The 61180-nt window shown below is 48.0% G+C and overlaps 2 protein-coding genes across 2 annotated transcripts; both read right to left on the bottom strand.

Annotated features, from left to right (window-relative positions):
* Nucleotides 1-13709: 13709 nt before the first annotated feature.
* LOC124663344 (putative F-box/FBD/LRR-repeat protein At5g22670) lies at nt 13710-15698 on the bottom strand. The gene is made up of 3 exons (XM_047201061.1): nt 14778-15698; nt 14561-14695; nt 13710-14452 (listed from the first exon to the last, which is right to left on the bottom strand). The coding sequence occupies exons 1-3, from the start codon at nt 15696-15698 to the stop codon at nt 14069-14071; spliced, it is 1440 nt and encodes a 479-aa protein (XP_047057017.1). The 3' UTR covers nt 13710-14068.
* Nucleotides 15699-27662: 11964 nt separating this feature from the next.
* Nucleotides 27663-29168, bottom strand: LOC124663343 (putative F-box/LRR-repeat protein At3g49150). Its single transcript, XM_047201060.1, has 4 exons — nt 28350-29168; nt 28149-28283; nt 27883-28044; nt 27663-27812 (listed from the first exon to the last, which is right to left on the bottom strand). Exons 1-4 carry the CDS (start codon nt 29166-29168, stop codon nt 27663-27665), a joined length of 1266 nt encoding a protein of 421 aa, XP_047057016.1.
* Nucleotides 29169-61180: the final 32012 nt, after the last annotated feature.

Raw genomic sequence — 61180 nt, 5'->3', positions numbered from 1 at the left:
ACATAAAAGACATATTGTAAACATTATAAGACTCTACACCGTCTTCCTTGTTGTTCAAAACTCAATACTAGAAATTATCTAGACTTTAGAGAGACCAAATATGCAAACCAAATTTTAGCAAGCTCTATGTATTTCTTCATTAATGGGTGCAAAGTATATGATGCAAGAGCTTAAACATGAGCACAACAATTGCCAAGTATCAAATTATTCAAGACATTTTAGAATTACTACATGTAGCATTTCCCGATTCAAACCATATAACAATTTAACGAAGAAGATTCAACCTTCGCCATGAATACTATGAGTAAAGCCTAAGGACATATTTGTCCATATGCAACAGCGGAGCGTGTCTCTCTCCCACACAATGAATGCTAGGATCCATTTATTCAAACAAAACAAACAAAAACAACGACGCTCCAAGCAAAGTACATAAGATGTGATGGAATAAAAATATAGTTTCGGGGGAGGAACTCGATAATGTTGTCGATGAAGAAGGGGATGCCTTGGGCATCCCCAAGCTTAAACAGCTTGAGTCTTCTTAAAATATGCGGGGGTGAACCACGGGGCATCCCCAAGCTTAGAGCTTTCACTCTCCTTGATCATATTGCATCATTTCCCTCTCTTGATCCTTGAAAACTTCCTCCACACCAAACTCGAAACAACTCATTAGAGGGTTAGTGCACAATAAAAATTTATATGTTCAGAGGTGACATAATCATTCTTAACACTTCTGGACATTGCATAAAGCTCTTTGGACATTAATGGATCAAAGAAATTCATCCAACATAGCAAAAGAGGCAATGCGAAATAAAAGGCAGAATCTGTCAAAAGCAGAACAGTTCGTAAAGACGAATTTTAAAATGGCACCAGACTTGCTCAAATGAAAATGCCAAAATTGAATGAAAGTTGCGTACATATCGAGGATCACACACGTAAATTGGCATATTTTTCTGAGCTACCTACGGAGAGGCAGGTCGAAATTCGTGACAGCAAAGAAATACTGTTTACTGCGCGATAATCCAAATCTAGTATGAACCTTACTATCAAAGACTTTACTTGGCACAACAATGCATAAAACTAAGATAAGGAGAGGTTGCTACAGTAGTAAACAACTTCCAAGACTCAAATATAAAATAAAAGTTACTGTAGTAAAAACATGGGTTGTCTCCCATAAGCGCTTTTCTTTAACGCCTTTCGGCTAGGCGCGAAAGTGTGTATCAAGTATTATCAAGAGACGAAGTATCAACATCATAACTTGTTCTAATAATAGAATCAAAAGGTAACTTCATTCTCTTTCTAGGGAAGTGTTCCATACCTTTCTTGAGAGGAAATTGATATTTAATATTACCTTCCTTCATATCAATGATAGCTCCAACAGTTCGAAGAAAAGGTCTTCCCAATATAATGGGACAAGATGCATTGCATTCAATATCCAAGACAACAAAATCAACGGGGACAAGGTTGTTGTTAACGGTAATGCGAACATTATCAACTCTCCCCAAAGGTTTCTTTATAGCATTATCAACAAGATTAACATCCAAATAACAATTCTTTAATGGTGGCAAGTCAAGCATATTATAAATCTTCTTAGGCATAACGGAAATACTTGCACCAAGATCACATAAAGCATTACAATCAAAGTCATTGACCTTCATCTTAATGATGGGCTCCCAACCATCTTCTAGCTTCCTAGGAATAGAAGCTTCACGTTCTAGTTTCTCTTCTCTAGCTTTTATGAGAGCATTTGTAATATGTTTTGTGAAAGCCAAGTTTATAGCACTAGCATTAGGACTCTTAGCAAGTTTTTGCAAGAACTTTATAACTTCAGAGATGTGGCAATCATCAAAATCCAAACCATTATAATCTAAAGCAATGGGATCATCATCCCCAATGTTGGAAAAAATTTCAGCGAGTTTTATCACGAGGCGGTTTCAGCGGTTTTAGCGGTTTTTGCAGTTTTGCAGGCTTTGCATTAGGAGTAGAAACATTGCCAACACCAATTATTTTACCATTGATAGTAGGAGGTGCAGCAACATGTGGAGCATTATCATTGCTAGTGGTGGTAATAGTCCAAACTTTGGCTACATTATTCTCTTTAGCTAGTTTTTCATTTTCTTCTCTTTCCCACCTAGCATGCAATTCGGCCATCAATCTTATATTCTCATTAATTCTAACTTGGATGGCATTTGCTGTAGTAACAATTTTATTTTCAATATCCTTATTAGGCATAACTTTCGATTTCAAAAGATCAACATCGAGAGGCAAGTCTATCAACCTTAGAAGCGAGAATATCAATTTTATTGAGCTTTTCCTCAACAGATTTGTTAAAAGCGGTTTGTGTACTAATAAATTCTTTAAGCATAGCTTCAAGTCCAGGGGGTGTGTTCCTATTATTGTTGTAAGAACTCCCATAAGAATTACCATAAGCTGTTACCATTATTGTATGGATATGGCCTATAGTTATTACTAGAATTGTTCTGATAAGCATTGTTGTTGAAATTATTATTTTTAATGTAGTTTACATCAACATGTTCTTCTTGGGCAACCAATGAAGCTAACGGAACATTATTAGGATCAACATTAGTCCTATCATTCACAAGCATAGACATAATAGCATCAATCTTATCACTCAAGGAAGAGGTTTCTTCGACGGAATTTACCTTCTTACCTTGTGGAGCTCTTTCACGTGTGCCATTCAGAGTAATTAATCATCATATTATCAAGAAGCTTTGTTGCTTCACCAAGAGTGATGGACATAAAGGTACCTCCAGCAGCTGAATCCAATAGGTTCCGCGAAGAGAAGTTCGATCTGCATAAAAGGTTTGGATGATCATCCAAGTAGTCGATCCATGGGTTGGGCAATTTTTAACCAAAGATTTCATTCTTTCCCAAGCTTGTGCAACATGCTCATTATCCAATTGTTTAAAATTCATTATGCTACTTCTCAAAGATATAATTTTAGCAGGGGGAAAATATCTACCAATAAAAGCATCCTTGCATTTAGTCCATGAATCAATACTATTCTTAGGCGAGAGATAGCAACCAATCTTTAGCTCTTCCTCTTAATGAGAAAGGGAACAATTTTAATTTTATAATGTCACCATCTACATCTTTATACTTTTGCATTTCACACAATTCAACAAAATTATTGAGATGGGCAGCAGCATCATCGGAACTAACACCGAGAAAATTGCTCTCTCATAACAAGATTTAGTAAAGCAGGTTTAATTTCAAAGAATTCTGCTTGTAGTAGCGAGGTGGAGCAATAGGTGTGCATAAGAAATCATTATTATTTGTGGTTGTGAAGTCACACAACTTAGTATTTTCAGGAGTGGCCATTTTAGCGGTAGTAAATAAAGCAAACTAGATAAAGTAAATGCAAGTAACTAATTTTTTTGTGTTTTTGATATAGAGTGCAAGACAGTAAATAAAGTAAAGCTAGCAACTAATTTTTTTGTGTTTTGATATAATGCAGCAAACAAAGTAGTAAATAAAATAAAGCAAGACAAAAACAAAGTAAAGAGATTGGATTGTGGAGACTCCCCTTGCAGCCTGTCTTGAACTCCCCGGCAACGGCGCCAGAAAAAGTGCTTGATACGCGTACAGCACGCGTCCATTGGGAACCCCAAGAGGAAGGTGTGATGCGTACAGCGGCAAGTTTTCCCTCAGAAAGAAACCAAGGTTTATCGAACCAGGAGGAGCCAAGAAGCACGTTGAAGGTTGATGGCGGCGGGATGTAGTGCGGCGCAACACCGGGGATTCGGCGCCAACGTGGAACCTGCACAACACAACCAAAGTACTTTGCCCCAACGAAACAGTGAGGTTGTCAATCTCACCGAGCTTGCTTGTAACAAAGGATTAGATGTATAGTGTGGATGATGATTGTTTGCAGAAAACGAGTAGAACAAGTATTGCGGTAGATTGTATTCAATGTAAAAGAATGGACCGGGGTCCACGGTTCACTAGAGGTGTCTCTCCCATAAGATAAATAGCATGTTGGGTGAACAAATTACGGTCGGGCAATTGACAAATAGAGAGGGCATGACCATGCACATACATGATATGATGAGTATAGTGAGATTTAATTGGGCATTACGACAAAGTACATAGACCGCTATCCGAGCATGCATCTATGCCTAACAAGTCCACTTTCGGGTTATCATCCGAACCCCTTCCGGTATTAAGTTGTAAACAACGGACAATTGCATTAAGTATGGTGCGTAATGTAATCAATAACTACATCCTTAGACATAGCATCAATGTTTTATCCCTAGTGGCAACAGCACATCCACAACCTTAGAACTTTCATCGTCTTGTCCCAGATTTAATGGAGGCATGAACCCACTATCGAGCATAAATACTCCCTCTTGGAGTTAAGAGCAAAAACTTGGCAGAGCCTCTACTAATAACGGATAGCATGCAAGATCATAAACAACACATAGGTAATAGATTGATAATCAACATAACATAGTATTCTCTATCCATCGGATCCAGACAAACACAACATATAGTATTACGGATAGATGATCTTGATCATGTTAGGCAGCTCACAAGATCCGAGCAATGAAGCACATGAGGAGAAGACAACCATCTAGCTACTGCTATGGACCCATAGTCCGGGGGTGAACTACTCACTCATCACTCTGGAGGCGACCATGGCGGTGAAGAGTCCTCCGGGAGATGATTCCCCTCTCCGGCAGGGTGCCGGAGGCGATCTCCTGAATCCCCCGAGATGGGATTGGCGGCGGCGTCTCTGGAAAGTTTTCCGTATCGTGGCTCTCGGTACTGGGGGTTTCGCGACGAAGGCTATTTGTAGGCGGAAGGGCAGGTAAAGGGGCGTCACGAGGGGCCCACACCACGAGGCCGGCGCGGCCGGGGCCCGGGCCACGCCGCCCTGGTGTGCGGCCACCTCGTGGCCCCACTTCGTCTATCCCTCGGTCTTCTGGAAGCTTCGTGCAAAAATAGGACCCTGGGCGTTGATTTCGTCCAATTCCGAGAATATTTCCTTACTAGGATTTCTGAAACCAAAAACAGCGAGAAAACAACAAACTGGCTCTTCGGCATCTTGTTAATAGGTTAGTGCCGGAAAATGCATAAATACGACATATAATGTGTATAAAACATGTAGATATCATCAATAATGTGGCATGGAACATAAGAAATTATCGATACGTCGGAGACGTATCAAGCGCCTTGTCCGTGTCTTGCCACTGAGGTGGGCACTCCTGATACAGCCCAAACTGTCTCATCACTCTGTGCGGCTGGTGGTGTTCAACAAGCCACATGCATATGAGTGGGCAGCGCATACGCGGAACAGCGCCTCCTCCGTGCACTTGTGGTTGAGGTCAGGCATCCCCGCGCCAATACGGTAGTAGGAACCATATGGCTCCCATTCCACCTGCAGCATACAAATATTTCAGAATTTACAACATGCCAGTAGAATCAATGAAAACTAGAATTTACAACATGCCAGTAGAATCAATGAAAACTAGGATTGCTCAGCGGTAAGAGTGTCCAACTCCACAGTGTACTGCCTGTACATGATCTTTGGATCGCTCGTCATCTCCGAGACATTGTCCCAAAGGTATGCCCAAGTCGGCTCCCGATCAGGGTTGTCCGGGTGATGAGGCCAATGCCTCTCGGTGAGTATCCTAGGCCGCCCAACTGATATGCGGTCCCAGCTCCATACGGAAAGTAGGAGCAAGCATCCACCAATACCGCCGCTCCCAGTCCTGCGACAAGCTTCATCCAACTGCGTACATAAGACATTTGGTTACTACTTTGTCTAGCACACTACTATAGGAAAATAGTACATAGAACAAGTCATCACCTGCCGGTAGAGGTAGGCAAGTGCCGCTGTTCCCCAACTCCACCGGTTGTCCAACACGATGAGCGCCTTCAGCCAACACCAATGGGCCAGCTTCCCCCACCGTCGCCGGCCCTCAAGTGGAAGGTGTGAGTCTCCGGCCTCCACCGGTCGACAAGGGCGGTGAGTGCGAGAGGGTTCATGTTCGGCCCCCACGGCTTACAAGGGATATGAACGGCATAAGACCGGTAGGCTGGATGAACTCCGTGTACCTCTCGTCATACGGTATATCCACTGTGCCATGGTAACGAATCTTCAAAGGGTGAAGATCCGTTCCCCTCTTCGTCATATGAACAGCCCGGTGCTCCCTGTCGTACTCTTCATCCAGAAGCCACACCATCCTACATGTTTACACAACCATATTATGAGTCATTCCACTAACAAAAATGAGCAAGACATACATGAGAATATATCTAACTTTCGAATCACCTATACATCACACATACATGAGAGTTCATATCCAAATACATCACACATATGAATTTCGTAAGACATACCATTCCTAGGCACATAATAGACATATGTAAGACAATAGAATGCATTTGCTAAGCTCCAATTTTGCCTTTCACCACATACATACATAAGGTTCCATACGTACACACATACATTCATATCTAGGGTTCCAACAAATATTTGGTTCAAATATGAGTTATTCCATCACAAATAATAGGCATATGTAACACATTTCAATGCATTTGCTAGGCAAATATTAGACATTTCAACACATACATACATAGGATTTCAACACATACATGTAAAATTTCATATCTAGGGTTCCAACAAATCTTTGGTTCAAACACATATACTACAATGTAGATTCCACCAACATTAATTTCCATATCAATGGTTCATATCCAAATCCACCAACATAAATTTCCATGTCTAGGGTTCATACCCAAATCTACCAAATCCACCAACACTAGTAGATGAATCGGAGGGAATCGAAGGGGAATACCTTGAAGAATGGAGGAGGAAGGAGTTGGCCGGATAGATCTGACGATTCCTTGGTCGATTTGGTGGGGGGGCCGAAGGGGAGGCGGGCGGTGGCGGCGGTTTCGTGGGAGCAGAGAAGAAAGAAGAGAGAAGAAGAGGTGTGGTCGGGCTGGGGCGGGCGCGGGCGCCACACTTAAGTGGATGTGTGGCGCCCGTGGCATCGGCGCCACACATGCTACTGTGGCGCCCGTGGCATCGGCGCCACACATAGAGCCTCGCCAAAACGGTTAAGTCCCAGACGAATTGTCTCACAGTATGTTTTGGGCAATTGTAAGGGCATGTGTGGCGCCGATGGGAGGGGCGCCACACATGCTGCCACGTCGGATGGGCGCACCAGCTCAGCGTCGAGGGCGCCACGTCGGCTGGGTGTGTGCCGCCGGCAGGAGGGGCGCCACACTGGCATGTGTGGCGCCGATGAGAAAGGCGCCACACAAAAGGGTTAGATGGGTGAAATAGTTTCGCCGGAGGGTCAGTCTGTGCTTTTCTTTCACTTTTAGGTTATTTTTGTGCAAATCGCCGAAACTACTTCCATGTCGGTCAGCAATTGAGGTGCTTGAGGAAGTATTAAGGTTGTCAGAGAATGAACAGTTACTGACGACGTCTTTTTGTGGAATTGGTGGCAAGAACGAAATAGAGGCAATCATGGTGAGAACTATCAGTCTGTTAGAGCATCTCCACCGGCAACTCCCAAATAGGCGCCAACATAGCATGCTCTATTTGGGGATGCTGCTCCCAACCGGCGCCCCCATACGCCAGTCCCAATAGATTTTGAATTTAAAATGATATTTAAAAACCCAAATTTATACGGAATTTATACAAAATAGCTGGAATTTAAACATAACTAAAAATTAAATTTAATCCTGATCTATTGGCCGTCGGTTGGGACGCTCGACAGCCCTGCCTCGTCGTCGTTCTTCGCCATTGTCGCCTGCGTCCGTGCCCGCTTCTCTTCCCTTGCTTCGCGCATCTGGCGGTGGAGCATGGCGGCTGGCGTCGCAGGGGCTTGCCGGCTGCGCTGTCCCCGCGCTTCCAGCCTTTCTCGAAAAGCTTCGATCTCGGCGCGCCTCGCCTGCTGGCGGGCGAACGCCTCGTAGTGGTGACGAGCGTTGAGCTCTACGAGCTTCTGTCGCTCCGCCTCCATGAGGCGGCGTCCCGCCTCCTCTTCGCTGGCGCGAGATCTCGAGGACGTGCTCGAGGTTCGCGTCGTTGACGAACTCTCGCTGCTCCTCCTTCAACCGCTTGTATCGTTGCGCGTTCAGCGACGCAAGGATCGCCGCCCTGCTCCGGGTCGGCGGGGGCCTGCGGCGGCTCGCCCGACTGCGCTGCCTACTCGGCCGCCTCTGCTTCCGCGTCTGCGACGTAGGCCTCGTGCCACGCCGTGAACCGTGGGTCCTCGTCCTCGTCAGAGTTGTACTCCGCGTTGGCCTCCGGCTCCGGCAGCGGCTGCGGTGGTGGTGGAGGCAGCGCGCGGCCGTTGAGGCCAAGCATCGAGTAGGTGGTTTTCAGACGGCGCGTCATTTTGATGTGGAGAGGAGAGAATGGAGCGGTGGTGGAGATGAGAATGGAGCGGCGGCGGTGCACGGCGTACGTACTATATAGCGGTGGCAACTACCCACATTTACGGCGACTGGACGCCGCGTGGCCAGTCGCTGCCCTCGTGGTCGCCTTGGTTTCCGCGTGGGAGACCATTAAACGCCGACGACCTACCTTCCCGCGTCGCGGCCGATGCGAACCGTCACATCCTCTCGCTGACAGGGCGCCCCCACCAGCGAAAACCGTCGTTCCGCAAGGCGCCGGCGCGCCCGATTCGCGCCCTTGGTGAAGGGGCCGGCACGGGGATACCGGCGATTCTATTGGGCTCGAAAAATGGCCGGCGCCGTTTGGGGCGCACCGGTGCGAGCCCAAAAACGACACCGGCCCCAAATCGCTATCGGGGCCGCCGGTGGAGATGCTCTTAACCCCTTCTAGTTTAATGTTCAACGGCAGATGCAAAAATAGATCAAATTTTGGGGGAGAAAAGAAACTCATGTTGCCAAACAGACTAGACGTTGGGAGGCACCACCGACTGAATTCATTAAAATGAACGTGGATGCATCTTTCGATGAAGATACTAGGAGTGATGGCTGGGGTACGATTGGCAGGGACAACTTGTTGGATATTTGTGTAGCTGCAGATGAACCTCCGAGGATGATGTCAGATGCCATGCATGCGGAAGTCACTGCCCTCTCCAATGCTATGCAAGTTGCCGAGCACATTGGGAAAGTGATTTTTAATTGTCTTAACCTGAAGAATGCCATATCGTCTTCAGATTATTCCTTCTCAACAATTGGCATCTTGCTTAGTGATATGGGATTTAGACCTCATATGAATTTTCTAGAGGCTAAAGTGGTGTACACCCCTAGAGTATGTAATAGACCGGCTCATGAGCTTGCGGCTTTGGGTTTAGGTGAAGTTCACGGAGACCTAGTAAGACTACAAACTTTCCTTCTAATGTAACCCGTCTGGTGACCGGCGACTATGCCGTGTCTTAATGGAGTACAAGTGTTCCATGTCAAAAGAAAAAAAAGAGGAAAATTAGCGCGCGAGCAACGGTGGACTATGTGCCGTTGCCGCTGCTGCCGGCGCCAACGCACGAAGGGGAGGACAGCAAGCTCCGGCCTCGGGTTCTGAAGAAACGGCGCCAGCAAGCCATCTCCGCTCCGCTCCGACCAGCTCGTCCCGGCCCGCTCCGAATTCGCCGCCCTTTTCCAGGGATGAGAGAAAGCTCACGGATCAAACGACCATGTGCAAAAAACAAAAAAAAGTGTGGCAACCGCGTCGCCCCGCGTGACGACCGCAAGAAGACCCTAGATCTCACCGCCGGTCTCCCCACCTCACGACGCTTTAGGCCACGGATCTTCAGGCTTCGTTCGGTTGCGGTGGGTTAAATCCACTAGAGGATCTGCCCCCGCGAGTATATGGGTGAACACCGAACCATCACCCCAATCCTCACTACCTTTCTCCCCACAACCCCTACTAATCTCCCCAATTTGTTTCCATTCGGTTGATCCCGACCAAGTACCACAGAGAACGGCGGGCAGCAAGCATCACAGGTGATGGCAGTGGAGAGGGACTACTTGCGCGGAGACGGAGAAGCATTGCTGCTGTCAGATCGAAGAATACGCGCCGCCGTCAGCTGCAGGACGGGTCGCGCCGCCGTCGGCTCCAGGACATGTCACCTTCGCCGTCGGCTCAAGGACGCGGCGCCGCCGGCGGCAGCTCCAGGACGCGTCACCGTCGCCGCCAGATCCAGAACACGGCGCTGTCGCCAGCAGGACGCGTCGCTGTCGTCCCCGATCCAAGACGCGTCGCCGCCGCCGCCGCCAGCTCCAAGCGTTGATGCAGCCATGGCTGCAGCCTGCAGAACACGTCGCTTCTGCCGCCGTTAGCTGCAGGACGCCTCGCCGCCGCCCCCCTTCCAGGATGCGTCGCCACCACCGCTCAACTTGCGAGAGGACCTTTTCTGGTCGCTTCGGGGAACTGTTCCAGAGGCAGGAGGCGATTTTTATTTTCCCGGTGATTTGGAGGAGATTGGAGTGGATTGGGCCGGAAAATTTCTCGCCCAGGTGTTAACCGAACGCATCAATGGAGCTGGGCTGGAAATTATCCCGGCGGGACTGAACCATGTGGTTTGACCGGGAATGGGCCACGAACCCCGCCGGGATGGGAATAACCGAACAAGGCCTCAGGGGTTTGTGGTTCTGGTGTTCCAGCTGAAGGCAGAGACATGATGAATAATGCAGCATTGGCAAAACTTCAACCTGATAGCACCCCTAGATGGCTAGATAGCTACAGAATCGTTCCTTCCTCTAGAAAAGCATAGTTCCTAGTAAGCATCAGGAAAATGCTACATGTAATCAAAAAAATCAACCAGAATTAAACCTCTCATACTTCTGTATATAACTGAAAAGGAATACAAAAAAGTTACCAACGTAAGAACATTTTCGTGACTGAAACTGGAAAAAAACAGGCTGCAACCATACTGTCTTTTTACTCTGATTGTAGTCAAAAGGATATTAAGCCTGGCTTAGGCTGAAGAAAGTCCAGTGGCACAGGGTAAGAGCATGTCTAACAGGCCCCGTATTTTTTCGCCCCGTAAAACGCGAGTAGAGGGTCCTGTATCCGGTTTTCACCGGTCGAAAACTCGGACGAGCTAGCAGAACCCGTATCCCCACCCCGTAAAACAGAATAGATTCATGCCCCTCAAAACAGGGTTTTAGACAGCAATTTGCACAACAATTTCACATCAAACATAGCACATCCAAAATATGTGATGCATAATTCATAGTTTTAACATCACAACGCGATCATAGGCAATGTTCAAGCCACGGAAGTTCCCAAATGTGATCAACCATCAACGGATCCATCGCCACCGGCGCCACCGCTCGCCGGAGACTCACCTTGAGCACGAGCTTGACGCGCAGCCTTCTTCCTCGCAATGATGTCCGCCTTGGTCTCGTTCCACCACGCCAGCTGATCCTCGTCCATGCCGTCGGTGCGCATCATCATGATTTCCCTCTCCTCGGCCAAGAGCTCCTTCATGGCCTTGGCTTCTTTGGCTGCGATCATCTTCATGTCAAGCTCGGCCTTCAACTTGGCATCTTCCCTCCTTGCTTGCACCTTGGCAAGCTTCACCTCACTCTTCTTGTCGGTGATGAGGAGCTTGGTCTCCAACGTCTTCATCGTCAATGCCTCCTTGGACTTCATGAGTTGATCCAACTTCTCCCGGAAGCTAGCTGCTTCAAGTTCTACCTTGACCCTCTCCTTGGCCTTCTTGTTGCCCTCGGGCTTGCCGGTGTTTCTCCCACTCATGTCCTCTGCTTCATCATCCATGGTGAGAAGTGCCTCCTTCTTGCACTTTGGCTCGTTGTCCCGCAACTTCCACTTAGGAAGATGTTGAAGGATGGAAAAGCAATGTTGAAATTGAAATTCCTTGTTCTTCGAGCCGGCCATGTCCTTGTACCGTTGTTGAGCATACTTGGGCTGCACAACAATAGTATGAGGAGATGTTTCCACATCATCAACACATAATATGGATAGCTTGTGATGTTTCCACATCATCAACACAAGGAAAACTTACATAGTCCTCCGGCACGCATCCACTAGGAGGGTTGTCGGCCACTTGATCCATGGCAGCACTCCAACGAGAACAAGCCGGCTTGATGATGTTCCATCGGCCTTCAAGGGAGCGATAGGATCTATCCGCCATGCTCTTCGTGCGAGGCTTCAGCTGGTGGTACAGATCCTCAATGCGCTGCCAATAGCGCTTGCCGCCTTGGTCCACTCCGGTGCACGCATCCATCCCCACCTTGCTCCAAGCACGGACCAAGATGGCGTCTTCGATCTCGCTGTAGTTCGCCGTGCGTGGCTTCGGCGTCGACGAAGAACCGGCGGCAGCCGGATCAACCTCAACCACCTCCTCCTCGTCACCCTCATCCTCCTCCTCGTCATCAAAGTCTTCAACGTTGCACTCCCCATCGAATGCACCGATACCGGCGTCCAAATTCACCGCGGATTCGTTGAGCATGTCCAAGTAGGATGTTGTGGACTCAACATCGAACACCTTGTCTACGTCGATGGTGGGTGGCGGCAGCGCGGGCGGCGCAACGGCCGGAACGGACGGAGGAGGGGTCGTGACCTTGGAGGGCGGTGGAGGCGCGAGGCCGATGCGGCTGATTGCCTTTGTCCGCACCTTGGCCGGCGCGGCGCCCCTCGGCCCGGCCGCCTTGGTCTTCATCCGGCCCGCCTTCTTGGCAGCCGGCGGTGCTTCGCCCGGTGAATCGGCGGCCGCCGCAGGTGCTTCGAAAATTGCTTCGGGATCCTCTTCCTCTTCGACGGGATGGTGGAGGCGATCATGGCCGACACGACGCCGGCGGTCGGCGGACCTCCGATGGGGACATAAACCACCGCGCCCGAAGGAGGTGTACCACCGGCGGTAGGCGGCTCTTGCGGACGGTCCATGGCGGCGGGATCCGGCCGGGAAGGGCGCGGGGGAGGAGATCGGTCGGCGGCGGCGACGGTTGGCTTCAGCGAAATGCTTCGCGCACAGTGGAGTGGGCGATACTGGTTTCGCCCACTATCCCCGCTCCCACCCCGCACAAGTAGGGGGCGACGACCCGCCCCGTACTCGAAAACAGCAAAAAACGATGCGGGGGCCGTTTTTACGGGGCGTGCTAGACGGCCGGGTAGAGCCGAAACCCTCAAATCGGCGGTTATTATACAGGTTTGCCCCTTTTACGGGGTCTATTAGACCTGCTCTAAGAGGAGTTTCAACAACGCCATCCACAAAGCAAGCAGACAATGCAAACTTCAGACGCCAACCCCTTTCATCAAAAGAGGAGCAAAAGATAATGCAATCTTCAGGCATCAACAACCTCAAGTCTTTCTACAAACCAAGCTGTTGAAGGTTCAGGCACCGGCAAATCATGGATATCATGGATGTGCAAGTTGTCAAAGAAAATCAATAGAAAAAAGGATCACTCCTGAATTCGAATAAAGATGCAGCAAAAACCTGTATTTGCAACCAACAAATATGTTCAGAAAACAAGTTAAGAAGCAGCATGCACCAGACCTCCGCCAAAGCCAAACACTATGTTAAAGTCCTTAGCACAATACGATCCTCTTTAAAAAAATACTGGTAAAACTGTACAAGGATGCAATTACAGTAACCACAAACTTTAATAAGAGAACAACCAGTAGACAACCGAAGCATGTTCCAGCTGCTTAGGATCATAAGCAAAACTACAAACTGTTAGCTTAGCTTGACAACCACGTATCCTTCACCAAAAAGTTAGTGCATATCCTCTCAACAGAACATCAAATAAAAGCTTTTGTGCTTTTGTATATATATAATAGAACAGGCAATGCAATTCTCAATAGAAACATGTGTTTTGGTAGCAACATTACTTAGAGAACATTACAAGAGTTATCATGAATACACGGAGATAAGAACACCGGCACCCGGGTACTCCAGGCACATGCATTAGAACTTTTCAGCCAACTCATTTTGCATCTAAAAAACATCTTCTGCGATATTAACCCGGGTGACTTCATAAGTTACTCGAATTACATAGGAACTCCAGACCAGAAAGAAATCAGGCATAGGCAAAAGATAATGCTACCTTCAGATATCAACCACGTCTACAAAATGAGCACAAGACAGTGGAATCTTCAGGGACGAACCCAATTTTGACAATGTCTGAAGGGGTCGGCCACTGACAAATCATGGATATGCTTGTGTGCATCGAGATCACTACGAGCTGGTTGATTCCTAAATTGAATTTGAGCACCTCGAGAAGCTCTGTTTTCCACTTGTAGCAGCTGGTGCTGATAAGCCACCGATTCACTCTTGTACTTGAAGAGTTCAAATTCAATTCTGTTGACCACTTTTGCGTTCAAAACAAAGAACCTGGCAAAGTTAACCTGCTTCTCATTGCCTACAAATGACTTGAATACCACAAGTTTCAAATGGGCCTGAAGGCATTCGATTGGATGTAGTGGGTCATACAGAGGGTCATCCTCCTTATCCATCTCAATGTATTTGTGTGGGCGAAACTGCAAAATACAAAGAAGAGGCATTTGTTAAAGCTGTTGCTAACTAGACAAGAAAATATGCCAGTCAAACCAGACATACATTTAAAGCGAGCAAAGACGAGTACTCACAATGACATATAGCTTCTCCAAAGAGGGGAACCACCTGAGGATATTAAGAACTGCGTGCAATGCAAAGCCAGAAGACCTGAGAGCCAAAACCTTCACACTGCGGGTCCAGTTTGCGGAGCTGACTGGGCTTATTCCCTGAGGAAAACAGAAAAAAAAATGAGCACAAACAAAATTATGCGCCAAATGCAAGATTCCTCCTGGATGCTGGTGCTGTTACCTGGGAGACGATGAGGTTGGAGAGGACGGGAAAAAAAGGGCCCAATATCTCGAGCTTAGGTGCCCTGATTACCCGGATAGTCACACAACCATCTTGGGAATCGTAAGGTATTAGTAACCTTACAAGGTGAGGAGCATCCTCGATGACCAGTTGGGCTTGGGCGCTAGGCCAATGATGGAAGGCAATGCTCCTTAGAGTCGGCGATGTAACACGGAGGGAACCGGTAGTAGCAGAAACTCCGGACATGTATAAGCTCTCCAAGGCATGGCAGCTAGAGAGCAAGCCGTGGAAGACGTCCCCAGGGACTAAAACGTAGACCAAAGTGAGCTGCGCGAGGACAGGGAAATTCATGGACGGCATATCGTTGGGAAAACGGCAACCAACGATGCTGGTAACGATGAGGGTAGAGGCGGAGCGGAGCGCAGATAGCGGCAGACGTTGGCTCTGTTCAGGCAGCCCGGATGATGAATCGATGCTAGTGTGGCAGCACAGATGGAGCTCCTCGAGTTTGTCGAGCGCGCGGGAGCGGAACCAGCTCTCCATCTCGGCGTCGAAGTCGCCGGCGTGGAAGCCGGTGAACGAGAACCGCCGGGCGGGGCCAGGATGTTGCGAGATGATCGTGGAGACGGCGGAAACGGGGACGGTGTGGGCGTGTGCTGGACTTCCGGGGAGTTTGGCGCGGGCGTCGAGGTTGAGAGGCACGGCGCGCCACAGGGGGCGCCACCGGCGGGAGAGTACCTGCGTGCGGCCGGCGTCCTTGGTGGGGAGGAGGGAGATGATGGCGGAAAGCATGTCGTCGGGGAGCTTGCTGATGAGATCGCTGTCGGCCTCGTCGCAGTCTGCCCGCTTCGACGCGTTTCCATCGGAATCTAGCCTTTCGGGGCCAGGCGCCGCCACCGCCGCGACCTCCGTCTTCTCCATGGCCGGCGGCCCGCCGCTCCTGGCCACCAGTCAGCACTCGCTGGCTAGCACTGGCATCGGCGCGCTCGACGCGGCTGTGGGTGGAGTGGGGAGGGAGGCCGACCCTGCGATGCAGAGGCTAAAAAGAAACGTGCTCATAGAATAGTGTTGGATTGACCACAATCGGTGGCATGCTGGAGGCACTAGGTGGTGATGTACTTGTCCCCCCTTGCTTGATGTTGCGGAATTTCTGGCCGAGGTAGCCCACGGATTGTTGCGGAAGAGGACGTTGATGGGCGACATGGGGTGAAGGCTGTGGAAGTCTCCACTGTGACCATCTCAACAGCGTAGGGGTTGATGGAGCCACACATCCGCCACAGAACGGTAGAGGTCGCAGCCAACCGCCGTCGACGGCGGGAGGGATGATCGTGGTGACGGCGACATGAAGAAAGTTGCTTCACTTGGTGAAGTTGGACCCTTTGAGGTCAAGTGTGGCATATGAGGGATTAGATGCTCTGGGTCACTGTGGTATGCGCCTAGAGTGCGGCATGGGTGTGCTCGCCGATGTTGGTCATGGCAGAGGGAGATGCGGTGCGGTGGCGGGAAGGAGCAACCCTAGAGTGGTGGCGGTAGAATAGGGGTGCGGAAGTTCACCGATGTCGGTCATGGCTGAGGGAGAGGCCGTGCGGTGGCGAGGAGGAGAAACCCTAGAGCGGTGGCGGTAGAAGAGGGGTGCGAAAGCGTTGGATCGCTTTTCTGATATCATGATAGAATAGGTTTGGATGGAGCACTATGAGTGCCATCATATCTCATATATATAGGCGTAATACAAGATATACATGGAAACAATCAACTAATCCTAATCCTAACCATAAAAATCTTCGTATATGCAAAGATACATGTGCTATGAATGGTAAGGGATAACTAAATATACATGCATATTCAGTTTGCCTGCTATATTGCATGGAGGTAAATTAGTATCAACAGTCGCTAGATGCCACCGAGGAAAATTTACATAAAGTCACTGCCAAATGATAAACTATGGATATTTTAATACATGTGATGTGGTAGTACCATTCATCAAATGAACTATATTTACAAGTGATTCTTTTTACAAGTCATTCTCGCGGCGGTATTTTTAGGTTAAGCGGAATTGGTTATGGAAATTATTTACTTAACCTACTTTTCTTTCACAAAGCTATTTCTTCATATTATTGTAGCAATTCTAAGATAGTGGTTCTTGAGAGAGTCATAGAAGAGGAATAGGGTGACATGGTGAGAAAGAAAAATGCATCTCTTTATTAGAATGCCAGGATAAAATTGGCCATGATTTTTCTATTTTATTTATGGGCTAAAAACTAAAAATATGTTATATCGATATAAATATGGCTTTCGTAAGGACGAGGAGGGTGGACGTCAAGCGGAGCACGGACAGCGGTTTGCTGATCCGAGGAACGCCCATCCAGCTAGCAGGGCCGCAACGGGCAGAGCGAACTTTCGAGATGAATAAGCTCTCCAGGGCTAAGCTCTCCAGGGCACGGCAGCCCGAGAGCAAAGAGAGTGCTTGAAGCGGGGGACACTCATGCCCGACGCGATCTGGTCGCAGAAATCGCATTTGTTGATCTTGAGGACGAGGAGGGTGGACGCCGAGCGGAGCACGAACGGCGGCAGCGGCCTGATTGTCCGGGACGCGTAGCCGATGTCGAGCTCCTCGAGGTTGGCGAGGGCTCGGCCGCTCGGGAGTGGAACCAGCTGTCCAGCTCGGCGTCGAGCTCGCCGGCGCGGAGGCCGGGGAAGGAGAACCTGCGGGAGAGGCCGGGGTGGCGGGAGATTATCTGGGAGACGGTGGAAGGCGGGATGGAGGAGGCGGTGGTGCCGACGTCGAGGTTGAGGGGCGCGGAGCGCCACAGGGGGCGCCAACGGCGGGAGAGGGCCTGCGTGCGGCCGCCGTCCTTGGTGGGGAGGAGGGAGATGATGGTGCCGAGGATGGCGTCGGGGAGCCTGCTGATGAGATCGTCGGTGAAGTCGTCATCGTCGCCGCTCCGTGCCCACATCCCCTTGGCTCCGCTGGATTCTCCCTTGTCCGGCGCGGGGGCCGACGCTGCAGCCTCCTTCTCCATGGCGGGGGTTGATGATTTGGCCACAAGGCGCCGACCGCGGCCTCACGCCGGCGGCGTCGCCGTCCCGGGATGGAGAGCTAGGGTTGGCCGCCGCCCACAACGACGGAAATGTTTGGGGAAGTGGTCTGGCACTTGGGAGTGGTCGTCAGCCGTGACTCTTGGGCTTTGAATTTGGACAAATTTGGTAAGATGCCCTAGTCAGGGATTTTTGCTTCCCTCTTTTTTTTGTTAGAAAATAAATAAAAAACCGAGATAAAATTTTTCTAACAAATCCAGAAAAATCTGGTGTGCAGACAGTACGTTAAATCATAAATCAGCAAGTTTTTCGCTGAAAAAGCAAAACCGGTTAGCTAAAATAGCATGTGAAGAGATTTTTGGGTTTGATATTTTCCCGCGGCTCGCAAATCATTTGTGATTTTTATCGAACTTCAAATCTGCAGGCACTATTGATTCATTCACATGCGTTTTTTTAAATGGAAGGTTACAAATTATTTTCAAAATGTTCACTAGACCACTAGACCGATCTCATCCACTTGAAAATTCGTGTAAAAGTTGGTCATTCTACTTTCTAAAAGAGTCGTGAGTTTCGCAGCTCTAGGTGAGAATTCTATACTTTAACAAAGACGAGGGATGCTATTTTGAAGGGATAAATCCGCTTTTTGTTAACTACCTTGATCTTCGGTAGACTAAACACTTGATGAAATCCCGGGATCCAGGATCCAATCGAAGTACCTGGCCATCTTGTGAAGTATTCGAAGTACATATTACATAATATCATGAAAGATGTAAAACTTGCCAAGTATCGTGTACTTGTACTACTGTACATGCCACAGGTAAAACATTTTCTCCTATTTACCATAGCTCCACAATAGGTCACAAAGTTTCCTTCTGATTCTGTCATGTATATGGGAAATCCATCAAAACTCAAGAATGTATGGTGCCCTGTAGACAGTGATAGTTATGCAGCAAAAGCTTGATTTTGCAAGCAACAAAGATGTTCAGAAATACTACTTCCAAACAGTAAGTACAAGGAGCGTGGACCCTTGAACGATGTGTCTCACGAAGCGCCACGTCTGCTCTGGCGACTCGGGAGGCGATTGGGAACTCGCCTTTCCGGAGCGCCGCCGTCGTCGCCCTGGCCGCACCCAGGGGGGTCGCCGGGAGTCGGCTCGTCAAGGTAACAGGTTTGCTGTCCTTTCCCCCGTCTGTTCTGAGGTCGAGGACTCAGATTCGGACCTCTGCGCTTCGGTCGCCGATGTTCCTTCGCCGCCGCCTCCAGCCTCTGCGCTGAATCTGGGGAGATTCTGGCCAGATCCGGCGGGGAGGGTGCCGCCGCCGTCGCCTTCGGCTGCTTCCCCAAGGGAGGGGAGCCCTGAGCCTTGCTCCTCTGCTCCGAAGCCGCCGCCGCCGCCGTTGGGGTCTGCCCACTTCCCTCCGCTCCCTGGGGTCCAGGAGCGGGGTCGGAGTTCTCCTGCCGCCGAGGGATCCGGCAGCCAGGGGTCGGGCCCTTCGTCGTTCCGTGTCGGTGCCCTGGTTCTGGAGCTCCCACCGTGTCCATGGCGGCCGGAGTCGAGGGAGGCGCCGCCGCCGCCTCTAGGGTTTGCCCCCAGCGGGGGGAGCCCTGACCTGCGCCGCGCGGGGCCTGGTGGGCCGGCCCAGGGACGGGGGCCTGCTAGGGAGGCCCAGGAGCGCTCTTCGGTGGGGGTGGGGCCACTTGGGCCGGCCCAACCTCCCGCTCTTCTGCTGGACCGTTCTACCCTCTCGTTTGAGCCGTTGGATCTCCGCCACGTGGCTCCCTGTGAGGATGTGCGGCCCTCCGAGTCTAGGGTTTCTGCTGGGGACGTTTTTACCCTCCCGCCGTCGGGTCTTAAGTGGTTTTGGCTTCCCCCACAAACCCTAGATCTCACTCTTGCCTTCCCCGCTTCCGCTCGAGACATCCGCCGCAACCGTCACGCCGCCAAGCTCCTCTCCTGCCACCGCGACCCCATCTCCGGCGCCCTTGTTCCCCACCTCGAACCCATGGATCGAGATCGCTCCTACGGCAAGCGCACGTTCGATGACTACCAAGGCGGCTACTCCCGCAACCGCGAGCAAGACCTTCGGCAGAAGCTTGACCGCGAACAGGAGGAACATCGCCGCCAGCAACGCCAGCGCGACCGTGACCTCGATCGGGCGGGCTCCTCGTCGTGGCGTTCCGAGGGGGAGCGCTCACGGCAGGACTCCCGTGCCCCTCCGCCCCCTCCGCCTCCTCCTCGCGGCCGCGCATCTGGGAAGAATGCGGGTCGGAGGAATCTCCGTCAGCCCAGCGCTAGCCAAGGACCTCCCGCTGCTGCGCATCTTGGGGATGACACCGGCTCTGGGGAGGCCGCTGTTGCAAACCCTGATGCAGCACATATCACTTGCTACAACTGCGGAAAACAAGGGCATATTCAGGCGGACTGCACCGACGATCCTTTCTGCGTCAACTGTAAGAAAGTGGGACATCTCTCGGCCATGTGCGCTGCCTTCGCCAAGGTTCTGGCCCCGTACTGGGCAGGTTACGGTGGAGGACGCCAGGGGTACCTCTGCATCGATGTTCCTGAAGAAGAACTGCAGCGCCAGGCCTCCAATTCGGCCACCGTCATCCTGGACAAGGGGCACCTTTCAGAAGAAGAAGTCGAAGAGGAGTTCAAAGACCTGGTTGACGAGAACTGGAACTGGCAGGTGCGACAGCTTTCCGCCTCGGATTTTGCTGTCGTCTTCCCATCCAAAGAAAGTCTTCGTATTGCGATCCGTGGGGGCGGTCTTACCCTGCCGTCGAGCAAAATCAAGGCTTTAGTCACCGTTCCGCTGGGTGACCCGCTTGCGTCTGAAACTCTGGAGGAGGTCTGGGTCAAGTTGCTGGGGGTGCCACCTCCCCTCCGCATGGCGGAAAGACTGCTGCTGTCCACTCGGGAGGTGGCTCATCCTATTTCGGTGGACGAGGCCTCTCTGGATCACCTGGAGGCGCCGGTCCGGATGTCGTTTGGCTGCCGCAAGGGAGATGTGCTCCCAGAGTTCATTACACTCTTCGTCAACCTACAAGGATACCGCATCAAGATCCTCCGCGAGAACGCTGTTGCTGAAGACTCTCCACCTCGGGCTCCGCCGCGGTTCCCACCTGGCGACGACATCGGGGAAAGGGAAGACGACTGCGAAGAGACTGACGAAGACCGCTGGGACGGGAGGCGGGGCAAACACCTGAAGGACAAGCGTTCTTCCGCCTCAGCTCCAGGTGCAGGAGGGGGTGGACCACGAAAATCTGTTCCGATGGAGGCCGCGCCGCCCTCGTCGATCTCCCCTCCTGCAAGTGTCGCGGAGCCAATCCTCACCATCCCGGACTCTGCTCGCAGCCAGTATGGCTCTAATCTGACCCCCTCTGGAAACATCTTCCCCCTTGTGGCGCAAATCATCAAGGCTTCGCTCCCTTCCCACTCCAAGCTCAAGTCTCCTGAAGCCTCTGATAGTGACTCGCTTCGCAGCCTAGACTTGCTCGTCGACCCGTCGTCGGAGGAAAGGGTCTCTCCGACGCCTGGCAAGGCCCTGAGACTGTCTGATGCGGATAGGGAGGAGGTGGGTTGGAGCTCTCCTCCCTCTGCTTCCTCTGACCAGGAGTACCGGCGAAACAGCGAGCGCAGGAGCAAGAGCAACCATGATCGCCCGTCTAGAAAGCTGATGCTGGAAGCGGCGGAGCCGGAGCCCTCGAAGGAGCCCCCTGTGTCTACCCCGCCTCTGGTCCTTCATCAAGCACCTGCGATCTTGTCGGGTGGCTCGACTGCCTCGGGCCAACTCCTGATGCTGGACGCACCAATCCCAGCTCTGGGGGCTGCGGTTGCCCGTGCTCCACGCTCGAGAGCCCCGCCAGCGGAAGCCCTGCGCAAAAGCGCGAGAGCCAAAGGGGCCTCTGTTGGCCCGGTGCTGGAGCGCGCCATGCGGGCCACTGCGGAGAAGAACTCCATGTCCAAGGTCTCCATCGAAGTATCCGCCTCCCCGGCCGACAGTGAAGTAGCTGCTACCCCGTCCTCCGTCACTCCTGCACCAGGTAACTCTTTCCCCTCCTCTTCCTTTGTTGCTTTTCAAGCTTCTTCGGTAGAGCATCTCGTTAAGGTGGCCAGAGACAGCTTGTATCCTGTTCAAATCCTCGGACGGGTCCCCCGCCCAAGCGGTGGCTCTGCTCCAAGCTCGTGAACGCGCCCAAGCTGAACTGCTCTCAGCCAGAAGAAAGATAGAAGAGGAGACGGCTAAAGCCAAGGAAGAAGCGGCTCGGGCAAGTACTGACCATGGGGAGGAAAGTACTTGCCCAGAGGGAGGTCCCGAGGGGGAACCAATCTCGGGTCATGGCAAAGTTAAGAAGACTGCTCCCAAAAAGAAGAGAATCGCCCGCAGACCCACACCTGTTGGGCACCGACCGCTAACCCGCCAAGCACGGGCGCTTAGCCTGGTTCGCCAATGAGGGCCCTTTTCTGGAATATCAGAGGGTTCGGCCGTAGGGGGAGGCGAACCCTGCTCAAAGATTACCTCAGACTTCACCATATTGATCTGGTTCTGTTGCAAGAAACCATCAAACAAGACTTCACGGACGCCGAGCTTGCCAGCCTTGAAGTTGGCGAGAAATTCTTCTGGACCTGGCTCCCGGCGAATGGCCAATCGGGAGGCATGCTCTTGGGAGTCAGAGACAGTATGTTTGAGGTGGGGAGAATGGACAGGGGTCAATTCTTTCTCAGCCTATCTATCCTTCATCGGGCTACCAAGAAGAAGTTAGAGGTCATTGGTATCTATGGACCTGCGGACCATGCTCGCTCCAGGGGGTTCCTGGCCGAGATTACGGACAAAATCGCCAACTGTGCCCTTCCGATTCTCATGGGAGGGGATTTCAACCTTATCAGAGCGGCTGAAGACAAGAACAACGACAATCTTAACTGGACCCTCATAGACCTCTTTAATAACAGCATTGCCTCTTGGGCACTTAGGGAAATTCCGCGCACGGGGGCGCGCTTTACCTGGTCTAACCATCAGCTGAACCCTGTTCGTTCTGCACTTGATCGAGTTTTTGTGTCCGCATCCTTCGAAACCATTTTCCCTCTTTGCTCGCTCGCTGCAGAGACCAGCCTGGGGTCGGATCACACGCCGCTGGTTTTTGATACTGGGGAGGGTTTCCCCATACGTTCCAACCGTTTCTTCTTCGAGACTAGCTGGTTCGAGCGCCCTGACTTTGTCCCGCTGTTGCAGCTAACTTGGGCCAGGTTGCTGTCCAAAGTAGGAGGCCGTGACATCATTGACTGGTGGTCCTTCATGTCGACGGGCTTAAGACAATACTTGAGGGGCTGGAACCAGAACCTTGGTAGGGATTCCAAGGCTACAAAGTTGGCACTCGTGACGCTGATTGCCCAGCTCGACGTCCTGGCGGACTCTTCGGGCCTTGACGAAGACGCCTGGGCAACTAGATATCACCTGGAAGAACAGCTGCTGCACATTTATAAGATGGAAGAGGAGCACTGGAGGCAGCGGGGTAGAGTCAAGTGGGCGCTGCAGGGAGACGCGAACACAGCATACTTCCACGCCGTCGCCAATGGCAGAAGAAGGAAATGTAATATAACTGCTCTGATCTCGGATAGCGGGACAATCACAGACCCGAAGCTCATCCAACAGCATGTGTATGAGTTCTACAGGAACCTTCTTGGCTCGTCAGCTCCAAGGGTGTGTGGGTTGGCGCCGGATACCTGGGATAGGTACAATAGGGTCTCAGAGGAAGAGAATGTGAACTTGACCTATACTTTCTCTGAGACTGAGCTCGAAGCCATTGTTAAAGATATGAAGACGGACACCGCCCCGGGCCCGGACGGTTTCCCAGTTGTTTTCTTCAAGAGATTTTGGTCGCAGGTCAAACTTGGGGTTCTACACATTCTCAACGACTTTGTGCTGGGGCGCATCGACATCTCTAGGCTCAACTTCGGAATTCTCTCACTCATTCCGAAAGTTCCGGGTGCAGACCAAATATCGCAATACAGACCGATTGCCTTGATCAACGTGATTTTTAAGATCGTCTCCAAAGCCTATGCTTCTAGGTTGGATCCGATAGCTCATAGGATCTTATCCCCTAATCAAACTGCCTTTGTAAAAGGAAGAAACATCCTAGATGGTCCGCTGGCACTGCTGGAAATCATCCACGACTTGAGGAAGAGAAAGCACAATGGGGTGCTTCTCAAACTTGACTTTGAAAAGGCCTACGACGAGTGAACTGGGACTTCCTGGGGGAAGTTCTACGTTGCAAAGGTTTTGACGAAGGCTACATCCATAGGATTACACAACTTGTCTCCGGGGGACAAACTGCTATCTCGATCAATGGTGAAGTGGGGCCGTTTTTCAGGAATAAGAGAGGGGTTCGACAGGGAGATCCCCTCTCACCGCTGCTGTTCAACTTCATTGGCGAGGCCTTGTCGGGTATTCTCACTGCTGCTGCCAAGGCCGGACACATTCACGGCTTGGCTCCGCACCTTCTGCCCGGGGGCGTCTCCCATCTTCGCATGCGCGGACGATACGCTCATCCTCATCCAGGGTTCCGATGAGGATATTGCCAATCTCAAATTTCTTCGATGTGTTTTGAGGATATGTCTGGGCTCAAGATCAATTACCACAAAAGCGAGGTGTTTGTGATGGGACAGAGGTTCGAGGAGCGAACGGATATCGCTAACAAGTTAAACTGCAAGCTAGGCACCTTCCCCTTCATTTACCTGGGCCTACCTATCTCGGACAGGAAACTTACCCTGGAACAGTGGCTCTTTTTGGTGAGGAAACTCGCTACCAAAATTGAACCGTGGCTGGGAAGGTTGATGTCGTCAGGGGGACGACTCATCCTCTCCAATGCGTGCCTAGATAATCTACCAATGTATGCCATGGGTCTGTTCCTCCTCCATGACGGGATTCATGCGAGGTTCGACTCGCACCGCTCTAAGTTCTTTTGGGAAGGCGCGGGACCAAAAAGGAAGTACCATCTTGTGAACTGGCCAACTGTGTGCAGACCTAAGGAAGTGGGAGGTCTTGGGTTGCTCAATACCAAAAAGATGAATTTGGCGCTTCTCCTGAAATGGATTTGGAGGCTCTATCAGGACGAGGACACGATTTGGGCTCGTATCCTTCGTGCTAAGTATGCGGACGCCTCCGACCTGTTTGCGGGCTCAGGTCAGGGAGGGTCACCCTTCTGGAAAAGCCTCCACAAGATCAAACATCTGTTTAAGGCTGGTGCAAAGCACAAGGTGCGGAACGGCATTAGAACCAGTTTCTGGAAGGACTGGTGGTGGGGGAGGGGCCCCCTCCTAGAATCCTTTCCTCCGCTGTATGCCATTTGTGATAACCAAGATATTGCGGTTGCTGACGCGTTTTACCAAGACTCTCTACAAGTTCGCTTCCGCCATTCTCTTGATCCAGAGGGTCTGCGGCAATGGGTCGAGCTGCAACATACCCTAGCGGAAGTTAATCTCACTGAGGGTCAAGACCAGATTTCCTGGCACCGGGAACAGTCCGGATCCTACTCAGTGAAGTCTATGTACTCGCTGCTTTCGCAAGGCACGTCTATTGCCCACTTCAAAGACCTGTGGGAAGCCCCGGTCCCGCTCAAAATCAAAATCTTCTCCTGGCAGCTGGTGCTTGATAAGTTACCTTCGGGGTTACAGATTCTTGCTCGCCACGGTCCGTCCAATGGGCTCTGTCCCCTGTGCGGGGCGCCTGAGGACGCTAGTCATATCTTCTTCTCCTGCTCATTGGCAATTTTTGCGTGGTCAGTTACGCGCCAGATGCTCGGGTGCAACTGGTGCCCCACCAACGTTGCCCAATTCCACGACATTCTATCTAGCTTCTCGGGTTACCCCAGAAAATTACTGTGGATCCTGTTCCTTGCCCAATCTTGGGCTTTGTGGAATGTGCGCAATAAACTTGCCATTGAAAAGAAAACTATTGCTAACCCAGCTGACATTATTTTCAAAATCATCATTTTTTTGCAGCTGTGGAGCCTAAAATGCAAGTCAAGAGAAAAGGAGGGCTTAAGCTGGATGGCACGCGAGCTAAGGGAGCTGTACGCGGCGCTCAAGCCAACGCCGCCGTGAAGGAGTAGGCTGTTCCACGGATCGGGTACATGGACGGCCAAGACGGCGGGGAGTCTTGCTGTGTTCGTCTGCTGCTTGTTCGTTGTGATCGTTCGAACTTTTATCATAGGTGCTTCGTTATGTGTGGCCAAGCTGTAATGCCCAGCAGTTGTATCTGAATTGTTACCTTCGTGGCTTTATTAATTTAAAGTCGGGCAAGTGCTTGCCTATTATCTAAAAAAAAAAACAGTAAGTACAAAAAAATATGCTAACAATCTGTACACACCAAGATCACTGCCACACCTAAAAAAAATACTTCCAAGCAGTAATACAAAAAACATGCTAACAAGTTTGTCCCAAATCTCAGCAGCAACAATCTCTAGTCTTCTGCGACTCGCAATGCTAACCGGGGTGTCCGGACGCTAGAGCAACGAGGAACATCAAAGCCACCAGTCACCGTGTCCTCACGCCATGAAATTTTCATTTAATATCAGTATAACCTGGTTTAGATGACAACGATAAATTCTAGCAAACCCCACTTGCCACAACTCCACGAGCTGGAACTCCACATCACTGGGCACATTTTCATATCCACTCACCCAACCAGTTTCCATACAGATTAGTTATGGGTTGTATATGTTCAAGCCAAATAAAATGCAATGAAATAGCGAGTAAACATTTAGGAACATATGTAATGCCTTCTGAATTTCGTTTGGACAAAGCGTCTTCAGTACGAGCAACCGCTTTACAAAGGCAGCTTCGACATATAACTGCGAGTAGACCGAACCTCTGATTTCACCGTGTTTTAATTGTATACAGTCCATTTTTATGCAATCTACAGGTTATCAAATAAATCCTTGAGCAACTCAACAGTAGTTGTTGCCATGCAATGGGTTTGAATCTAATTATAGCAATCCTGAAATATACAATTGAAAGGAATTGGGCCTACAGTACATGCTATGATAGCATCTATCTTCCTAGCCATCTTGGGAAGTGTGGGAGCTAAAATGCATCCTCAAAGATTTCAAGTATTTATTATTAAATATACTATATGTATATGTACTATACATGCCATAAATATCTGCTACTACAATCTTTTAAAAAGTGTGTTCCACGACACATGGCTTCTAGCAGATTCTTTCAGACTATGAGAAACGCATGCCAAACAACAAATGGGAGTAAATTTCACAGAAACTACTACCGTACTTGCAGTATCTCAAGCCTCTCCTTTTTTTACTTAAAGGTAGGAAATATACCCTATAAACAGCAATAAAAACCCGTAAAGCATGGTATCACAAACAATAAAGATGCCTAGACTACTAGATCTCTCTAGCAGTAATGCATAAAAACTGTAAAGATAATTAACATTGAGATTCATGCATTTATAAAGCATGGTACTGCAAACAACAAAATGTAAACCAAAAATCAGCAATTAAACAACTCATGCTTTTGTATAAAACTGAAAATACAATCAAGATTTCAACAAGCCATGTGTTTCTAGCCCAGTTTAGGCAGAACTAACCATAACTGCAAAGGATAAGACAGTAGGAGGAGTATCGGCAGATGGAGCTACCACTTACTAGCTCTCTCTTTCTAAGAATGTCGGCAGTAATATGCATCCAATATTTTGTTTGCAGTTTTAACAGGGGTAACTTTGTAAGTTACTGGAATTACAGAGGAACTATAGACTAGGAGTAGACCAGACTTATGCGAAGACAAAGTAATCTTCAAGCCTCTGTCTACAAAATGAGCACAAGACAGTGCAATCTTCAAAGCGCCAACCACTGTCTGAAGGGGTCAGCCAGTGACAAATCATGGATATTCTCGTCGAGATTAGTACGACCGTAATGCTCAGGTCCCTTATGACACTTGAATTCAATCCAAGCATCCTGAGAAGCTCTATTTTCCACTTGTAGCAGCTTGTGTTGATAAGCAACCGATTGACTGTTGTAGTAACAAGTATCCTTCAAATTCAATTTTGTTCAGCACTTTTGCATTCAAAACAAAGAACCTCGCAAAGTCAATCTGTTTATCATTGCCTACGAATGACTTAAACACCACTTTTTTCAGATGGGTTTGAAGGCATTCAATTGGATGCAGTGGATCATACTGAGGCTCATTTTTATTATCCATCTCATAGTGCTTGTGAAACTGCAAAATGAAAAGAAGAGGCTTATGATATAGCTGTTGCTAACTTGAACAGATAAGATGTCAATTAAATCATACATATAAGCAAGCAAAATATGAGTGCTCACAATGACGTAGAGCCGTTCCAAACAGGGGAACCCCCTGAGGAAGTTAAGAACCGTGTGCAATTCACGGCCTGAAGACCTGAGAGCCAGAACCTTCAAGGTGTGTATTGAGTTTTCCAATCTGACTGGGCTCATTCCCTGAAGAAAAGAAAATGAATATCAAAAGATAAATATCCGTATGTAGGAGTGCCGAATGCTGGTTGCATCTGCTACCTGCAGGAAGATCTGTACCAGTGAGTAAGGGCCCAATATCTCGAGCTTAGGTGCTCTAACTACCCGGATAGTCAAACGATCCAAGTGGTAAGGTAATAGTATCCTTTCAAGACAAGGAGCGTCCTCAATGACCAATTCTTCTATCTTATGTATGCTGCTAAAGGCACCGATGCTCCTAAGAGTCGACGAGCTAACACGGAGGCGCCCCGTAGACTTAACTCCTTTTATGAATAAACTCTCCAAGGCATGGCAGCTAGAGATCAGTAAATGGAAGACTTCCTCCGAGATGGAAACATTAAACAATGAAAGCTTCTTGAGGAGGGGGAAATTCATAGGTGACACGATCTCATGGGGGAAATGACAATAGCTGATTTTGGCAACGAGGAGGGTGGATGCAGAGCACAACACGAATGGTGGCAGTAGTCCATCGGTGTAGATGATATTGAGCTCCTGGAGATTGGCTAGTGCTCTGGAGTGGAACCAGGAGCGGAACCAGCTCTCCACCTCAGCAGAGAACCCGAGGTGGTGGCAGGGGAAGGAGAATCGCCGGGTGGGGCCAGGGTGCTGGGATAGTATTTGGGAGATGGCGGAGGCGAGGACGGAGATGGGGACATGTGGGATCCAGGTGAGGATGTCGAGGTTGAGAGGCGCGGACCGCCAGAGGGGGCGCCATCGGCGAGAGAGTACCTGCGTGCGGCCACCGTCCTTTGTTGGGAGGAGGGAGATGATGGTGCCGAGGATGGCATCGGGGAGGTGGCTGATGAGATCGTCATCGGGCACTGGTGCCGACGCTGCAGCGACCTTCTCCATGGATGGCGGGTACAGATGGAGTCAGGCCATCGATCACCGCCGTCCCCGGCGCTGGGGAATGGAGTTGGAGGTAGGGAACCGCGATAGATCTAGGGTTCAGGGTGGTAAGGCAGTAGTAGAATTTGGGAATGGAGCGGCTCTGTGGAGTGTGGACGGTCCTAGCCTTTCTAATATGGAGAATTCCGATATAAGTATTGATAAAATTCTTTATTTGACGGTAAAAAAAAATATGATTTCCGTATTTGGCCCTGGAAATTATTATTTTTCCTTATTTGACACTAGGTCTAAATTTCTTTCCTAATATGACAATCATGTACATTTTGACCACTAACACGGGGCATTATGTGACCAATTTTTTAAGAGGACTAAAGCAGCAGTAGAGTGATATGTTTGTTCATGGTTAAATGACCGAATGATTGTCCCGTACATTTGGTTGCTGACCGATCTTAATTCAAAAGCTTACATTCGTCGGGTTTTAATTCAAAAATTGGGCTCACATTCACCACATACATGAGGTCAAGTCAACATATACTCCAAGGAAATGAACAAGTGACATGTAAATATTCACTCTAACTTCAGTGGTCAACACATTGTTAATTTAACCATGTATAAATTGTACAAACTCAAAAAAAAAATCATGTAAATTGTCAAAGCGAGAACTGCAACAAGTCTGCAGTACCGTAGATGAACTGTAACTAGCAGATTCAGTTGTACAATTCTCATGAGAAGAAGCATGTTAGATGCAAATGTTATCCAGTATCATCATTTTCTAGTTCTACCCTAATCAACTCGAGGAAACATAAGATTAACCGGTCATTAAGGCCACATAGAAGCACAAATGGAAGCACATGAAGGAGCGTGAGCCGAGAGGAGTGCCCGAGACGGCATAGGCCGGACTCCTGAGCAGATCGTACGCGGTGCTAACCTGCACCACTCGCGGAAGAGGGCCCACATCGCCGTTGCCATGCTTGGGTCGCCGTCTGGAGCCCCGAATTCGCCGCCCACTGCCGCCGTGCCAAGGACGCCCTCCCTAGCCCATCAGCGTCCCGCCATCGCCGCCAGTAGAGCTCTGTACCGGGTCGGGGAAAGGGACTGAGATCCAGTGCCCTGACGCTGTGCCCCGAGCCTCTTAATCCACCATTCATTCATTTACATCTAACGGCCAGCACAGAATGAGATCCCAAGTCAACAGCACCCAGGCACATCGGGCGAGCGGGAAGGAGAGGAGTAGAGCTTGATACAAGATGTGTAGTGTGCCACACATTTTTTGAGGATGGAGGACCCCTTTTTCTCAACTGCAAGTATGCAAACAAGAGGTGCCAAAGTCTACTCCTCAAGGATGTACGGCTGAAACTACTTCCATGTCGGTCAGCAATTGAGATGCTGGCTTCGGGCGACTCCGGAGGCGCCGCCACAGCCGTCGTAGGAGGCCCTCCCCTTGCCGCATCGTTCACCTCGCCGCCGCCGGAGGAGGCCGTTGACCGGCGGACGGCGGTGGTGGGGTGTTTCCACCCGTTTTTTCTTGTTCTTCCGCCTGGGTGGTCCTACTGATCTCGCCGCCATCTTCCCAAGCCTGATTTCCGATCTGGCCGCAACAGCACGGGTTGCCGGCGACCCGATCTGTCAGTTAGGTGCGGGTTCCCGACCTGCCGATCTGCTCGTCCACCACTCAGATCAGCAGCGTCGCCCCAGGCTTTTATCTCCACGTCTTTGGCCTGGCGTGAGTCCAAGCATGAGTGCATGCGGGCCTGGAGCCTGATGCGTGTTGATCCATGCTCGTGCACGCGACCAGGGAGACGACATACGGAGGGGACGATTTTCTCTGAATCTCCTTCGTCGTCGTCGGGCGGGGATGGCGCCATGGGGGTCTGTTCATCCGCGTCGAAGAATAAAGGTGGTGGTTCTAGAATTCTTCTCGCACCAAGTTTGAAGATCTGTCAGATGGTTGTGCCCACCAGTCTGGGTGGATTGTCGAGTTCCGGAAGATCTCGCCGGCGAAATTCATCGTGCGAATAATGCCTGAAGATTGCTGGATTGGATGGTTTCGGTCGTGCGCACCCATGTTTTTATCTGGCCGTTTGGTTTCAGAGGGAGCGCTTCGAAGCTCTGCTGGCTGTTAATATCATGAAGCTCGTTTTCTTTCCATGGTGCTAGCGGAGAAGGTCACCAAGCCGAGATCGGTGGAATAACTTTGATGGTCGGATCTTGATGGTGAGATGAATTTGGCTTGGTGATTCGTGATTTGAAACAGCGACTGGTATGTGGGGGCGACTACACAGGAGAAGTTCAGAGTCTTATCTTTCAGGGTGAAAATCCAAGGTCTGGCTTTAATTAGTTGTGCCTGGCAATGTTCTTGTTGAAGGCATTGTTTTGAGAGAGATGACTTTCTTCAGGGTGAAAACCTAAGATCTACGATTGGGCGACGACGGTGTTTGAGCACTGTTTTCTTCTTGGAGGCGTCGTTTATGGAGAATCTGAGTTTTTGGTGTTGTCTTGGTGGTGTCAGTGTTGCTGTTTCAGTTATGGATCTCTGTAGCGGGACCTTTCTTATTTGTAATTTCTTTTGGCTGTGTGCATCCTTTATGCCATTAGGGCATGATGTTGTTGCAGAGGCTGGGTGTAATTGGTGTCTCCACGATATTAATATATTCCCTTTATCGAAAAAAAGAAATTGAGATGCTTGAGGAAGTATTAAGGTTGTCAGAGAATGAACAGTTACTGACGGCGTCTTTTTTGTGGAATTGGTGGCAATAACGAAATAGAGGCAATCATGGTGAGAACCATCAGTCTGTTAGAGCATCTCCACCGGTAACCCCAAATAGGCGTCAACATAGCATGCTCTATTTGGGGATGCTGCTCCCAACCGTCGCCCCCATACGCCAGTCCCAATAGATTTTGAATTTAAAATGATATTTAAAAATCCATATTTATACGAAATTTATACAAAAGTAGCTCGAATTTAAACATAACTAAAACTTAAATTTAATCCTGATCTACTGGCCGTCGGTTGGGACGCTCGACGGCCCTGCCTCGTCGTCGTTCTTCGCCATTGTCGCCTGCGTCCGTGCCCGCTTCTCCTCCCTTGCTTCGCGCATCTGGCGGTGGAGCATGGCGGCCGGCGTCGCAGGGGCTTGCCGGCGGCGCTGTCCCCACGCTTCCAGCCTTTCCCGAGAAGCTTAGATCTCGGCGCGCCTCGCCTGCTGGCGGGCGAACGCCTCGTAGTGGCGATGAGCGTTGAGCTCTGGGAGCTTCTGTCGCTGCGCCTCCATGAGGCGGCGTCCCGCCTCCTCTTCGCTGGCGCGAGATCTCGAGGACGTGCTCGAGGTTCGCGTCGTTGACGAACTCGCGCTGCTCCTCCTTCAACCGCTTGTATCGTTGCGCGTTCAGCGACGCGAGGATCGCCGCCTGCTCCGGGTCGGCGGGGGCCTGCGGCGGCTCGCCCGACTGCGCTGCCTCCTCCGCCGCCTCTGCTTCTGTGTCTGCGACGTAGGCCTCGTGCCACGCCGCGAACCGTGGGTCCTTGATACGTCCAAATTGCATCACTATTTTATATCATAATTTGCTGTTATTCATTGATATATTTCATATTGGAACACAATACTTATGTTATTTCATCTATTTTGCATGTTTCATGATTATTTGGAGATCGAGCACCGGAGCCGAGATTCCGCTGGAAAAAGCACGTCGAATGCAATATTTCGGAAGATGCAAAGCAAGAACACCGAAGGTGTTCAAGTCCTTCACACTCAAATCCCACCAAAGCAACGAATGCTAGGATGAGATTGGAGAGGAAGAACAAAGGGGAAAGTCAACCAAAGACTCCAAGATCTAGATCCCAAGAGATTCCCTCACTTAGAGAAGAATTGGTTTGGTGGAAGAGTAGATCTAGATCCCCTCTCTCATCCTCAAATATGAGCAAGAATGGTTGGAGGAATCAAGGGGAGAGCAAGTTCTTCAAATAGTAGCAATGGAGGAGAGAGAATAGGAAGAACTACTTTGCTCAAGGTGGAAGAAGAGCTATTTATAGCATGGGAGCAAATAAAACTGTTGGGGGAAAAAGACAGAAAAAACGGGCAGAAAAACGGGCAGAAAAATGGCCCAGCCGGCCACCAGGCCGGTCGACCGGAGCAGCACCCGGACCGGCCAGCGTGAAGCCCGGTCGGACCGGCCCAGCAACCGGGCTGAGCAGCAGCCGCGCGGGCGGCAGGAAAGCAAGGGGCGCGCAGGCGCGCGGGCTGCGCAGCGGTGGGCCGACGGGGCGGTGAGGCCCAGCCCCGGCCAGGGCGCGCGGGGGCGCGTGGGCTGCGTAGGGGTGGGCCGCGCGGGTGAGGTGAAGCCCATCAGGCGCAGAGCCCGGTCGGGCCGGGAGGTGCGCCGGGCAGGCCGGTCAGGGACCGGGCCTGCAGCCGGACTTGGGCCAAAAGGGCTCTGGACCCCGGCCGGATGGCACCAGCGCCAAACCCGGCTCCGACCGGGTGGGCCGGTCGCTGGTCCGGTCAGGCCGGCCGGTCCGCTGGCTCGTTTTCTTCTTTTTCTTTTTATGCTTTTTCCCTTTTTCCTTTTTCTTTAATAACTAATGCTCCCGAACTCCGATTCGCATGAAACCAATTTTGTTGGAAAGACAACGACGAATAGAACCCCAACAAAAACTGGAAATATGGAGACTCCTCACAGAACATTTTTAGATGATTTTAGAGAGGAAGTCTCCCACCGTCAAGAACCGGTGAAGACGCCCAAACTCAAAAACGCAATAGAACATGCATGCGGACTCCGTTTTCGATGAACTTGGGCTTGTTGTAAAGCTAGCAACAAGCTCAAGAACCTCACACCGAGAAGTACCAAGAAGCAATAAGAATGTGCAAAGTATGCAAAGGATTGAGCTCCCTAAGACGATGTGATCAAGTTACCCAACCGAAAGCCCCTCTTGATAGTGCGGCTATCTATCCTATAATACGGTCTCCCATCAACCACCTCGAGACCGGTAAAAGGAAAACCTATCAAGGTCATACCTTTGCCTTGCGCATCCCATCACTTGATCATTGTCGCTTCGTGTATACTCACAAATGCTCCCCATACACAATGATGGGAAAGCTTCATTGATGCACATCTTCACATGTCCACTATCACCAAATGGACGGAAAGCTTCAAGCATGTGATCCACTCAAGATGCTCATCTTGAACTTGCCCAACTCAACCTTGTATCTTCTCATACTCACTTGAGATAGAGCATGGCTAATATTGAGTTCCACATAAGAACTCCATCTTCATTTCTTCTTCTTGATCATATCACATATATATCTTCATACCGATGATCTTGATGCCAAATCACAAGGTATATCTTTATCTTCATGGCATCCATACTTGAATCCAACACATGGAGAGCAAGTAGATCCTATGGAATATTCCTTCATATAAACTCAATGAAAACATTAGTCCATAGGGGTTGTCATTGATTACCAAAACCACACATAGGGGCAAAATACCCTTACAGGTGTCTCTCCAATAAGATAAATAGCATGTTGGGTGAACAAATTACAGTTGGGCAATTGACAAATAGAGAGGGCATAACAATGCACATACATATCACGATGACTACTATGAGATTTAATCAGGGCATTACGACAAAGTACATAGACCGCTATCCAAGCATGCATCTATGCCTAAAAAGTCCACCTTCAGGTTAGCATCCGCACCCCTTCCAGCATTAAGTTGCAAACAACAAACAATTGCATTAAGTATGATGCGTAATGTAATCAACACAAATATCTTTAGACAAAGCATTGATGTTTTATCCCTAGTGGCAACAGCACATCCACAACCTTAGGGGTTGTTGTCACTCCCTGCATTCAATGGAGATATGAACCCACTATCGAGCATAAATACTCCCTCTTGGAGTTACAAGTATCAACTTGGCCAGAGCCTCTACTAGCAACGGAGAGCATGCAAGAACATAAACAACACATATATGATAGATTGATAATCAACTTGACATAGTATTCCATATTCATCGGATCCCAACAAACACAACATGTAGCATTACAAATAGACGATCTTGATCATGATAGGCAGCTCACAAGATCTAACATGATAGCACATGAGGAGAAGACAACCATCTAGCTACTGCTATGGACCCATAGTCCAAAGATGAACTACTCACACATCAGTCCGGAGGCGATCATGGTGATGAAGAGTCCTCCGGGAGATGATTCCCGTCTCCGGCAGGGTGCCGGAGGCAATCTCCCGAATCCCCCGAGATGGGATTAGCGGCGGCGGCGTCTCTCGGAACTATTTCCGTATCGTGGCTCTCGGTAATAGGGTTTTCGCGACGGAGAGTTTAAGTAGGCGGAAGGGCGAGTTGGAGGGCCGACGAGGGGCCCACACCACGGGCGGCGCGGGCCCCCCGGCCGCGCCGCCTTGTGGTTTGGCCACCGATGTCTACGGGAGCTTCTATTCTTGTAGACAGTGTTGGGCCTCCAAGAGCGAGAGGTTTGTAGAATAGCAAGCAAGTTTCCCTTAAGTGGATCACCCAAGGTTTATCGATCTCGGAGAGGAAGAGGTCAAAGATATCCCTCTCATGCAACCCCGCAACCACAAAGCAAGAAGTCTCTTGTGTCCCCAACACACCTAATAGGTGCACTAGTTCGGCGAAGAGATAGTGAAATACAGGTGGTATGAATAAGTAGTAGCAACGGCACCGTAAAAGTGCTTTGCCCAGGACATAGAACAAGTAGTAGTAACGCAGCAGTAGTAACGCAGCAGTAGTAACGCAGCAGTAGTAACGCAAGTAAAACGAGTAAACAAGCAGCGATAGCGTATTTAGGAACAAGGCCTAGGGATTAGACTTTCACTAGTGGACACTCTCAACTTTGATCACATAACAGAATAGATAAATGCATACTCTACACTCTTGTTGGATGATGAACACATTGCGTAGGATTACACGAACCCTCAATGCCGGAGTTAACAAGCTCCACAATAATGCTCATATTTTAGTAACCTTTAGTGTAAGATAGATCAAAAGACTAAACCAAGTACTAGCATAGCATGCACACTCGTCACCTTCATGCATATGTAGGAGGAATAGATCACATCAATATTATCATAGCAATAGTTAACTTCGCAATCTACAAGAGATCATGATCATAGCATAAACCAAGTACTAACACGGTGCACATACTGTCACCTTTGCACACGTGCAGGAGGAATAAAACTACTTTAATAACATTGCTAGAGTAGCACATAGATAAATTGTGATACAAACACATTGCAATCATAAAGAGATATAAATAAGCACCTCACTATGCCATTCAACAGTGAATAAGTATTCTGTGAAATATAGCCTAAGAGACCCACACGGTGCACACACTCGTCACCTTTACACACGTGGGACAAGGAGTCTCCGGAGATCACATAAGTAAAACTCACTTGACTAGCATAGTGACATCTAGATTACAAGTATCATCATATGAATCTCAATCATGTAAGGCAGCTCATGAGATTATTGTATTGAAGCACATAGGAGAGAGATGAACCACATAGCTACCGGTACAGCCCCGAGCCTCGATGGAGAACTACTCCCTCCTCATGGGAGCAAGCAATGGTGATGAAGATGGCGGTGGAGATGGCAGCGGTGTCGATGGAGAAGCCTTCCGGGGCACTTCCCCGCTCCGGCAGGGTGCCGGAACGGAGACTCCCGTCCCCCGAGATCTTGGCTTCGCGATGGCGGCGGCTCTGGAAGGTTTTCCGTATCGTGGTTTTTCGCCTCAGGGGTTTCGCGACGGAGGCTTTATATAGGCGAAGAGGCGGCGCAGGAGGGTCGAAGGGGTGGCCACACCATATGGCGGCGCGGCCAGGGCCTCGGGCCGCGCCGGCCTATGGTCCGGGGGCCCGAGTGCCCCCCTCCGGTCCTTCCCGGTGTTCTGGATGCTTCCGGTGAAAATAGGAACATGGGTCTTCGTTTCGTCCAATTCCGAGAATATTTCGTTACTAGGATTTCTGAAACCAAAAACGAGCAGAAAACGAGAACCGGCACTTCGGCATCTTGTTAATAGGTTAGTTCCAGAAAATGCACGAATATGACATAAAGTGTGCATAAAACATGTAGGTATCATCAATAATATGGCATAGAACATAAGAAATTATCGATACGTCGGAGACGTATCAGCCACCTCGTGGCCCCCACTTCGTATGCTCTTCGGTCTTCTGGAAGCTCCGTGGAAAAATAAGACCCCGGGCGTTGATTTCGTCCAATTCCGAGAATATTTCCTTTGTAGGATTTCGAAATCAAAAACAGCGAAAACAAAGAATCGGCTCTTCGGCATCTCGTCAATAGGTTAGTGACGGAAAATGCATAATAATGATGTAAAGTGTGTATAAAACATGTGAGTATTGTCATAAAAGTAGCATGGAACATAAGAAATTATGGATACGTTTGAGACGTATCAAGCATCCCCAAGCTTAGTTCCTACTCGCTCTCGAGTAGGTAAATGATAACAAGGATAATTTCTGAAGTGACATGCTATCATAATCTTGATCAATACTATTGTAAAGCATATGAGGTGAATGAAGTGATTCGAAGCAATGGTAAAGACAATGATTAAACAACTGAATCATATAGCAAAGACTTTTCATGAATAGTACTTTCAAGACAAGCATCTATAAGACTTGCATAGGAGTTAACTCATAAAGCAATAAATTCTTAGTAGAAAGCTTTGAAGCAACACAAAGGAAGATATAAGTTTCAGCGGTTGCTTTCAACTTCAACATGTTTATCTCATGGATGAATATCTCATGGATAATTGTCAACACAAAGTAATATGATGAATGCAAATAAGCAAGTATGTAGGAATCAATGCACACAGTTGACACAAGTGTTTGCTTCTAAGATAGAAAGAAGTAGGTAAACTGACTCAACATAAAGTAAAAGAAAGACCCTTCGCACAGGGAAGCATGGATTACTGTTTTTATGCTAGAGCTTTTCATTTTGAAAACATAGAAACAATTTTGTCAACGGTAGTAATAATTCATATGTGTTATGCATAAGACATCCTATAAGTTGCAAGCCTCCTGCATAGAGTACCAATAGTGCTCGCACCTTGTCCTAATTAGCTTGGATTTACATGGATTATCATTGCATAACATATGTTTCAACCAAGTGTCACAAAGGGGTACCTCTATGTCGCTTGTACAAAGGTCCAAGGAGATAGATCGCATTTGATTTCTCGTTTTTGATAGATCTCAACTTAGGACATCCATACCGGCACAACATAGACAACAGATAATGGACTCCTCTTTAATGCATAAGCATTCAACAACAGATAATATACTCATAAGAGATTGAGGATTGATGTCCAAACTGAAACTTCCACCATGATTCATGGCTTTAGTTAGCGGCCCAATGTTCTTCTCTAACAATTGCATACTCAAACCATTTGATCATGATAAATCACCCTTACTTCAGACAAGACGAACATGCATAGCAACTCACATGATATTCAAAAAAGGTGTAATAGTTGATGGCGTCCCCAGAAGCATGGTTACCGCTCAACAAGCAACTTATAAGAAATAAGACACATAAGCTACATATTCAATACCACAATAGTTTTTAAGGCTATTTTCCCATGAGCTATATATTGCAAAGACAAGGAATGAAATTTTAAAGGTAGCACTCAAGTAATTTACTTTGGAATGGCAGAGAAATACCACGTAGTAAGTAGGTATGGTGGACACAAATGACATAGTTTTTGGCTCAAGGTTTTAGATGCACGAGAAGAAATCCCTCTCAATACAAGGCTTTGGCTAGCAAGATTGTTTGAAGCAAACTCAAGTATAAACCGGTACAGCAAAACTTACATAAGAATATATTGCAAGCATTATACGACTCTACACTGTCTCCTTGTTGTTCAAACACCTTAACCAGAAAATATCTAGACTTTAGAGAGACCAATCATGCAAACCAAATTTCAACAAGCTCTATGGTAGTTCTTCATTAATAGGTGCAAAGTACATGATGCAAGAGCTTAAACATGATATATTTGAGCACAACAATTGCCAAGTATCAAATTATTCAAGACATTATACCAATTACCACATGAAGCATTTTCTGTTTCCAACCATATAACAATGAACGAAGCAGTTTCAACCTTCGCCATGAACATTAAAAGTAAAGCTAAGAACACCAGTGTTCATATGAATGAGCGGAGCGTGTCTCTCTCCCAAACAAAGAATGCTAGGATCCGATTTTATTCAAACAAAACAAAAACAAAAACATACAGACGCTCCAAGTAAAGCACATAAGATGTGACGGAATAAAAATATAGTTTCACTAGAGGTGACCTGATAAGTTGTCGATGAAGAAGGGATGCCTTGGGAACCCCCAAGCTTAGATGCTTGAGTCTTCTTGAAATATGCAGGGATGACCCACGGGGGCATCCCCAAGCTTAGACTTTTCACTCTTCTTGATCATATTGTACCATCCTCCTCTCTTGACCCTTGAAAACTTTCTCCACACCAAACTCAAAACAAACTCATTAGAGGGTTAGTGCATAATCGAAAATTCACATATTCAGAGGTGACACAATCATTTTTAACACTTCTGGACATTGCACAAAGCTACTGAAAGTTAATGGAACAAAGAAATTCATCCAACATAGCAAAACAGGTAATGCGAAATAAAAGGCAGAATCTGTCAAAACAGAACAGTCCGTAAAGACGGATTTTTCAGGGGCACTTAACTTGCTCAGATGAAAATGCTCAAATTGAATGAAAGTTGCGTACATATCTGAGGATCACACACGTAAATTGGCAGATTTTTATGAATTGCCTACAGACGGGGCTGCTAAATTTCGTGACAGCAAGAAATCTGTTTCTGCGCAGTAATCCAAATCTAGTATTAACCTTACTATCAAAGACTTTACTTGGCACAACAATGCAATAAAATAAAGATAAGGAGAGGTTTCTACAGTAGTAACAACTTCCAAGACTCAAATATAAAAAAAAGTGCAGAAGTAAAATAATGGGTTGTCTCCCATAAGCACTTTTCTTTAACGCCTTTCAGCTAGGCGCAGAAAGTGTGAATCAAGTATTATCAAGAGATGAAGCATCAACATCATAATTTGTTCTAATAATAGAATCAAAAGGTAACTTCATTCTCTTTCTAGGGAAGTGTTCCATACCTTTCTTAAGAGGAAATTGATACTTAATATTCCCTTCCTTCATATCAATAATAGCACCAACGAGTTCGAAGAAAAGGTCTTCCCAAAATAATGGGACAAGATGCATTGCATTCGATATCCAAGACAACAAAATCAACGGGGACAAGGTTATTGTTAACCGTAATGCGAACATTATCAATCCTCCCCAAAGGTTTCTTTATAGAATGATCAGCAAGATTAACATCCAAATAACAATTTTTCAATGGTGGCAAGTCAAGCATATCATAGATTTTCTTAGGCATAACCGAAATACTTGCACCAAGATCACATAAAGCATTACAATCAAAATCATTGACCTTCATCTTAATGATGGGCTCCCAACCATCTTCCAACTTCCTAGGAATAGAAGTTTCAAGTTTTAATTTCTCTTCTCTAGCTTTTATGAGAGCATTTGTAATATGTTTTGTGAAGGCCAAATTTATAGCACAAGCATTAGGACTTCTAGCAAGTTTTTGTAAGAACTTAATAACTTCAGAGATATGAAAATCATCAAAATCTAAACCATTATGATCTACAGCAATGGGATCATTGTCCCCAATATTTTAAAAAATTTCAGCAGTTTTATCACAAACAGTTTCAGCAGTTTTAGCAGTTTCAGCAGTTTTTGCACGCTTTGCACTAGGAGTAGAAATATTGCCAACACCAATTATTTTACCATTGATTGTAGGAGGTTTAGCAACATGTGAAGCATCAACATTACTAGTGGTGGTAATAGTCCAAACTTTAGCTACATTATTCTCTTTAGCTAGTTTTTCTTCTTTTTCCCACCTAGCATGCAATTCAGCCATCAATCTAATATTTTCATTAATTCGAACTTGTATGGCGTTTGCTGTAGCAAATGACTTAATGTCTTTATCTTCTTTAGGCATAACTTTTAATTTTAAAAGATCAACATCAGTGGCAAGACTATCAACCTTAGAAGCAAGAATATCAATTTTACCAAGCTTTTCTTCAACAGATTTGTTAAAAGCAGTTTGTGTACTAATAAATTCTTTAAGCATGGCTTCAGGACCAGAGGGTACACTCCTATTATTAGTGTAAGAATTACCATAACCATTACCATTATTAGAAGGATATGACCTATAGTTGTTACCAGAATTATTCTTATAAGCATTGTTGTTGAAATTATTATTTCTAATGAAATTCACATCAACATGTTCTTGTTGGGCAACCAATGAGGCTAAAGGAACATTATTAGGATCAACATTAGATCTACCATTCACAAGCATAGACATAATAGCATCAATATTATCACTCAAGGAGGAGGTTTCTTCAACAGAATTTACCTTCTTACCTTGTGAAGTCCTTTCAGTGTGCCATTCAGAGTAATTTATCATCATATCATCAAGAAGCTTTGTTGCGGCGCCTAAGGTGATGGACATAAAAGTACCTCCATCAGCTGAATCCAATAGGTTCCTCGAAGAAAAATTCAATCCTGCATAGAAAGTTTGGATGATCATCCAAGTAGTTAGTCCATGGGTAGGGCAATTCTTGACCAAAGATTTCATTCTTTCCCATGCTTGGGCAACATGCTCATTATCCAATTGCTTAAAATTCATTATGCTACTTCTCAAAGATATAATTTTAGCGGGAGGATAATATCTACCAATGAAAGCATCTTTACATTTAGTCCATGAATCAATACTATTCTTAGGCAAAGATAGCAACCAATCTTTAGCTCTTCCTCTTAAGGAGAAAGGAAACAATTTCAGTTTTATAATGTCACCATCTACATCCTTATACTTTTGCATTTCACAAAGTTCAACAAAGTTATTAAGACGAGCAGTAGCATCATCAGAACTAACACCAGAAAATTGCTCTCTCATAACAAGATTTAGTAAAGCAGGTTTAATTTCGTAAAATTCTACTGTAGTAGCAGGTGGAGCAATAGGTGTGCATAAGAAATCATTATTATTTGTGCTAGTGAAATCACACAACTTAGTGTTCTCAGGAGTACCCATTTTAGCAGTAGTAAATAAAGCAAACTAAATAAAGTAAATGCAAGTAACTAATTTTTTTTGTATTTTTGATATAGAGAATGCAAACAAGACAGTAAATAAAGTAAAGCTAGTAACTAATTTTTTTGTATTTTTGATATAGAGAATGCAAACAAGACAGTAAATAAAGTAAATCTAGTAACTAACTTTTTTGTATTTTTGATATAGAGAGCAAACAAAGGAGTAAATAAAGTAAAGTAAAGTAAAGAAAGACAAAAACAAAGTAAAGAGATTGGATGTGGGAGACTCCCCTTGCAGCGTGTCTTGATCTCCCCAGCAACGGCGCCAGAAATTTAGCTTGTTGACGCGTAAAGCACACGCCCGTTGGGAACCCCAAGTGGAAGGTGTGATGCGTACAGCAGTAAGTTTCCCTCAGTAAGAAACCAAGGTTGTCGAACCAGTAGGAGTCAAGGGCCACGTGAAGGTTATTGGTGACGGAGTGTAGTGCGGCGCAACACCAGGGATTCCGGCGCCAACGTGGAACCTGCACAACACAATCACAATACTTTGCCCCAACTTAACAGTGAGGTTGTCAATCTCACCGGCTTGCTGTAAACAAAGGATTAAACGTATGGTGTGGAAAATAATGTTTGTTTGCGAAGAACAATAAAGAACAGAGTTTGCAGTAGATTGTATTTCAGATGTAAAAGAATGGACCGGGGTCCACAGTTCACTAGTGGTGTCTCTCCAATAAGATAAATAGCATGTTGGGTGAACAAATTACAGTTGGGCAATTGACAAATAGAGAGGGCATAACAATGCACATACATATCACGATGACTACTATGAGATTTAATCGGGGCATTACGATAAAGTACATAGACCGCTATCCGAGCATGCATCTATGCCTAAAAAGTCCACCTTCGGGTTAGCATCCGCACCCCTTCCGGTATTAAGTTGCAAACAACAGACAATTGCATTAAGTATGGTGCGTAATGTAATCAACACAAATATCCTTAGACAAAGCATTGATGTTTTATCCCTAGTGGCAACAGCACATCCACAACCTTAGGGGTTGTTGTCACTCCCCCAGATTCAATGGAGATATGAACCCACTATCGAGCATAAATACCCCCTCTTGGAGTTACAAGTATCAACTTGACCAGAGCCTCTACTAGCAACGGAGAGCATGCAAGAACATAAATAACACATATATGATAGATTGATAATCAACTTGACATAGTATTCCATATTCATCGGATCCCAACAAACACAACATGTAGCATTACAAATAGACGATCTTGATCATGATAGGCAGCTCACAAGATCTAACATGATAGCACATGAGGAGAAGACAACCATCTAGCTACTGCTATGGACCCATAGTCCAAAGATGAACTACTCACACATCAGTCCGGAGGCGATCATGGTGATGAAGAGTCCTCCGGGAGATGATTCCCCTCTCCGGCAGGGTGCCGGAGGCGATCTCCTGAATCCCCCGAGATGGGATTGACGGCGGTGGCGTCTCTGGAACTATTTCCGTATCGTGGCTCTCGGTAATAGGGTTTTCGCGACGGAGAGTTTAAGTAGGCGGAAGGGCAGAGTTGGAGGGCTGACGAGGGGCCCACACCACAGGGCGGCGCGGGCCCCCCTGGCCGCACCGCCTTGTGGTTTGGCCACCTCGTGGCCCCACTTCGTATGCTCTTCGGTCTTCTGGAAGCTCCGTGGAAAAATAAGACTCTGGGCGTTGATTTCGTCCAATTCCGAGAATATTTCCTTTGTAGGATTTTTTAAACCAAAAAACAGCAGAAAACAGCAACTGGCTCTTCGGCATCTCGTCAATAGGTTAGTGCCGGAAAATGCATAATAATGATGTAAAGTGTGTATAAAACATGTGAGTATTGTCATAAAAGTAGCATGGAACATAAGAATTTATGGATACGTTTGAGACGTATCATGAGGCGATTCTCAGCACCGATGAAACAGCTAGAGAGGGTACCAACCACTGCGGCTTGCCGATCTCCATTTATTTCACCTCGATTTAGAAGAGGTTGACCTCTTATTTGGTTTCTTCTTCGACGATGATGATGACGAGTTTCGAATGGCGGGCAGGCTACGGAGTGGGCTACCTCGCCTAGAATTTCTCGATCCGGCGGTGGACCAACCCATCATCCGAGTAAGGCTTCTCCTTCCGCCGTCCGTGCAGGCGGCATCATAATAATGTGGGAAAACTAAACCAGTGGTGTGACCCTCTCCCTCATGTAATTATGGTGATTAATGGTTGCGTTACTATCAGTTCTATTTTTTCCTTGCTAAATATGTGCGACGAACAATCTTTCGTGCACCTCCCATTCTTCATCATAGATTTTCCTTGCTTAAGGTTGGTTTTTTGTTTGCCTACCATCCTCCTTTTTCGTGATTTCATTTCCTCAAACATTAGGTAGCAAAATGACTTGAATTCAGGGATTGTCTTGCTTGTCTAGGACTTTGTATTTCGGGTTACCCTTGTGTGAAGGGGGTCATGAGAGATGCGATTTGGCAGGGTGGGGGAAGGGAGATTTGGGGCGCGTTTGGTTGCCTGGGCCTGATTTGCGTCTCACTGCGCTAGTGAGATGGAACGCCATGCGCGTTCCATACGAGCTTTGGGCCAGAAAAGCCACGTTGTTTGGTAGACTATGAAGCCATTTTATGCACCAGAGAGGGAAGAGAACCCCTATTGTTTGGGTGACTGCACATACACCTTTCTGCTCTGGTGGTGCAACGCACACCTTGTTTGGTTGCACACATGAGCGTGTTGTGGAAACCCTTTCCATTTGAGTGGTGAGGTTACCCAGTAGTGCTAACTGAAGAACAACACATTCAACAACATTCAGTTTTTCAAAAGATACTGGCAATACACAACAAGTAGTTACCCTACTGGGCGATGCATCACGAGTAAATCAACTGTACTTTGTGATGCATCACAGGTTCATCGCACGAGGTGTTAATATATACCATCTCGAACAAGTTTATCATTACAGACCGGGTATCAGGTTCAAGCAAGTCCTAGCTAATGGAGGGGTATGAGACTACCTCCCAAAATATGCATGATCTCTTCAGCAGATCATGACCATCGCCGAGGGGATGATGAAGAACGAGCAGAAGCATTAAGCAGCAACTTGCTTGCCTAGCCAGGTCCTCCTCTCCGATGGCTGCAACTCACGGTACTCGGCATACTCTTCTTTGTTGTCTACAATGAAGTTAAGTGCCCTGACTAGCAAGTTTGGTTGGTATAGTTGGGCCTTCTCACAAAACAGGCGTGAAGATTGTCTTCGTCTGAGCATAGTTTGTGATCGGTTTGTTGACGTACTGATGTTGCATCGGGTAGCGATGCAATTTAGAAGGAACAAACTATCATGGCAGATAACAATTCGCTATGGTAAGATAAAGAAAGGAACTCCATGAAGCTTATTACCTTCAGGTACTATTGGGGCCTCTCTACGTCTCCAAGATATAAGAGTAACCATGTTCGTTGCACTAAAGACAACCATCGGATTTGATGTTGCTTATGACGCACCACCTGGTCATCCACCTTCTGATGTGGTTGTAGACATGAAGAGTGCTCACAGTATGCCAGTGAATGCACGAAAATCATTAGCTACCTTCTTCATATGTGCCTCTTTGAATCCCATGTTAAAGCAGACACCGCTATTAACGAGCTCAACCAAGCAGTTTAGCACAAACTCTGACATCTTTGGTTGCCAAACTATGTCAGGTTCGTTTCCAAACATGAATTAATGAGCATTGCCAGATGGAGTAGAAAGATCAGGAGATCCCAGTGGTATGGTCGCCTACATGACAAGTACCGAATAAAACATAACTAAGCATTAGCACATCAATGAACTATCATATTCACATCCGTAAGCATTAGCACATCAATGAACTGCCATAAGCTACAACCACAAAAGAAAGAGCCTACTTACAGGCAGAGGCTCCACACGCAGCAATGAAGTCGGGGAAGAAGGAGACCCTGGCGCAGAAGCAGATAGCACAACCGTCCCCGTGCTAGATTTATATCCAACCAGTACCGGCGACAAAGTAATGGCCTGCAATGGAGGCTCTCATATCTCCTATATACCTACAAGTTCTAAGAGATCTAAGGTTAGGGCTTGCAGAAGCTTATTACAAAACAGGAGTGATCGACGCAGAGGAAGAAGACGGCAAGCCATGGCGAGTCACCGTCGCAAGCCTCGCCGACATTGCGGCTGAGGACGAGCCAACTATGTCGCTAGATCTTGAAGGGTGGATGAGCTCGAAATGTAAGGGGTGACGGGATGGGGGATTTGGAATTGGCGGTGGGAGCGCCTTACGGTGACTAAAATTTTAGGACGGTGACCGAATTCATTCCGCTGAGTTTTCGCCGTTCCCTTCAAGTTCGCGTCATCTCCCATCGGTGGCTCTGTGGGAACCGGCATTGTCCTTTTTCAGAGGTGATGGTGGTTCGCTAGAAACGATCGATTCAGGCGCTTCTGAACCGTGTTGTGCAATAACGCGGGATAGCTCAGGAAACCAAACGGTCCAAAAAAATACGACCCCGATGCGAGCCAAAAGGAGCCGAAAATACCAACCGCACCCTTGGCAACCGAGGGCGCCCAGCCTAGGCCTCCGATCGTAGTTGGACCCGATGCGGGCCATGCCGATTGATGCGAGACAACAGACAAGGCGAGATGATGCGGATATATATGCACAGGGGCGCTCGCGATTGAAACCGATCTGTCATTCAAGCACTAAGGGCATCTCCAACCGGCTGACCCAAACGGACGCGTTGGGCCTTCCGTTTTGGGCCGTTTGGGTGGCCGAGCGGACGCGCGGATGGAGCCCCGCGTTCGCGCGTCCGTTTGGGTCGCGCCCTGCGTCCAACGCGGCAGGTTTGGGTCGCGGCCCCGTACAGTACTTTTTCTTGTAAATCCACTATAAAAACACAAAATAAATTGTAGAAAATATATAAAATAGTTCAAATGCTCAAAATTTATTACACATTACATTGTCCACGTAATCAAGGATAAAGTATTATTCAAAAAAAATGAAAAAACGATACAAATGATCTAGGCTTCCGGATTTCCTTCATCATTGTTGTTTGCAGCATTGTTGCCTACATGCTGCCAGACGTGCTCGATCAAATCTGACTGCAGCTGGTTGTGTACAGCTAGATCTCGAATTTCATGGTGTGCATGAAGAATTTCCTGGAATGATGCCGGGCCACCTTGAGGAGTAACCAACTCTCCCTGGCCCTCCCAGTCATTATCATAGAGTGAATCATCCCGCTCTACCTCAACAATCATGTTATGCATGATTACACATGCGGTCATCACCTCCCGCAGACCTACGACGCGGCGAAAGCAGCGCGAGGCCGCGACCTATGCTTCCGCCCCGTTTGCCGGCGTGTCGACGACGGTGGCCGGCGTCGACGCCTCTCCCAAATCGCCGGTCCTTGGCTGGCGGCGGAGCGGCGGGAGATGTGTGCGAGGGGTTTGTGTTTTGAGAGACAGACAGGCTGGCCAGGGGCGGACAAGGGGAGGACGCGAGCGACCAGCATCCGGCGTCCGTGGCCACGCAAACTCGTCCCAGATTTGGGCCGGGTTTGGGTCGTCCCGGACGCCGCGGCCATCCGTTTTAGGGATGGGTCCGCGCGCTGGGCCGTGTTTTTGTCCGGTTCGACCCATCCGGACGCGCGGGCGCGGTTTGGGTCGCCCCGTTGGAGATGCCCTAAAGCTTCAGTTCCTGGAGGCCATTAATCGAATAATCGTAACTATGGTGCGCCACCTGCCGGCGGCAAAAAGGTAGGTTACTACTAGTACTATTCTCCTCACCTCCTTCACTTCACGCGCCTAGCTATAATTCTTTGTCTTCTCATGCTCTCTCGGTGACCATTCTTACAGTCGTAGTTTCAACTGTTAAGCTTCATGCACTAGCCACTTGAACCAAAAGTCCGAACTGATGGAAAGGGCTAGGCAATCCACATATACACTTCACAACACCCCCACTCGCGTGTTACAACCTTTACCTATTCCAGAGTGGAAATGGGAGGAGATAGGGATGGATTTCATCACCGGACTACCCATGACTAATAAAAAGAAGGACATGATATGGGTAATCGTGGACCGGTTGACGAAAAGTGCACACTTTTTAGCGTCACACGCGAGTGGGGGTGTTGTGAAGTGTATATGTGGATTGCCTAGCCCTTTCCATCAGTTCGGACTTTTGGTTCAAGTGGCTAGTGCATGAAGCTTAACATGGTATCAGAGCAAAAATTGATCCCCTAGTTCCCCGGCCGACGTTGCTTGTTCATCTCCGTCCGTCGCCGGTCCGTCCGCCCCCGTCCTCGATCTAATCGATCTGCCTCCACTTCCTCCGTCCGGCGCTCTCTGCACTCCGCGCCGGCTCCCGATCCCGCCCGCCCCGACGCTCTGCTCCGATCGATCCCCGCCCTGCGTCTGATAGGCTCCGCTCGGTCCGATCGTGCTCTGCTTGTTTCTTCGATCTGGACGCCCTGGTCCTTCTGCCGCCCGACGCCCTGGACCAGGCGCTTGCCAAGCTCCCTCCGCCTCCGCCCGACGCCCTGGACCAGGCGCCAGGCGCTCGCCCTAGCCCCCGCTCAACCAGGCCTCAAGGCGCTCGCCAGCCCGCCCGCCCGCGTGAGGCCGTTCCAGTGCGTCTGCCGGCCGATCTCCTTGCGCGTGAGATTGGTTGGATCTCTTTGTGCGTGGCCGTTCGTTGACTTCCAGCTGAAAAAAAGATCGGCCTGCTCCTGAGATCGATCTCCCCCTGCAGTTGACTTCCGTTTGAAGCAAAAAAAAAGAAGCAAAAAGCAAAAAAAAAAAGAGAAAAAGAAAAAAGCTATGTCTTCCGCTGATCCCGCCCCTTCTTTGGGCCCACCTTCGGTACTTGGTATTTGTCCGCTACCTCCGTGCATGACTGCTAGCTATTCTTCGTCGCCGTTTGTGGCCTCTTCACGCGGCTCTGCCCGCGCTTCACCGACTCCGTCTACGTCGGCTCGCCGCTCTACATCGACTTTTGCGGCCTCTTCACGCGGCTCTGCCCGCGCTTCGCCGACTTCGTCTATGTCGGCCTGCCGCTCTACATCGACTTTTGCGGCCTCTTCACGCGGCTCTGCCCGCGCTTCGCCGACTTCGTCTATGTCGGCCTGCCGCTCTACATCGACTTTCGCGGGCCCTTCACGTGGTTATGACCGCGCTTTGCCGACTCTTTCTTCATCGGCGTGTTGCTCTCTGTCGCCCCCTTTAGTGGCCTCTGTGCGTGTGGGTGATAGCTGCTCGTCGGCACCTGATTGTACGTCGACCTCTCCAGTCGCGCCCCTCTCTGCGCATGAGATAGCGCAGCTTCACCGCCTACTTGATGCTTGGGATTCCAGTTTACGTCAGCAGCCTCGCGGTCCGAGGCTCCGCCCTCGTCCTCATTGCACCTACTGTGGCAAGGTTGGCCACACTTCCTCCACTTGCTGGAGGCGGGATCCCGATTCACGTCGGCCGGTTCCAGGGATCGTCGGCGGGCTGGCTCTTCGGGATCTTCTGCAGTTGCACTCTCCGATCGGGACATTCTCGGGGGTCTTCGTGGTCCGCTCGCTACTCCGGACTCTTCCTCGCCGGGCGCCGCTGGTTCCGTGGCCGACTCTTCCGGCACTACGCGACCACCACTTTCTACACGAGTCGAGTACGTCCCCGTGGTATCTGGATTCGGAGCTTCCTTTCATATGACCTCCGAGTCTTCTCTCACTGTCTGCTCTTCGGTCTCTTATTTCTCCTGTCCGTGTTGTCACGGCTGATGGTACCTCTATTCCCGTTTCTAGTACAGGCACTCTTTCTACTCCCTCTTTCTCTGTCCCTGATGTTTCTCATGTTCCTCGCCTTCAGATGAACCTTTTCTCTGCTAGCCAGCTCACCGATTCTGGTTGTCGCGTCATTCTTGACGCTGAGTCTTGTGCGGTTCAGGATCGTCGCACACGAGGCCCTGGTTGGAGCTGGCCCTCGTAGCCGTCGATCTCCGGGGCTTTGGGAGTTAGACTGGCTTCGTGTTCCTTCCGCTGCCACTTCATCTGCCAGTTCTCCTCCGGTTGTTGCCTCTGTCACTGGCTCTTTTCAGCAGTGGCATCATCGTCTTGGTCACCTTTGTGATTCTCGCCTGTCGTCTTTGGTTCATCGTGGCCTTCGGGGTCCGTCTCGGAGATGGGTCGTTACATCTGTCGGGGTTGTAGGTTAGGCAAACAGATTCAGCTTCCCTATCCTACTAGTGTGTCCGTCTCTCGGCGACCATTCGATTTAGTCCATTCGGATGTTTGGGGTCCGGCTCCCTTCGCTTCGAAAGGGGGCCATCGATACTATATCTTATTCATTGATGATTTTTCACGGTACACATGGGTGTTTTTCATGCACTCTCGCAGTGAGGTGCTCTCTATTTATCAGCGTTTTGCGGCCATGGTCCGCACTCAATATTCCTCACCAATTCGCGTGTTTCGTGCTGATTCTGCTGGTGAGTATATCTCTCAGCACCTTCGTGGTGTCCTTGCTGAGGAGGGCACCCTCGCTCAGTTTTCTTGTCCCGGTGCGCATGCTCAAAATGGCGTCGCCGAGCGTAAGCATCGTCATCTTCTTGAGACCACCCGTGCTATGATGATTGCCTCTTCTCTTCCGCCACATTTCTGGGCTGAGGCTGTCGCTACGTCGGCCCACCTCATTAACATTCAGCCTTCCGCTGCTCTACAGGGTGGCATTCCTCTCGAGCGTCTCTCTGGTGTTTCTCCAGACTACTCGACTCTCCGTTCATTTGGTTGCGTCTCGCTATGTCCTTCGCCTCCTCGCGAACGCACCAAACTGACCGCTCAGTCTGTTGAGTGTGTTTTTCTCGGATACAGTGATGAGCATAAGGGCTATCGCTGTTGGGACCCCGTTGGTCGTCGGATGCGCATCTCTCGTGACATCATATTTGATGAGACGCGTCCCTTCTATCCTCGCCCCACCTCGGGTACTTACCCGGTGGATGATATCTCTTTTCTTCTTTTTCCGGATGCACCCCCTGCTGTCCCTCCTCCCCTCCCTCCTACTTCTGATGCGCCCCCTTCGACGACATCCTCTCGTTCGTCTAGTCCACCTAGTACTCCTCGTTCTCCGGCTTCGGCTCCTTCCGATTCTGTCCCTTCTTCCTCTTCTTCTGATGACTTGTCTTCTGCAGATTACCTTCCCCCTTCTCGGCCTGTTCGTCAGCGTCGTGCTCCAGTTCGTTACTCTCCTAGTCAGTATGGTCTCTCTGTCGTTTCCGAGCCGACTTCTTATCGGGATGTCGAGCGTCATCCTGAATGGCAGCTTGCCATGGCTGAGGAGCTTGCTGCGCTTGAGCGCACTGGCACTTGGGATCTTGTTTCTTCCCCTTCTGGTGTTCGCCCCATCACGTGTAAGTGGGTCTATAAAATTAAGACTCGCTCTGATGGATCTCTTGAGCGCTATAAAGCGCGTCTTGTGGCTCGTGGGTTTCAGCAGGAGCACGGCCGTGACTATGATGAGACTTTTGCCCCTGTGGCTCATATGACTACTGTGCGTACCCTTCTTGCTCGTTGCCTCCGTTCGCCGCTGGTCCGTCTCCCGAGCTTGATGTTCGGAATGCTTTTCTTAATGGCGAGTTGAGTGAGGAGGTTTACATGCAACCTCCTCCTGGGTATTCTGTTCCCGATGGGATGGTTTGTCGTCTTCGACGTTCTCTCTATGGTCTCAAACAGGCCCCTCGTGCCTGGTTTGAGCGCTTTGCATCTGTGGTGACTGCTGCTGGTTTCTCTCCTAGTCTTCATGATCCAGCACTTTTCGTTCACACTTCTCCTCGTGGACGCACCCTTCTCCTTCTCTATGTTGATGATATGATCATTCGCGGTGATGATCACGAGTATATTGCCTTTGTAAAGGCTCGTCTTCGTGATCGGTTTCTCATGACTGATCTTGGTCCTCTTCGCTATTTTCTTGGGATTGAGGTTTCCTCCACTTCTGATGGCTTTTCTATCTCTCAGGAGAAGTACATTCAGGATCTTCTTGCTCGTGCTGCTCTTGGGGATGAGCGCACGGTTGATATGTAGGATAACGTTGCATAGAAAACAAAAATTTTCCTACCGCGAACACGCAATCCAAGCCAAGATGCAATCTAGAAGACGGTAGCAACGAGGGGGTATTGAGTCTCACCCTTGAAGAGATTCCAAAGCCTACAAGATGAGGCTCTTGTTGCTGCGGTAGACGTTCACTTGCCGCTTGCAAAAGCGCGTAGAAGATCTTGATCACGATCGGTTCCGGCGCCACGAGCGGGCAGCACCTCCGTACTCGGTCACACGTTCGGTTGTTGATGAAGACGGCGTCCACCTCCCGTTCCAGCGGGCAGCGGAAGTAGTAGCTCCTCTTGAATCCGACAGCACGACGGCGTGGTGTCGGTGGTGGTGGAGAACTCCGGCGGAGCTTCGCTAAAGCTACGCGGAAGATATGGAGGAGAGGGGGCGGCTAGGGTTTGGGAGGGGTGGCCGGCCACTTCAAGGGGGGCGGCCAGCTTGTGGTCTTGGGGTGGCCGGCCCCCTCCCATTGGCCCCTCATTATATAGGTGGAACCCCAAGAGGTGGTGTCCAAGTCTTCGAATAAGACCCGAACCAAAAACCTTCCATAGGAGGGGGGAAACCTAGCCAAGCTAGGACTCCCACCAAGGTGGGAGTTCCACCTCCCATGTGGGGGGTGGTCGGCCCCCTAAGGGGAGTCCACTTGGGACTCCTCCCCCACTAGGGTTGGCCGGCCATGGAGGTGGAGTCCCATGTGGACTCCACCTTCCTTGGTGGTTTCTTCCGGACTTTTCTAGAACCTTCTAGAACCTTCCATAGAACCTTCCGCGACATTTTTATTCACATAAAATGACATCCTATATATGAATCTTATTCTCCGGACCATTCCGGAACTCCTCGTGATGTCCGGGATCTCATCCGGGACTCCGAATAAATATTCGAACTCCATTCCATATTCAAATACTACCATTTCAACATCCAACTTTAAGTGTGTCACCCTACGGTTCGTGAACTATGCGGACATGGTTGAGTACTCACTCCGACCAATAACCAATAGCGGGATCTGGAGATCCATAATGGCTCCCACATATTCAACGATGACTTTAGTGATCGAATGAACCATTCACATACAATACCAATTCCCTTTGTCTCGCGATATTTTACTTGTCCAAAGGTTTGATCTTCGGTATCACACTATACCTTGTTCAACCTCGTCTCCCGACAAGTACTCTTTACTCGTACCGTGGTATGTGGTCTCTTATGAACTTATTCATATGCTTGCAAGACATTAGACGACATTCCACCGAGAGGGCCCAGAGTATATCTATCCGTCATCGGGATGGACAAATCCCATTGTTGATCCATATGCCTCAACTCATACTTTCCGGATACTTAATCCCACCTTTATAGCCACCCATTTACGCAGTGGTGTTTGATGTAATCAAAGTACCTTTCTGGTATAAGTGATTTATATGATCTCATGGTCATAAGGACTAGGTAACTATGTATCGAAAGCTTATAGCAAATAACTTAATGACGAGATCTTATGCTACGCTTAATTGGGTGTATCCATTACATCATTCATATGATGATATAACCTTGTTATTAATAACATCCAATGTTCATGATTATGAAACTAATCATCCATTAATCAACAAGCTAGTTAAGAGGCATACTAGGGACTCTTTGTTGTTTACATATCACACATGTATCAATGTTTCGGTTAATACAATTTTAGCATGGTATATAAACATTTATCATAAACATAAGATATATAATAACCACTTTATTATTGCCTCTTGGGCATATCTCCAACAGTCTCCCACTTGCACTAGAGTCAATAATCTAGATTACATTGTAAGGAACCTAACACCCATGGCATTCTGGTGTTGGTCATGCTTTGCCCTAGGGAGAGCTTTAGTCAACGGATCCGCTACATTCGGATCGAGTGTGTACTTTGCAAATCTTTACTTCTCCATCTTCGATGTACTCGCGAATCGAGTGGTAACGCAGCTTGATATGCTTCAGCCTCTTGTGTGACCTTGGTTCTTGTGCATTGGCGATGGCACCCATGTTGTCACAAGTATATGACTAGTGGGTCCAATGCACTCGGAACCACACCGAGCTCTACAATGAACCTCTTCATCCATACCGCTTCGATGAAGCCTCTCGAAGCCGCTATGTACTCCGATTCCGTTGAAGACTTCGCCACCGTGCACCGCTTCGAGCTTGCCCAGCCTATCGCAGCACCATTCAATATAAACACGTACCCGCATCGTGACTTAGAGTCATCGGGATCGGTGTTCCAACTTGCATCGGTGTAACTTGTTACAACGAGCTCTTGGTCACCTCCATAACAAAGAAACATATCCTTAGTTCTTTTTAAGTACTTCAGGATATTCTTGACCGCTGTCCAGTGCTCCATTCCTGGATCACTTTGATATCTGCTAGTCAAACTAACAGCATGCGCTATATCCGGTCTTGTACATAGCATGGCATACATAATAGAGCCTACTGGCCGAAGCATAGGGGATCCGATTCATCCTTTCTCTTTCTTCTGCCGTAGCCGGTCCTTGAGTCTTACTCAAGACCTTGCCTGGTAACATAGGTAAAAACCCTTTCTTACTTTCGTCCATTCTAAACTTCTTTAGAATCTTGTCCGTGTATGTACTCGCGATAGCCCTATTAGGCGTCTTGATCTATCTCTATAAATCTTGATGCCTAATATATACGATGCTTCACCAAGGTCTTTCATTGAAAAACTATTATTCAAATAACCTTTTACACTCGCTTAATAGTTCTATATCATTCCCAATCAATAATATGTCATCTACATATAATATCGTGAATGCTACGGAGCTCCCACTCACTTTCTTGTAAATACAGGCCTCTCCATGACATCTGTATAAACCCGAAGTCTTTGATCACCTTATCAAAGCGTCGGTTCCAACTTCTTGATGCTTGCTTCAGTCCATAGATTGAACGCTGAAGTTTGCATACTTTGTCGACATTTTTAGGATCGACAAAACCTTTAGGTTGTACCATATACAACTCTTCCTCAATGTCTCCATTAAGGAACGCCGTTTTGACATCCATCCGCCAAATCTCATAATCGAAAAATGCAGCTATTGCTAACAAAATCCTCACAGATTTTAGCTTCGCTACGGGTGAGAAAGTCTCATCGTAGTCAACTCCTTGAATTTGTCGGAAACCCTTTGCGACAAGTCGAGCTTTATAGACAGTAATATTACCATCGAGCATCTGTTTTTCTCTTGAAGATCCATTTATTCTCGACAGCCTTTCGGCTATCGAGTAAGTCTACCAAAGTCCATACTTTGTTATCATACATGGATCCCATTTCGGATTTCATGGCTTCTTGCCATTTGTTGGAATCCGGGCTCATCATCGCTTCTTCATACGTCGCAGGGTCCTCATCATTGTTATCCACAATCATGACATTTAGACAAGGATCATACCAATCGGAGTGGCACGTTCCCTTGTCGATCCGCGAGGTTCAGTAGTTTCCTCGTTCGAAGTTTCATGATCATTATCATTAGCTTCCTCTCGTTGCCGGTGTAGGCGGTACAGTACAACTTCCGATGCTGCGCTACTCGATCAACGAGTATAGATTCATCAATCTCATCGAGTTCTACTTTTCTTCCAGTCACTTCTTTAGTGAGAAATTCTTTCTCAAGAAAGGTTCCGTTCTTAGCAACAAAGATTTTGCCTTCGAATCCGTGATAGAAAGTGTACCCTATAGTTTCCTTAGGGTATCCTATGAAGACGCATTTCTCCGCTTTGGGTTCTAGCTTGTCCGGTTGTAACTTTTTTACATAGGCTTCGCAACCCCAAACTTTAAGGAACGACAGCTTAGGTTTCTTATTAAACCATAATTCATACGGTGTCGTTTCTACGGATTTTGATGGTGCTCTATTTAAAGTGAATGCAGCTGTCTCTAATGCATAACTCCAAAATGATAACGACAAATCGATAAGAGATATCATAGATCGAACCATATACAAGAGAGTTCAATTACGACGTTCGGACATACCATTTCGCTGTGGTGTTCCCGGCGGTGTCAATTGTGAAAGTATTCCGCATTTCTTTAAATGCATGCCAAACTCATAACTCAGATATTCGCCTCCGCGATCGGATCGTAGAAATTTGATCTTCTTGTTACGTTGATTTTCTACTTCACTTTGGAATTCCTTAAACTTCTCGAAAGTTTCGGATTTATGTTTCATGAAATAGATATACCCATATCTACTCGGATCATCTCGTGAAGGTTAGAACATAACGATAACCACCGCGCGATGCTACACTCATTGGTCCGCACACATCGGTATGTATGATTTCCAATAAGTCGGTAGCTCGCTCCATCATACCGTAAAATGGAGTCTTAGTCATTTTTCCCATTAGACATGCTTCGCATCTATCAAGTGACTCAAAGTCAAGTGATTCAAGTAATCCATCGGTATGGAGTTTCTTCATGCGTTTCACTCCAATATGACCAAGACGACGAGTGCCACATATAAGTAGAATTATCATTCAATTTAATTCGCTTAGCATCAATGTTATGTATATGCGTATCACTACTATCGAGATCTAATAGAAATAAGCCATTCTTTTCGTGTGCTCGACCATAAAAGATATTATTCATAAAAATAGAACAACCATTATTCTCAGATTTGAATGAATAATCGTCTTGCATTAAACAAGATCCGGATATAATGTTCATGCTCAACGCAGGTACATAATAACAATTATTTAGGCTTAAAACTAATCCCGAAGGTAGATGTAGAGGAAGTGTGCCGACTGCGATCACATTGACCTTGGATCCGTTTCCAACGCGCATCGTCACTTCATCTTTCAGCAGTTGTCGTTTATTCTTTAGTTCCTGTTTCGAGTTACAAATATGAGCAACCGAACCGAGTATCAAATACCCAGGTACTAGAACGAGAACCGGTGAAATGAACATCTATAACATGTATATCGGATATACCTTCTTTCTTCTTCTTGACAAGGCCGCTCTTCGGATCTGCCAAATACTTGGAGCAATTACGCTTCCGGTGTCCCTTCTCCTTGCGATGAATAGCACTCGAGCATCGGGCTTAGGGCCGTTCTTAGGTTTCATAGGAGGCGTGGCAGCTTTCTTGCCACCCTTCTTGAATTTTCCCTTAGACTTGCCCTGTTTCTTGAAACCGGTGGTCTTGTTGACCATCAACACTTGGTGCTCTTTCTTGATCTCAATCTCAAGCAGCTTTTAGCATGCCAAAGAGTTCGGGTAACTCCTTGTTCATGTTCCGCATATTGTAGTTCATCACAAAGTTCTTGTAACTTGGTGGCAGTGATTGAAGGACACGATTAATCCCCGATCCGTTAGGAATCACTATTCCCAAGTCACCGAGTTTCTTCGCATGCCCGGTCATGGCGAGCATGTGCTCACTAATGGAGCTGCCTTCTTCCATCATACGAGCTGAAGAAATGTTTCGATGCTTCATAGCATTCCACGGCCGCATGAGTTTCAAAAATAGCTTTCGGCTCATTCATCAACTCATGAGGATCGTGGTGCTCAAAACGTTTTTGAAGATTGGATTCCGGATCGCACGGGATGGCACACTCGAACTTGAGAGTACCGAGTTTTCCGAGTCTCGTAAACAGCTTTTACTTCATCGGTTTCGGTTTCGCAGGAGGGTCACCTAGCGGTGCATCAAGCACATATTGCAGATTTCCGCCGGAGAGGAAGATCCTCACATGACGGAACCGGTCGGTGAAGTTGCTACCGTTGCTCTTAAGCTTTTCTTTCTCTAGGAACCGGTTAAAATTGATTGGGGACGCCATCTCTACAACATATATTTGCAATAGTTTAGACTAAGTTTATGACAAATTGAGTTCAAATTTTAATTCAACATAATTAAAAATCTAGGTGAACTCCCACTCAAAACAATATCCCTCGCATTGTCTTAGTGATCACACGAACCAAATCTACCGCACCTAAACCCGATCATCACGAGAAAAGGTGTGATTTCAATGGCGAACACTCAAAGTGTTCATCATATCAATCATATGATTCATGCTCTACCTTTCGGTATCATGTGTTCCGAGACCATGTCCGTACATGCTAGGCTCGTCAAGGCCACCTTAGTATCCGCATGTGCAAAACTCGTCTTGCACCCGTTGTATGTACTTATTGAATCTATCACACCCGATCATCACGAGATGCTTCGAAACGACAAGACTTGATAACGGTGCTACTAAGGATGAACACTTTATTATCTTGAGATTTTAGTGAGGGATCATCTTATAATGCTACCGTCGCGATCTAAGCAAAATAAGATGCATAAAAGGATTAACATCACATGCAGTTCATATGTGATATGATATGGCCCTTTTGTCTTTGCGCCTTTGATCTTCATCTCCAAAGCACGGACATGATCTCCATCATCTTCGGGCATGATCTCCATCATCTTCGGCGTAGCGTCAAGGTCAATGGCGCCGTCTTCATGATTGTCCTCCATGTAGCAACTATTACAACTACTTTGAAATACTACTCAACATGAAATTTAAAGACAACCATAAGGCTCCTGCCGGTTGCCACAATACAATAATGATCATCTCATACATATTCATCATCACATTATGGCCATATCACATCACCAAACCCTGCAAAAACAAGTTAGACGCTCTCTAATTTGGTTTGCATATTTTACGTGGTTTAGGGTTTTCGATATAGATCTAATCTACCTACGAACATGAACCACAACGTTGATACTAATGTTGTCAATAGAAGAGTAAATTGAATCTTTACTATAGTAGGAGAGACGAGACACCCGCAAAGCCTCTTATGCAATACAAGTTGCATGTCGAACGAGGAACAAGTCTCATGAACGCGGTCATGTAAAGTTAGTCCGAGCCGCTTCATCCCACTATGCCATAAAGATGCAAAGTACTCAACTAAAGATAACAAGAGCATCAACGCCCACAAAACCATTGTGTTCTACTCGTGCAACCATCTATGCATAGACACGGCTCCGATACCACCTGTAGGATAACGTTGCATAGAAAACAAAAATTTTCCTACCGCGAACACGCAATCCAAGCCAAGATGCAATCTAGAAGACGGTAGCAACGAGGGGGTATTGAGTCTCACCCTTGAAGAGATTCCAAAGCCTACAAGATGAGGCTCTTGTTGCTGCGGTAGACGTTCACTTGCCGCTTGCAAAAGCGCGTAGAAGATCTTGATCACGATCGGTTCGGCGCCACGAACGGGCAGCACCTCCGTACTCGGTCAGACGTTCGGTTGTTGATGAAGACGACGTCCACCTCCCGTTCCAGCGGGCAGCGGAAGTAGTAGCTCCTCTTGAATCCGACAGCACGACGGCGTGGTGTCGGTGGTGGTGGAGAACTTCGGCGGAGCTTCGCTAAAGCTACGCGGAAGATATGGAGGAGAGGGGGCGGCTAGGGTTTGGGAGGGTGGCCGGCCACTTCAAGGGGGGCGGCCAGCTTGTGGTCTTGGGGTGGCCGGCCCCCTCCCCTTGGCCCCTCATTATATAGGTGGAACCCCAAGAGGTGGTGTCCAAGTCTTCGAATAAGACCCGAACCAAAAACCTTCCATAGGAGGGGGGAAACCTAGCCAAGCTAGGACTCCCACCAAGGTGGGAGTTCCACCTCCCATGTGGGGGGTGGCCGGCCCCCTAAGGGGAGTCCACTTGGGACTCCTCCCCCACTAGGGTTGGCCGGCCATGGAGGTGGAGTCCCATGTGGACTCCACCTTCCTTGGTGGTTTCTTCCGGACTTTTCTAGAACCTTCTAGAACCTTCCATAGAACCTTCCGCGACATTTTTATTCACATAAAATGACATCCTATATATGAATCTTATTCTCCGGACCATTCCGGAACTCCTCGTGATGTCCGGGATCTCATCCGGGACTCCGAATAAATATTCGAACTCCATTCCATATTCAAATACTACCATTTCAACATCCAACTTTAAGTGTGTCACCCTACGGTTCGTGAACTATGCGGACATGGTTGAGTACTCACTCCGACCAATAACCAATAGCGGGATCTGGAGATCCATAATGGCTCCCACATATTCAACGATGACTTTAGTGATCGAATGAACCATTCACATACAATACCAATTCCCTTTGTCTCGCGATATTTTACTTGTCCGAGGTTTGATCTTCGGTATCACTCTATACCTTGTTCAACCTCGTCTCCTGACAAGTACTCTTTACTCGTACCGTGGTATGTGGTCTCTTATGAACTTATTCATATGCTTGCAAGACATTAGACGACATTCCACCGAGAGGGCCCGGAGTATATCTATCCGTCATCGGGATGGACAAATCCCATTGTTGATCCATATGCCTCAACTCATACTTTCCGGATACTTAATCCCACCTTTATAGCCACCCATTTACGCAGGTGGTGTTTGATGTAATCAAAGTACCTTTCACGGTATAAGTGATTTATATGATCTCATGGTCATAAGGACTAGGTAACTATGTATCGAAAGCTTATAGCAAATAACTTAATGACGAGATCTTATGCTACGCTTAATTGGGTGTATCCATTACATCATTCATATAATGATATAACCTTGTTATTAATAACATCCAATGTTCATGATTATGAAACTAATCATCCATTAATCAACAAGCTAGTTAAGAGGCATACTAGGGACTCTTTGTTGTTTACATATCACACATGTATCAATGTTTCGGTTAATACAATTTTAGCATGGTATATAAACATTTATCATAAACATAAGATATATATAA

Source organism: Lolium rigidum, chromosome 6, assembly GCF_022539505.1.
Source record: "Lolium rigidum isolate FL_2022 chromosome 6, APGP_CSIRO_Lrig_0.1, whole genome shotgun sequence".
Taxonomy (NCBI): domain Eukaryota; kingdom Viridiplantae; phylum Streptophyta; class Magnoliopsida; order Poales; family Poaceae; genus Lolium; species Lolium rigidum.
Note: the sequence above shows the minus strand (reverse complement) of the source record. Positions and strands in the feature narration are given on the sequence as shown.

What these genes read in the sequence shown, in the direction of transcription:
- LOC124663344 (XM_047201061.1), bottom strand. Translation starts at nt 15,698, where the DNA reads ATGGAGAAGACGGAGGTCGCGGCGGTGGCGGCGCCTGGCCCCGAAAGG. An exon ending in CCAACCTCATCGTCTCCCAG is followed by an intron (nt 14,696 to 14,777) that starts GTAACAGCACCA and finishes TGTTTTCCTCAG; the next exon opens with GGAATAAGCCCAGTCAGCTC. An exon ending in TGGAGAAGCTATATGTCATT is followed by an intron (nt 14,453 to 14,560) that starts GTGAGTACTCGT and finishes TGTATTTTGCAG; the next exon opens with TTTCGCCCACACAAATACAT.
- LOC124663343 (XM_047201060.1), bottom strand. Translation starts at nt 29,168, where the DNA reads ATGGAGAAGGTCGCTGCAGCGTCGGCACCAGTGCCCGATGACGATCTC. An exon ending in TCTTCCTGCAGGTAGCAGAT is followed by an intron (nt 28,284 to 28,349) that starts GCAACCAGCATT and finishes TCTTTTCTTCAG; the next exon opens with GGAATGAGCCCAGTCAGATT. An exon ending in TCTTTGTTTTGAATGCAAAA is followed by an intron (nt 27,813 to 27,882) that starts GTGCTGAACAAA and finishes TATCAACACAAG; the next exon opens with CTGCTACAAGTGGAAAATAG.